At 42.2% G+C, this 71336-nt stretch overlaps 3 protein-coding genes across 9 annotated transcripts; 1 reads left to right on the top strand and 2 right to left on the bottom strand.

The window, feature by feature from the left end:
- Positions 1–11245: 11245 nt before the first annotated feature.
- Positions 11246–20773, bottom strand: LOC105481384 (cancer/testis antigen family 45 member A1-like). The gene is made up of 5 exons (XM_071089031.1): positions 20347–20773; positions 15837–15949; positions 13626–13837; positions 12796–12889; positions 11246–11624 (listed from the first exon to the last, which is right to left on the bottom strand). The coding sequence occupies exons 3-5, from the start codon at positions 13753–13755 to the stop codon at positions 11567–11569; spliced, it is 282 nt and encodes a 93-aa protein (XP_070945132.1). The 5' UTR covers positions 13756–13837; positions 15837–15949; positions 20347–20773; the 3' UTR covers positions 11246–11566.
- Positions 20774–23040: 2267 nt separating this feature from the next.
- Positions 23041–36708, top strand: LOC105481383 (sarcoma antigen 1). Of its 3 annotated transcripts, none has more exons than XM_071088796.1 (15): positions 23041–23287; positions 27153–27285; positions 29648–29788; positions 30031–30171; positions 30420–30545; positions 31956–32096; positions 32343–32483; positions 33012–33155; positions 33408–33548; positions 33795–33935; positions 34468–34611; positions 34859–34999; positions 35246–35620; positions 35977–36070; positions 36450–36708. In XM_071088796.1, the coding sequence occupies exons 1-15, from the start codon at positions 23078–23080 to the stop codon at positions 36547–36549; spliced, it is 2313 nt and encodes a 770-aa protein (XP_070944897.1). In that variant the 5' UTR covers positions 23041–23077; the 3' UTR covers positions 36550–36708. The 3 variants fall into 3 exon arrangements, with proteins under 3 accessions (XP_070944897.1, XP_070944896.1, XP_070944895.1); XM_071088795.1 differs by having other exon boundaries at positions 30420–30560; positions 34859–34993; XM_071088794.1 differs by having other exon boundaries at positions 30420–30560.
- Positions 36709–60868: 24160 nt separating this feature from the next.
- Positions 60869–70492, bottom strand: LOC105481382 (cancer/testis antigen family 45 member A10-like). Of its 5 annotated transcripts, none has more exons than XM_071088580.1 (6): positions 70210–70278; positions 67588–67661; positions 64992–65166; positions 62804–63052; positions 62332–62425; positions 60869–61124 (listed from the first exon to the last, which is right to left on the bottom strand). In XM_071088580.1, the coding sequence occupies exons 3-6, from the start codon at positions 65158–65160 to the stop codon at positions 61025–61027; spliced, it is 612 nt and encodes a 203-aa protein (XP_070944681.1). In that variant the 5' UTR covers positions 65161–65166; positions 67588–67661; positions 70210–70278; the 3' UTR covers positions 60869–61024. The 5 variants fall into 5 exon arrangements, with proteins under 5 accessions (XP_070944681.1, XP_070944682.1, XP_011739245.2 ...); XM_071088581.1 differs by having other exon boundaries at positions 67576–67661; positions 70210–70252; XM_011740943.2 differs by lacking the exon at positions 70210–70278 and adding an exon at positions 70115–70149.
- Between the last annotated feature and the right edge of the window lie 844 nt (positions 70493–71336).

The following is a 71336-nucleotide window of genomic DNA, read 5'->3' as shown; positions in this document are numbered from 1 at the left end:
CCTGCCAAGAATCCGCAACAGTCCCTGGACCCTGCTGATTGGGATAGTTGTGCTCACCAACACAGCAGCAGAAACACCCCTTGCCCAAGAACCTGCAACAGTCCCTGGACCCTGCTGATCAGAATAGTTGTGCTCACCAACACAGCAGCAGAAACACCTCTTGACCAAGAACCCACAATGGTCCCTGGACCCTGCTGATTGGAATAGTTGTACTCACTGACACAGCAGCAGAAACACTAGTTTTCCTCCTAGACCACAAGGAGGACCAAGGAAGGTCAGATTTAGTGGCCCCTACCAACACATTCTCGAAAACCTGCACCCTTGCCTGTCCTCCTAGACCACAAAGAGGACCAAGAAAAATCGGATTTAGTGGCCCTTACCAATGCATTCTCAAAAATCTGTTAAGAGTCCTAAGCATTCTTCTGTTAGTATTGGGACTTTACCCCTGTCCCATAAAGATGTTATGCCCCCAAAATGAAGTGGAGGGCCATAACCTGAGGGAGGGAAGGGATCTCCAGAGTTGGAAAAGTGATGCCTTTTGTCCTCACTTATATGAATAGGAAAGATACCATTTATGAAGCTCCCCATTTAGCTTCAGGAATAGCTTTTGTTAGGCCTGCTAGTCTGAGGAGGGATCCTAAAATTCCGGATAGTACACCCCCCTCCAACTGATGGGGCTTTGGGCAAAAATTATGTCTTTCTTGATTGATGAGCCCAGGTGCCTAAAGAAGGTAACAGAGTCCTGAAGTTTATGCTAGAAATCATTCTTATAGGAGAAACTAGAAAAGCACCAGTGACAGGGAGTGGTTTTTAGAAGTGGGACTAGCCTTGGAGAAGAGAGGCGAGAGGAAGTTTGTCTGACAGGTATTAGGACCCAGGAGGCAAGGGTCAGGATAGATAGGATAGATGGGCAAGTCTCATTTGGGCGACACGACTTTGAGAGTTCTTCTCATGACCGCAGAGTCAACCAACTTGCTGTCAGGACCCCGGAACTGAATGGCTTTCCTTTCTGTCGACCCTTGGCTCAGCCCAGAAGTACAGGAAAAGTGGAAGCTAATTCCAGGCAAACCAACGCTCCCAACTCTGAAGAGTCGGGGTTGTTAGACAGCCCTTTCCCAGAAAGCCTGACCCCCGTGTCTTTAGTCCTATGGCCACTCTAGTCGCTTTTAACTGACCGAAAGGTGCACAGTATTTAGCCCCCGAATTCTAAGGAAAAATAGGACAGAATAGCAGGCAAAAGGGGTTCGATGGTACTCACCGCTTGGAGATAGTTCCTTCGTGGTCACCAAAATGTGTCCAGAGTTGGTTCCTCCCAGTGTATTCTTGGTCTCACTGATTTCAAGTATGAAGCCACAGACCCTCATGGTGTTATAGTTCTTAAAGATGGTGTGTCAGGAGTTTGTTCCTTCTGATGTTCAGATGTGTCCAGAGTTTCTTCCTTCCGATGGGTTCATGGTCTTGCTGACTTCAGGAGTGAAGCTGCAGACCTTCACAGTGAGTATTACAGCTCTTAAGTGTGGCACATCTGGAGTTGTTTGTTCCTCCCACTGGGTTTGTGGTCTCACTGACTTCAGGAGTGAAGCTATAGACCTTTGCAATGAGTGTTACAGCTCTTAAAGGTGGTGCAGCCCCAAAGGGTGAGCAGCAGCAAGATTTATTGTGAAGAGTGAAAGAACAAAGCTTCCACAGCGTGGAAGGGGGACCCAAGTGGGTTGATGCTGCTGGCTTTGGTGGCCAGCTTTTATTGCATTTGGCCATGCTCACATTCTGCTGATTGGTCCATTTTACAGAGTGCTGATTGGTCCGTTTTTACAGAGTGATGATTGGTGCATTTACAAACCATTAGCTAGACACAGAGAACTGACTGGTGCATTTTTACAGAGAGGTGACTGGTGCGTTTACAAACCTTTAGCTAGACACAGAGCACTGATTGGTGCATTTTTACACAGTGCTGATTGGTGCGTTTACAAACCTTTAGCTAGACACAGAGCACTGATTGGTGCGTTTTTACAGAGTGCTGATTGGTGCATTTACAAACCTTTAGCTAGACACAGAGTGCTGATTGGTGCATTTACAATCTTTAGCCGGACAAAAAGTGCTGATTGGTACATTTTTACAGAGTGCTGATTGGTGGATTTACAATCCTTTACTTAGACACAGAATGCTGATTGGTGCGTTTACAATCCTTTAGCTAGACAGAAAAATTCTCCAAGTCCCCAACCGACCCAGAAGCCCAGCCAGCTTCACCTCTCAATTCTACTATAAAGAGAATTATTGTAGCACTATTATTAGTGCATTTTTACAGAGTGCTGATTGGTGCATTTACAAACCTTTAGTTAGACACAGAGCGCTGATTATGTAGCTATTATTGTAGCACTATTCACAACAGCAAAGACTTGGAACCAACCCAAATGCCCATCAATGATCGACTGGATAAAGAAAATGTGCACATGTACCCATGGAATACTATGCAGCTATAAAAAAGAATTAGTTCATGTCCTTTGAAGGGACATGTGTCAGCAAGATAACACAGGAACAGAAAACCAAACACCATATGTTCTCACTCATAAGTGGGAGTTGAACAATGAGAACACATGGACACAGGGAGAAGAACATCACAGAATGGGGCCTGTCGGGGGGTGAGGGGCTAGGGGAGGGATAGTGTAAGAGAAATACCTAATGTAGATGATGGGTTGATGGATGCAACAAAGCACCATCACATGTGTCTACCTGTGTAACAAAACTGCACGTTCTGCACATGTATCCCAGAACTTAAAGTATGATTAAAAAAAAGAATATTATCATAATGGCACTGGGTGAGGCAAAGATGTTTCTTAAAATAATAAAAAGCACTAGCCATAAATAATACACTGATTAATAAAACTAAGAGAATCTGTTCATCTAAAACACATTATTGAGATCGTGTAAAAGCAAAAATTTATAGAAGATACTAAAATTTTATATGTATTTTTATATATGTACATATATGCCTGTGTGCATGTGTATATAACTGAAATACAGAATAGATGGAAACTACAAATTCATTTTTAAAATACAAACATATCAGTGAAAGCTGGGGGAAAATACATGAAAAGAAACTTCATAAAAGACATAGTTAAATGATCAATAAACACATAAAATGGTGTTCCAAAAAAACAATAAATAGCTGGGTGCAGTGGCACTGCAATCCAGTCTGGGCGACAGAGGGAGTCTCCATCTCAAAAGACAAACAAAAATCAATACATAAAAACAATTTTTTTAAAAGGTGCTTGATCTCATTAATCAGCAGAGAAATGCGAGTGTAGACATAAGGAGAGATCACTGCACACCCATCAGAGTGGCTGGAATGAAAGACTAACTGTATTGTGAGTGTTCGAATGTGACACAGCTGGAACCTACGAATATTTCTGGACCCCCACTCCCACACAGACACCTGAGGCTGTGGCTGAAAGGTCAGATAGAATCCCGGCAAAGAGTTCCTTCAGAATTGAGATCAACCAACCAAGGAAAACACCCCAACCCGGGACGAGACAGAGTTCTCAAGGTCACGTGGCCTCCCTCATGGCTGACACAGAGTTCCCTGAGTCCCACCATAGGCTTAGAGAATCCGAGGAATAGCACCCCATTCCCCCGTGGCACCAGGACAGAGTACCCACAGATAATAATTTTAATAAACCCAGCATCAAGAGAAAGTATCTGGTAAGCGTCCACATCGGGGATAAGCAGATCCAAAGAAAAGGCAAAACATCCTAGCTGAGAGGGAGCGACATCCAATGACAAATGCGCCCCACGGCCAACATCAGCAACCAAGGAAGAGTCCCTTGGGGGTTGAGATAAAGCCCCCAACAGTGACCCCACAGGGCTGCGATCATGCGTCTGGGGCACAACCACCACCACCACGTTCCATGAGCAAATATAGAGTCCCCAAGGCAGAGTTCCCCCTCAGGACTGCGACTGAGCAGGAAGGAAACACCACTGCACCAGAGGCCAACACAGGCAACCAAGGCATGGTCCCCAACCCCAGGGCTCAGGTCATTTCAGCAGGAAAAGTCCCTAGCATCACCGAGAGGGAGCCCCCAAAGAAAACCCCCCTGCCCCACAACATAGCCGAGATGGGGTGCCCAAGTAAAACGCTCCCCCATGGCTAACACAGGTGCCCATGGCAGTGTCCCCAGAGCAAAGCCACTTCCCCAAGGGAGCCCTACCACACACCGGACAGAGAACACCACAGAAAAGACGCTTTCCGAGGAAAAAGGACACTTTCTGGGGCGAAATTAAAGCATCCAGGGAAAAACTGCCCACTCACAGTCCTGACCTTGCTGGAGGAGAGACAGTGGCACCTCACAAAACGGCAGTGAAGCTGTGGCGCCTCCCCACTGGTGGCACTTTCTAGAAACCCGCCCTCCTTGTGGAAAATGTGCCCCCTAGGGTACCTGGGAGTGATGTGCATGGGGAGGCGTCTCACCAGAAGCACTGATCCCGTTCTGCCAAAGGGGAATAGAAGGAAGAGAAATAACCAGCCACAGCGTGCCTGCCCCAGCCCAACACTGGGAACCTGTTGGGGGCGCCAGAGTCCTGAGGAGAAGTCTCGTGCTCCAGAGAACCAGGAAACGCAGCCCTCCCCTTCGCTGACTCTGGCGCCCTCTACAGGCGACCTTCAGTAACAACTGCACAGCAACATAAGCAGCGGAACGCAGAACCTTCTCACACAGTGGGATGAAATTGCCTGGGTAACATAGTGAGATCCCGTCTCTACAAAGCAACCAATCAATGAACCGAAAAAAAAAAAAAAAAAAAAAAAAAAACCAAAAATTAACTGGGCATGGTGGCGCGCGCCTGTGGTCCCAACTACTCGGGAAGTTGAGGTGGGAGGATCGCTTGAACCCAGGAGGCGGAGGTAGCAGTGAACCGAGATCGTGCCACTGCACTCCAGCCTGGGCGAAAGAAGAGACTCCATCTATAAAAAAGAAAAAAGACAAGAAAAAGAAACAACAAACTGAAATTTTCATTTGAGGGGGTTGTGTTTTAAAGTCAACCCCGACCGGGCACAGTGGCTCACGCCTGTAATCTCAGCACATTTGGAGGCCGAAGCGGCTGGATCACCTGAGGTCAGAAGTTCGAGACCAGCCTAGGCAACATGATGAATCCCGTCTCTACTAAAATTACAGAAAATTAGCTAGGTGTGGTGGCGTGCACCTCTAGTGCCACCAGCTACTTGGGAGGCTGAGGCAGGAGAATCGCTTGAACCGGGGAGGTGGGGTTTGCAGTAAGCTGAGATCACGCCACTGCACTCCAGCCTGGGTAACGGGCTCTCTCTAAAAATAAAAATAAAAATAAATTAATAAATAAATAAAAGTCAACCTCTGTCTGTTAAAGGTAACCATTATTGTTAATTGATAAGAAAAATGAGGGCCCCAGTGCGGTGGCTAACACCTGTAATCCCAGCACTTTGGGAGGCCAAGGTGAGTGGATTCCTTGAGCCCAGGAGTTCAAGAGCAGCCTGGGCAGCATGGTGAAACCCCGTCTCTACACAAAATACAAAAATTAGCTGAGCATGTACCTGTGGTCCTCGGTACTTGGGAGACTTGAGACCAGGAGTTTGAGGCTGCATTGAGCTTTGATCACACCACTGCACTACAGCCTGGATGACAGAGTGAGACTGTCTTAAAAAAATAGAAAGAAAGAAAAATGAAAGGAGGGGAAACGTTATTATATTGCATCTATTAATCATTTTAATCTAGAACTTTGTATATTTTTCTATCTTTTTTATTTTTTTGAGACAGAGTCTGGCTCTGTCGCCCAGGCTGGAGTATGGTGGCATGATCTTGGCTCACTGCAACCTCCGCCTCCCAGATTCAAGCGATTCTCCTTCCTCATCCTCCTGAGAAGCTGGGATTACAGGCATGCACCACCATGCCCGGCTGATTTTTGTATTTTCAGTAGAGACGGTGTTTCACCACATTGACCAGGCTGGTCTCAAACTCCTGACTTTAAGTGATTTGTCTGCCTTGGCCTCCCAAAGTGCTGAGATGCCAGGTGTGAGCCAGCATGACCGGCTCATTTTTCCACTTTCACAACTCATTTTAAGTGCAGCAAAATTTACTTGAATTGTCCATAGTGGTAAAAAATATTAGTGAAATTTTTAGAGTTTTAATGGAAGCAGTTTCACTCTTGACACAATTATTTGGAAGGGATTACTTCGCTGGTTTTGTAATTCAAAAGTTATGTTTGTAAAAAAATTAAAATTGAAACTAAAAAATATAGCCAGGCATGGTGGTGGGCACCTGTAATCCCTGCTACTCAGGAGGCAGAGGCAGGACAATCACTTGAACCTGAGAGGCACAAGCTTCAGTGAGCAGAGATCACGTCACTGCACTTCAGCCTGGGCAACAAACGGAGACTCCATCTCAAAATAAATAAATAAATAAAAATTAAAATTAAAAATTATGTTTGGTAAGTACCCTGTTAGAAGAGAGTCATTTTCAGTATTACAACTTCCTAGCCTATTGTGTTAATATTTGCCTGGACTTCAGAACCTTCATAGAACACATTTTCTTTTGGAATATATTTGATTGATAAGAAAGCTTCAATATTGTTTTCACTTCGATATAGGAACACAGTTGTTTTGTTTCTTCTAGTGCTATCAAAATGAAATACTCATTTTTGCATTAAAAAATCCCACCACAGCAGTACTCATATGCGTATTTGATTGAATAACCATGAGACTGGATTCTTGGAGGGGCATAATTAGAATCCTGCCTACCACACAAGCCACAAGTGGACAGCTGCATATGACAGTCCTGACTGGGACAGCCCTGAAGGACAGTGGTGATGGGACATCCTCCCAGAGGGAAGAACTTTGAGCAGTGCACCTTCTTAGAGGAGACATATCCAGACATGTAAGTATGTATCATGCATAGGCTGTGTCCCACTTATTAGCTGAATTGTCAGGGACTTTGAGGACACATGATTAAAAATTTGTGACAAGGAGGTCTGAGAAAAAAAACAAATATATGGACAGACCTTTGCAAATGGACATACAATGTGAAGATATTGGGGTCTCATGAGAGTTCTCAGCAAAGGTTATCCTCAGCAGAGCAGAATTTTAATAATCGGATGGATAAGGTACTTATTATCTAGATATTAATCAGCCTCTTTCCCCAACGCTTGTGTCACAATCTTATGGACTCAACAAACAAAGTGGTCAAACTGTCAGGGATGGAGATTATGTGCAGTAGCATGGACTTCCACTCACCATTTCAAACCTGGCTATGGTCATTGCTGAGTGAACAAACTTCCAGGAATGGAGACCAACTCTAAGTCCCCAGTTTGGCCCCAGACTTCAGAATGATCTGACAGCCACTAGTTGGCATGTGGATTACAATGGATCACTTCTATTATAAAAAGAGAAGTGCTTTCTTCTTACCTGAACAGACATTTAGTCTAGATATGGATTTTCCTTCCCACGTGCAGTGCTTTGAGAAAACCAATATTTGTATCTTGGCATCCAAAATTCTAGAAAGAGCCAGTTCCTCAAGTTCCTAGGGTTATTCATTCTGGAGACTTTAGTATACACTGCGAGAAAACCTGTAGGCCATCCACCGGAATGCCCAAGTGGAGTCACTCTTAAACAATGAGCCCTGCATGTTCCCAGAAACTCTAATTATCAGGAAGAAGTTTACTATGGTAGCCACTTCTCCACCCAGGACAATTGGAGAATGGCAGATATTAGGGACTATGAACTCTGTAAAAGCTGTAGAAGACTGCAGTAAAGAATCATAGTTACAGAACCAAAAGTGCCAGTCTTCTATTTTGGATGTTGTACAAAGAGGATATACAATTAATAAAGTGGTCAAGGAACAGGTGTCTGCTTCAATACCAAGAACTAACATAGAAACCTGTAAAGGTGTCCAAGTAAGTAATCCTCTTCATGTATATCTGGTTAAGATTCAAAACCGAAGCTTGCTTTTGGGTTTCTCACTTGGGTATAATTGCATAATGCCGGTTTGGGCTTCTAGTGAACCTGTCACCCAGATAGTGAAGAGAGTATCCAATAGGTAGTTTTTCAACCCTCTAACCCGCACCCTCCCTCCCCTCCACCTCCCTTTTGGAGTCCTCAGAGTCAATGGTTTCTACCTTTATGTTCATGTGTACCCATTGTTTAGCTCCCACATATGAATGAGAACATGCAGTATCTCATTTTCTGACTATCTGATTTTGTTTCTGCGTTTCATTTAAAACTGAAGTTTTCGCCGGACACAGTGGCTCACACCTGTAATTCCAGGATTTGGAAGGCAGAAGTGGGTGGATGGCTTGAGGTCTGGAGTTCCAGACAAGGCTGGTCAACATGACAAAACTACAGCTGTACCAAAAATGCAAAAAATAGCTGGGGCCTGGCGCAGTGGCTCGCGCTTGTAATTCCAGCACTTTGGGAGTCTGAGGTAGGCAGATCATTCGAGGGTCAAGAGTTTGAGACTAGCCTCACCAACATGGTGAAACCCCGTCTCTACTAAGAAATACAAACAATTAGCCAGGCGTGATAGTGTGTGACTATAATCCCAGCTACACAAGGAGGCAGAGGCAAGAGAATTGCTTGAACCTGGGAGGTGGAGGTGGCAGTGAGCCAAGATTGCACCATAAACTTAATCAAATTGTTGTTCCAACTATAGCTGCTGTACTATAGGTGGTTTTGTTGTGTCAGCAACTGTGACATCCCTGGGAACCTGATATATAATCTTGATTAGGTGAATGTTTTGTTTTCTTTCAGTAATTGTCATAAACAAGAGTTTGGGTTCAGCTAGAGAGGAGAGCAATGTACTATGTACTCTCCTATGTACAATGTACAATGTACTAAATCTCCTATTTCAAGCTTGTATCAACTCTCTAGGTTTATATCCTAAATCAGTCCCTAGGGACCATGACCACCTTTCTCTTAAACCAGATGTGACACCATTCTTTGCCCTGATGACACTATGCTGACTGAGCAGGAGGTAGCAACTAATCCAGACACATTAGAAACACACCTGCAAGACATTATGTGAGAAATAATTGCCACACAAAATCAGGGTCTTCTGAGTGAAACATTTAACAATCTAGTAGTCTGGCATGTCAAGATGGTGCTCATAAGGTGAACAGCAAGTTCCTACATCTTGCCTTTCTTACCACTAAACAAGGAACACACAACCAAGTTGCATAATAGATGCTTGCTTTAGCATGTACCTCAATGTTGTGCGGTATCGTGACCCATTGACAAGTGCCTGAAACCCTGCTAGCATAGATCGGGTGCAGAAAAAGAGAAGCTTCCCTAGTCCTGCACCTGTGGTCTCATGTGGAGTTCCCTGTGACCAGTTGACTAGAAAATAAAAAACATGCCTGATTTTCATTTGTTACTTCAGAATATGCAGGCACTACATGTATTAAGTTTGTTACTACTGCAAAAGAAATTATCCCCAATTTAGCAGCTTAAAACAACACAAATATATAAGCAGTTCTGTAGATCAGAAATTCATGCAGCCTGGATTGGTTTCTCTGCTTAGGATCTCACAAAATCAAAGTTAAGGTATCAACCAGGCTGCTGACTAACTGAGGACTCAGAGAGAAACTGTTTTCAAGCTCATTTGAGTTACGGGCAGGTCTAACTTCTTACAGTTGTAGAACTGAGGTAGCCGTATACTCGTGGTCTTGGCTGAGGCCACTCTAAGCTACTTGAGCCACCTCCATACCTCCTTAGGTGCACCCTTCTATCTTCTAAGCAGTAATGGTGCATCATGATTGTGGTGACTGACATAAAGATCATTCATGGGTTTGGCAACATGAACTTTCATTTACAAGGTCCATCTCACTACAGCCACTGCTCACTATTCAATCTGCCAGCAGCAGAGACCAACACTGAGTCCCCAGTATGGCACCACGTCCCAGAGTGGTCACTCAGCTTCCAGGTAGCACTGTAATTACTTGGATCTGCTTCCAAAATTGAAGGGGCATCATTTTGATCTTGCTCAAATAGACACTTACTATGCATATGGATTTTCATTCCCAACCATGGTACTTCAAGAAAACCAATACTGTGATATTAGGAAAGGCTGTATCCACCATCGTGGTATCCCATACTGCAACAGTTTTCAACATGAAACTCACATGACAGGAAATGAAGTATGGGAATGGGCTCATGCTAATGGATTTCACTAGTCTTGTGATGTTCTTCAGCATCCTGAAGTGGCTGGCTCAATAGAACACTGAAGGATCTTTTAAAGCCCGAGTTGTAGTTGCAGCTTTGTGGCAGTGCTTTGTGGGGCTTGGCTGACAATCTAGAAAGTGGCAAAGCTGAATCCCAGCATCACGTATATGGAACTCTTTCTCCCACAGCCACATCCATGACTTCAAAAATGAAGGAGGCAATATGTGGGCCTTCTCTCACTATTACTCCTGGGTATCTAGTAACAAAATGTTGCTTCTTATGCTCAAGAAGCAAACTGTGCTGTCAAGCAGCCAACTTTTGGCTCTGCTGGACTAGAGGACTTAGTTACCCATTGAGGAATTTTTTCAACAGGGGAAACCAAAGTGATTCCATCAAAATGAAAGTTGTGTCTGGCCAAGTGCCATGGCTCACACCTGTAATCCCAGCACTCTGGGAGGCCAAAGTGGGCAGATCACCTGAGGTCAGGAGTTGGAGACCAGCCTGCCCAATATGGTGAAACCCCATCTCTACGAAAAATACAAAAGTTAGCTGGATGCGGTGGTGCGTGCCTGTAGTCTCAGCTACTCGGGAGTCTAAAGCTGGAGAAACGCTTGAATCTGGGAGGCGGAGGCTGCAGTGAGCCAAGTTTGCACTCCAGCTGGGGTGACAGACAGAGATTCTGGGGGAAAAAAAAAAAAGTCATGTCTGCAAGTTGACCAATTTGGACTGTTCATTCTTCTAAACCAAGAGACAAAGTAGGGGGTCTGCTACTGGCTGAGATTGGGTTCCTACTATACTAGGGGCTAAGAAAAGAGTATGTCTGGTATGTCTAGAGAGCTCCTTAGTCCTCCCATGTTTTGCGATTAAAGTTCATGGAAAATTAAAGTAATCCCATCCAGGCAGAATATCTAATGGTTCAGACTTGTCAGTAATGAAGGTTTGAGTCATCCTGCCAGGTCAAGCACCATGACCAACTGACATGCTATCTCAGGGCAAAGGGAATGCGAAATGGGTAGTGAAAGAAGGTAGTTAAAAATACCAGCTACAACAATGTGAGCTGCTGCAGAAACCACGACTGTAATAATATTTATCTAATGGGTTAATAACATCTACCAGCACAGGTGGGAATACGAAACAACCAAAAAACAAGTTATCCTTTCAAATGAAATGCTTAGGGAAAAAGAACAACTTTTACTAACAGAAATTTCTTAGCCTCTGGAAGGCCATTTGATTCAGCAACATGTGCCAGGAGACTTCAGCAATATCCTGCTCCATTGTAGAAAACAGCAATCTGATCCTTTTCTCTCCTCATTCATTAATGAGATTATGCATTTGGGATGTGATAGTCCTCCATGGACAAATGTGATAGTCCTCCATGGACAAGTACTCTCAAATCATACGTTTCAGTTTCTTCTCAAGGTGCAGAATTATGTCTCGTCTTATATAACTGAAAAGAAAGAGACATGTCATTAACCAAAAGATAGCCAAACAATCTATCCTGTAGGAAGCACTGTGGGCGATAAAAAAGATGAAGTAACAGTCGGCATGGAAATAGAAATGTATCTGCATGGTAAGAGGTAGTCTAGCTGGCAATAACAAATGCTGGGGAGGGTGTGGAGAAAAGGGAACCTTCACCCACTGTTGTGGGAATATAAGTTACTACAACAACTATGAAGAACAGTTTGGAGGTTGCTCAAAAAACTAAAAATGGAGCTATCATATGATCCAGCAATCCCACTGCTGGGTATATACCCGAGAGAAAGGAAGTCAGTGTACTGAAAAGATATCTGCCCTCCCATGTTTGTTGCAGCACCATTCACAGTAGCCAAAATTTGGAAGCAACCTAAGTGTCCACTAACAGATGAATGGATAAAGAAAATGTGGCACATATACACAATGGAGTACTGTTCAGCAATGAAAATGAATGAGATTCAGTCATTTGCAATAACATGGATGGAACTGAAGGTCATTATGTTACGTGAAATAAGCCAGGCACAAAGAGACAGTCTTCGCATGCTCTCACTCATTGGTGGGAGTAAAAATGTTAAATAACTGAACTAATGGAGATAGAGAGTAGAATGATGGTTACCAGAGGCTGGGAAAGTTAGTAGGGGTGGGGGAAAGTGGGGATGATTAATAGGTAGAAAAATAGAATAAATAAGATGCAGTATTTCATAGCACAACAGGGTGACTATAGTCAGTAATAATTTAATCGTACATTTAAAAATAATGACAAGTATATAACCAGATTGTCTGTAACACAAAAGATAAATGCTTGAGGTGATAGATACTCCATTTACCTTGACGTGTTTATTACACATTGTTGTCTGTATCACAGTATCTCATATACCCCAGAGGTGATCGACCAAATACAAAGAGTGTCAACTGAAGGAGAATGCACACCTCAGACTATGGTAAGAATGGAAGTCTCCATAGGCTTAAAAAAATGAGTTAGATTCAGATAACATTAACCTAAGTAACTGTGGAGACAGGCATAACTATGAGTGAGGGCCGGGGTTTGAGAAATTCATGACACGGGCTGTTCCCCCACGCTCACCCCCAGTACTGTGTTGGGCCCAAGTGCTTAAAGAAATTGAACAGTTCCTATTTCTACCCACCTTACTGCTTCCTTGATGATGGATTCAAAATATTGTCCCTTGACTTCTATAGGTGCTTGCAGTCCTTCAAGATATTTAAAGATTTTTTCATGTTCTGAAGATGTTAAAAAAAACTTCAGTATTATAAAATATAAGGAAGAATAGAAGTGAATCTTGGTTAATCTATACCTCAGCAATCAGGTTTCATAGGCTAAATGTTTTAAATGCTTAAATAAAGATACCTGCACATACGAAAACTAAATTTAAAAAAGACACCTGCATTTACATAGGAATGAAATTCTTTTAATCAAAACCAAGTAAGAAAATAAAAGAAAAGGTGTACCATATTTTAGTCAAAGAAGAGAGGACCCACCATAAATTATGAGCAAACTCAACTCTGGCAAAGAATGAGCCTCAGCAGATAACATGGATATCTTCTCAATCACAGAAAGAGAGACTTCCTAGAGATTTTTTTTAAAACACAGACTTTTTTTTTTTTTTTTTTTGAGATGCAGTCTTGCTCTGTCACCCAGGCTAGAGTGCATTGGTGCGATCTCGGCTCACTGCAACCTCCGCCTCCAGGGTTCAAGTGATTCTCCTGCTTGAGCCTCCCAAGTAGCTGGGATTAAAGATGTGTGCCACCACGCCCAGCTAATTTTTTGTATTTTTAGTACAGATGGGGGTTTCACCATGTTGGTCAGGCTGGTCTCGAACTCCTGACCTCATGATTCACCCGCCTCAGCCTCCCAAGGTGCTGGGATTACAGATGTGAGCCACAGCGGCCAGCCCCAAACAGACATTCTTATACTACTTTCTTAGTTCAGAGTGTAGAATATCCTTCACTAATTTACCTTTTATTTCAGCATTAATATCTTTTTGGATTTTTGAAAAAGGGAGTATTTCTGTGACTTTTAAGTCATCTCCAAAGAATTTGCTGGTAATGATTCCTCCTACAGGTGCATTGCTACCAGGTTTCCGCATAGGCGCATCTTCCTGAAACCAGTGAAGTCATCAATCCGACAATCCAATTAGCTGAGTGAAATACCATCTCCTGCTACAAGCTCTGTTGAAACAGATTTTGACAAAAAGCCATCAGTTGGAGTTTGACCACTTTATTTCCCCTCCACATAGACATCATGAATGACAGATCTGGAAACCAAACTGAGAAGCTGAGCTGTGAGATATGTGTGTTTCATCACCCCTACGGGTACATCTATGTGCTCCTCCGTTTCTAGGGAATTATTTATTTTATAATCGGGAGGACATACCACGGGGAAACCCCAGGCCTGACGAACTGAGGCCAGGATACCTAATACAATAAAACCACCTCTTATTTTCTGACCCTATGAATACATATGGAAGCCAAGTAAGACAGCACAACTCTAACACACACAGATCCCTGGTACTCATGGGTTAGTGTCAGCTTGCTCTGCTTTACTAGTTGAAAGCAGCAAGTCTCAGTTGACATCATGACTTCTCAAATTCACATACAACCTGTCATGCTTTACTAAGCTGGAAGCCAGATAACTTGGATACACCTCAAGCGGCCTCCTCTCTACAGCAAATATATTCTGAGAAAATAGAGGCGGTCATTAATGCTGAAAGTTCTATAAGCACTCCATCACCAAAAATCCCTTTTAGTATATGATCTTCATCATCCTTCTTTTCTGCCTCAGAAAAGTGACTTTTTTCTCACTCCAGGCCTGTCACCTCTTTCATTTATTCATCATCTGTGGTAGGCAGCATGCCAGGAGCTGGGGATCAGCAGTAAGCAGCCAAGAGAGCAACGTTCCCTGCCCTTGTGGAGCTCACAACATCATGGGGCAGTCAGACAGTACGTGCACAATGAGTAAATGAGCAAATGAGCAAATGAAACAAGCAGCGCTAGGCTGGTGTTGGGGAAGCCGTCCACGGGCCTGCAGGAGACAGCAGCAGAGGTTGCCTCAGGGGTTGCCAATGGTTGGGCAGGGTCTTCTGAAGAGGTGCCATTGGGCAGGGCTTGGAGGAAGAAGCAGAGCCGCCTATGCAGAGGCAGACGGGGAGCTCTAGGCTGCGGTGAGGCCAACGGGTATGGGCTGGAGTGGGGATGGACCGGGCACTATGGGGTGAAGGAGAGAAGCAAAGAGAGCCAGGAGATGGATGGGGCCCCTGTTAGGAGAGGGTGATGGAGGCCAGGCCATGCAGAACCTCCCAGACTAAAGCGGGTTCACCATCTGTTCTGAGTGCTTAGGGGAGTTGAGAATGGGTTCTCACGACCAACATGACATTATGTGATTTACATGCTAACATGATGACCTGGCTGCAGGGTTGGAGGGTATGTGTTCGATGGGGGCAATAATGGGAAACACGGAGATATCACAGTAGCTCAGTGATTGATCATGGCTACTGTGATAGTAGTAGTAGAGTGGAAAAGAAGAGAGAGAAATGCTTGGATTCAGAAAATTTTTAAAATATATAGAGGAGACAAGAAAAAGAAAGGTAGAAAAAAGAATGCCTGTAATCCCAGCACTTTGGGAGGTTGAGGTGGGTGGATCACCTTAGGTGAGGAGTCTGAGATCAGACAGGCTGACATGTTGAAGCCCCATCTCTACTAAAAATGCAGAAATTAACTGGGCCTGGTGGCTGGTGCGTATAACCCCAGCTACTCTGGAGGTTGAGACAGGAGAATTGCTTGAACCCTGGAGACGGAGGTTGCAGTGACCCAAGATGGCCCACTGCACTCTAGCCTGGCCTACAAGAGAGAAACTCCATCTTTAAAAAAAAAAAAAAAAAGATAAGGATTAAGGACAAGAAATTTTAAAAGAAGATTTTGGAAAATGAAAATCCTAGAAAATTTCCATGAAGGATCGAGTGAACAACTGTCAAATGCTGCTGAGAAATTAGTGGCAATGTCAGCCAAAACTGTTCACCTTGACTAGGACAGTTTCAGTGGAGAAGAAGGGGCAGGAGGCTGACTGCACTGGATAGATCATGAAGAGGAGGTGAGGACAGGCTTATTTACCCCTTTCCTCTGCCATGGCAGAGCCTTCAATAAGGCTATCTCTTGCTCCTTGTTTCCTTACCAACAGAGCCATCTTCTGCCTTTTCTGAGATGATGAACTATCAGATTCCCTGGGAGGTTTAAACACGTTTTGAGGTTCTGTAGCAACCTTCTCTGCTTTATCAGGCATTGTTTCTGGAAAAACATCAATGAACATATTCCACTTATAACAAAAAATCCAACAATCACAAAATGGCAAACAGTCTGCATATGTGTATACAACCAAGAATGTGAATCATTAACTTGACATTTAATCATGAGCCAAAATACCAAGTCTCAGCAAACACTCTGTTCTCAGGAAAAGAAACCTAATTTTAATGCATGCTAAGTAAAAAAAAGAGAAGAAAAATGGCAAAACGAAAACCAATCAGAATGCTTGTGGAATAAGCAGCTCTCATCAACCAAAAGTAGATAAAAATATTATTACCTCTTTGAAGATGGATAAACCAATGTGTATCAATCCTTGTTAGGAAAAATAATTCCTTTTCTTTGTCCTCGTTCTAGGAGATTGATACAAACCTGATAACATTTGACAAGGACATTAAAGAAAAACTACAAGATCAAGCCAAAAATACAAGCCAAGATCACCCCTGAATTCAGACACAAAAATTCTAAACTAAAGGTTACCAAATGAAATCCAATAATACTTAAAAGGGACTCCATCAGCCATGGTGGAGTATATTGCATAAAGGCAAGAACGATTTTAACATTTGAAATCAATCAATGTAATGCACCACATTAAAAACAACAAAGATACAGGGAAGCACCACATGATCATTATTATAGATGGGTGGATGTTTAAAATCTATTCATGATAAAAACGATCAGCATCTTAGAAAAAAGGGCAGTGCTGGACATGGTGGCTCACACCTCTAATCCCAGCATTTTGGGAGGCCTAGGCAGGCAGATCACAAGGTCAGGAGATTGAGACCATTCTGGCTAAAATGGTGAAACCGTGTCTCTACTAAAAATACAAAACATTAGCTGGGCATGGAGGCATACACCTGTAGTCCCAGCTACTTGAGAGGCTGAGGCAGGGGAATCGCTTCAACACAGGAAGCAGAGGTCGCAGTGAGTCAAGATCATGCCACTGCACTCCAGCCTGGGTGACACAGTGAGACTCTGTCTCAAAAAAAAAAAAAAAAAAAAAAAAAAAGAAAGAAAGAAAGAAAAGAAAAATGGGCTACTTTCTCATTCTGGTAAGCATATGTACAAAAAAAAATAGTGAAAATAGTGAATGCCATAATTTATAGTGAAATATCAGTATTTTCTCCCTGAGTTGAAAGCAAGACAAAGATGTCCACTATCCATTCAACAATTAACTGGAGGTTCTAAAAGGTACAGTAGCATCAGGAAAATATAATAGGTTTAAAATTTGGAAAGAAATAAAACCTTCATTATTCACAGATGGCATTGTTCTGTACATAGAAAATGTAAAAGAATAAAATCAAGTCACTAGATATAATAAAAACCAATGGTATTTCTTTATTATTAATAGCAACAAATAATTAGAATGTGAAATTTCAAATGTCATAAAAAGTTAAAAAATCAAATACTTAGGAATAAATCTAATCAAGATGTGCTAGAGCACTACACAAAAATTATAAAACATCACTGAGAGAAATTCAAGACTGCAGTAAATGGAGAGAATATTCTTTCAATGGAATCTAAGACATTATTAAGAGACATTATAGTTAATTCTCTCAGAATGATCATAGCAATCATATTTAAAATTCCACCACGTTAACAAAATTTTTTCTGAAATTGACAGACAATTGTTTTAAGTATATGCAAATTGAAGATTTGGTAAAGCTAAGACAATCTTTAAGAAAAAGAACTAAGTTGGTAGATATACACCACTAAATATGAGATTTACTATAAAGGTAGAGTAATTAAAACAGTGTGGTATTGGAGCAATGACAGGCAAATACACCAACAACAGAGGACACAGAGGCCAGAAACAATCTGGAAATGGAAAATAGCTAGATTTACCACAGAAGAGCTCCTGTAAATCATTGTGGAAAGACTAGTGCTTTTAATAAATGCACTTCATAAATGTAGGGAAAACACAAACTTTGACTCTTACTCCATCCCACTTCAGAAAACGTTATTAAAGATAGTGAATCCAGTAAAAAATATCAGATATTAGCTTTACAGCTTTAGAATAGGCCAAGGTGTTTTTGATTAGGATAAAAAAGCTCTAACCATAAAGAGTACATTCTTTAATTAGACATAATTAAATGTAAAATTTCTATTTCTCAAAAGACACTCTTAAGAGAGTGGAAAAGCAAAGCATAGATGTAGATTACATATTATATAATGTATAGTATAGGTTATATATAAAAATATACATCAATCATATAAATATATTAATATATAAATATATATTAATATATAATTATATATAATTGTCAGATACATAAATATAATATGTAATTATATATAATAAATCTAATATATAATATATTTATATTTATATAAATATATAATCATATATTATATGTAATTGTCAGATATATAAATATATATAATTATATATTATATGTATTATTTATATTATATATTATATATAATATTCATATACCTGACAACAACTGAGTGGAATCCAGAGTATATCCAGAACTACAAATCAATTTTAAAAAACAAATATCGCAATAAAATTTGGGGGGAAAAGCTGAATATGCACTTCATAAGAGTCATACTCAAATATATCTTTAATAATCACATAAAATATACCCGGACTCTGACTTTACTCCATTCCATGAAAATTTATTTGAGGTGAATAGGAGATCTAGAAGAAAACTTAGAATATTATCGTCATGGCATTGGGGGAGACAAGGGTTTTCTCTTAAAATAATAGAAATTTCTAGCCATAAACAATAGTCTGATTAATAAGATTAAGAGAATCTGTTCATCTAAAACACATTATTGAGATAGTGTAAAAGCAAAACAGATTTGTAGAAGACATTAAAATTGTATATGTATTTTCATATATGCCTGTGTGCATGTGTGTATAACTGAAACCCAGAATATATGTAAACTACAAATCCATTTTTAAAATACAAACACCTCAAAAAAATTTGGCAGAAAAGACCTGAAAAGGAACTTCCTAAAAGACATGGTTAAATGACCAATAAACACATAAAAAAGTGCTTCGAAAAAAATCAATAAATAGCTGGGCACGGTGGCTCACGCGTGTAATCCTAGCACTTTGGGAGGCCGAATTGGGCAGATCACTTGAGTCCTGGAGCTCGAGACCAGCCTGGGCAATTTGGGGAAACCTTGTTTCTACCAAAAAATACAAAGATTAGCCAGGCTTGGTGGCATGTGCTTGTTGTCCCAGCTACTGAGGCACGAGAATCGAGCGAGCCTGGAAGATCGAGGTTGCAGTGAGCCAAGATCACGCCACTGCACTCCAGCCTGACCTCATCCCAAAAAACTATCAAAAATCAATAAACAAACACTTTTTAAAACAAGTGCTCAATCTCATTAATCAGCACAAAATTGCAAGTGTAGACATAAGGAGAGATCACTGCACACCCACAGAATGACTGGAATGAAAGAATAATTGCACAGTGAGTTGTGTGCATGTGGCGAATCTGGCATCTTCACACATTTCTGGACCCGGATTCCTGCACAGACATCCGAGGCTGTGGCTGAAAGGTCAGATACAACCCTGGGAAAGAGGTCCCTCAGGACTGAGAACCAACCAAGGAAAAGCACCCAACCCCGGAGTGAGACAGAGTTCCCAAGGTCAGCTGGGCGCCCTCATGGCTGACACAGAGTTCCCCGAGTCCCACCACAGGCTCAGAGAATCCAAGGAACAGCAGCCCACTCCCCCGCGGCACCGGGAGACAGCACCCACAGATAATAATTTTAAAAACCCATCACCAAGAGAAAGCGTCTGGTAAGCGTCCCCATCAAGGATAAACAGAACCAAAGAAAAGCCAGCACATCCTGAGAGCGAGCGACATCCAAGAACAAATGCGCCCCACGGCCGAAAACAGCACCCAAGGAAGAGTCCCTCGCAGGCTGAGATAAAGCCCGCGACGGAGAGTGACCCCACAGGGTGGCGATCATGCCTCCAGGGCACAGCCACTACCACCCCGGTCTCTGAACATAGAGTCCCCAAGGCTGAGTCCCCCCTCAGGGCTGCGACCGAGCGGGGAAGAAACGAGAAACACTGCCACACCCGAGGCTGACACAGACAACCAAGGCAGGGTCCCCAACCCTGGGCTCAGGTTATTTCAGCAGGAAAACTCCCTTGCATCAATGAGGGAGCCCCCAAGAAAAGCCCCCCCTGGCCCCACAACATAGTCGAGATGGGATGCCTAAGGAAAACGCCCCCCACGGTTGACACAGGCGCCCATGGCAGTGTCCTTAGAGCGGAGCCACTTTCCCAGGGAGCCCTACCACACACCCGACAGAGAACACCTCAGAAAAGGCACTTTCTGAGGAAAATGGACAATTTCCGGGGAGAAATTAAAGCATCCAGGGAAAAACTGCCCCACTCACAGTCCTGAAGTTCTGACCTTGCCGGAGGAGCAGCGGCAGCACCTCACAAAATGGCAGTGAAGTTGTGCCTCCCCACTGGTGGAACTTTCTAGAAACTTGCTCTCTGGGAGTTATGGGAAATGTGCCCCCTCGAACGCTTGGGAGTGATGCTTATGGGTAGGCGTCTCACCAGAAGCACCAATCCGGTACGGCTCAAGGGGGTGGAAAGACGGGAAGCTGCCAGCCATGGCGTACCCTGCCCCAGCCTAACACTGGGAACCTGTGTGGGGCGCCAGAGTCCGGAAGAGAAGCTTCGCGCTCAGCAGGACCGTGGGCGCCAGCCAGACAACCAGGAAGCGCAGCCCTCCCCTTAGCTGACTCTGGTGCTCTCTTTAGGCGGTCTTCACTATCAACTGCACAGTGGACAGAGGCAGAGGAACGCAGAACCTTCTCACACAGCAGGATAAAAAGGTGAATTTGGAGCTGACATGCAAATATATCTTGTCATATATTTCTCTGGCTTTGATATCAGAGTAATATTGGCCTCAGAGAATGAAGTAGTGTTCCTCCGCTATTTTTTGGAAGACATTGCTAAGTACTGGTATTATTTCTTCCTTAAATGTTTGTTAGAATTTACACGCGAAGCCATCTTGGCTTGCTTCGTATTTCTGGGGAGATTTTAAATTACTAATTAAATCCCTTTTCATGCTATAGTCCTAATTCGATTTTCTAATTACTATTTATTTATTCATTTATTTTGAGACGGAGTTTCGCTCTTCTTGCCCGGGCTGGAGTGCAATGGCGTAATCTCCACTCACCACAACCTCCGCCTCCCGGGTTCAAGTGATTCTCCTGCCTCGGCCTCCCGAGTAGCTAGGATTGCAGGCATGTGCCACCACGCCCGGCTAATTTTGTATTTTTAGTAGAGACGGAGTTCCTCCATGTTTGTCAGGCTAGTCTCAAACTCCCGACCTCAGGTGATCCACCCGCCTCGGCCTCCCAAAGTGCTGGAATTACAGGCGTGAGCAACTATGCCCAGCCTGTTTCTTCTTGAGTCAGTAATTTGTCTTCTAGGAATTTTTCCATGTTATCTAAGTTGTTTAGTTTGTTGACGTAAAGTTGTTCAAAATGTATTCCTTTTAATTTCTATAAGGTCAGTATTAATAACCCCTCTATCATTTATGATTTTGATAATCGGTGTAGGCCTTTCTATTTTTCTTGGTCAGTCAAGCTAAAAGATTGTTAGATTTTTTTTCACTTTTTCTGTGAACCAACTTTTGATTTCATTGATTTTTCTGTTTTTAATTTCATTGATTTTCTTCTACTCTAATTTTCATCATTCCCCTCCTTCTGCTTGCTTGTATTAAATACACCATTTTAAAACTTCAGGAATAACAAATGATTTGTTTCATAAAGGAAGATTTGAAACCTTAGACACGTAGAAATGCTTATGATATTGCAAGTAGCAGTCATTTCGACTAGTTAACCAGAAGGAAATTTGGTATGCTGAAACCAAACACGTTTTTTTTTTTTGTGCCGGGCTTTTATTGATTTTGAAAGTATCAAGTCTAGTTTGTAGGAAGCTGTTTATTGCATGAGCAGTTAATTTTTTAATGTTTTAATATATAGAATGCCGATTTTCACTAAATCCCACAAGTTTTTTTTTTTTCAAGCTTAAAGGAAAGTATGTATTAACCAGCACATACACTATCCTCTTTGTGCTTTGTCTCTGTTAATCCTTATAAGAGCACCACGAGTTAGATACTGTTTTATGCCCTTTTTATGGAAATAGAATCTTAGAGTGTACATTTAAGTAGCTCTCCCAGGTATAACCAGTTGGAAAAGTGACGGAACCTAGGTCTCTCAGATTCCAGAGATTGCACACACAAATACTATATCACACTGCTTACTGCTGTGAGTTCAGCAGAGAATTCCTTGTTTACACAGAAATAACAAAACTGATAGTATCCAGGATAATTGGCAACAGTTCACAAACCCTTTTTACCCCCATTTTGGTGATTTTAAGTGGGGTCATCTGTCCACTAAATTAATCAGATCTTAGGCTGGTCACACTTCTGAAATTGTACACCAAGTTTGTATGTAAAGGTACTTTCCCAGGGAAAAATATCTGTAGATGTAATCAAATTATCAAAAGAGGGTTAGGCCCACTACCCAGCATTCCCTGGATGATAAGAGAATGCCATGGAGCCTACACCCTTCCAGTGGGAAGAATAGTGTCGATTTCTTTGTCATTTATGTTCTAGTTTTTAATCAGAGTGTTCTAGTCACACACACATAGTTAACTATGAGGAGTATCTGCGGATGCTGGTTCCTCCACTTCAAACGAGTCAGCCAACTCCAGCTGAAGAACTTTATACTTTGAACTATGTGTTTATAAATGATGGGCAGGTAGGATAACTAGGACAGTGTATGTGCTCATTAATACGTACTTCTCCTTTAAGCCTGAAAAAAAAATGAACTTGTGGAATTCATTGAAAATTGACATTATAAATATTAAAGTTTTAATATTTAGAATTATAGATTTTTAGTTGGGATGGTGGTATGAGGAAGGTCAGCCAGTTCTCCAACTGTGGTGGAAGCATAAGGGAGTCGTTTAACCTAGTGGTGTGAACCTACAGGAAGTAGTGATGGTGGACTGATGGATAAAGGGAGATGATTCTAGATCACGGAACATGATATAGATTCTAGACATGAGATTCTAAACTCTGTTTGGTACCAAGGCGCATATTGCTAAGAGAGTCTGTGATCATGTACTCTCAAGAGGATCATATATTTCAGCTGTGTAGTGCCAATTTATGTGCCAGTTATGTTCCAGTTATAAATCAAAATGTTCTAATAACACACATAGTTAATCCTGAGGACTATCTGCAGATGCAGGCTTCTCCATTTCGAATGAGTCAACTAACTCCACCTGAAGAACTTCATACTGTTGCCTATGTGTTTACAAATGGTGGGCCGGTAAGATAAATCTATTTCTGCCCTAATTGTGACATTCTTGGTATAATTATTTTCTCATTGGAAACATGAATATAAACTATATGTATTAATTCTCTTGATTTAAAAGATACAATATGACACAGGAAAACTTATGTGAACATAAAATGGGAACTTTTTGATCCAAGAGTGGATTGATTGTACCAGGAACTGATGTTTTTAAATTAAATTGAATTTTATTTTATTATTTCTTTCTTTTTTTTTTCTTTGAGACGGAGTTTCGCTCTTGTTACCCAGACTGGAGTGAAATGGCACGATCTCGGCTCATCACAACCTCCCCCTCCCAGGTTCAAGTGATTCTCCTGCCTCAGCCTCTGAGTAGCTGGGATTACAGGCATGTGCTACCACACCCGGCTAATTTTTTGTATTTTTAGTAGAGACAGAGTTTCTCCATGTTGGTCAGGCTGGTCTCGAACTCCCGACCTCAGGTGATCCACCCACCTTGCCTCCTAGAGTGCTGGGATTACAGGCATGAGCCTTCGCGCCTGGCCAAACTGATGTTTTTAATTATCACATTGAATGGTCATAGTTGTTCTGCGGATGTGTATTACTATTTACCGTTTAATAAGAAATCAAGGCTGACAGTGGTCAAAAGGCTTGCCCCACGTGACACATGATAGGAGATACAGCCAAGGTTTGAACGCATATCTTTCTCACTCCAGAGTCTATATTCTTTCCCACTCCCCACAATAACTACTTTAGTATCAAGATTGCATTCTACAGTCTCTGTTTCTGTTATCCAAGTCACTAGTGCTCTGTCTAAAACAATGACTAAGTATTTCTCGTGGAATATGAAGCACTAGGTGATGTTGCCATGATTGGATTGTCCTAATGGAGATCTTAATGTGTTGTGTATGAGAGAGACATACTAACTTCACTATTAAAACATGAAGACAAAGGGAATTGCATCTGCACTCGTGGAAAAGACCGTTGGTATAAGGATGCAAATAGACAATAACCTCTTCTGTAACAAAACCAGACTAAAGTAATTCTCCCACATTCCCCAAACTCCTCAATTAGTTAGGCTTTTCCTTAATTTTCTGTGCCTTTATTTTCTCTTTTTTAACAATAGACATAAGAATCACACCTCACTCATAGGGATTGGTCAAGGATTGAGTTAATACATGTAAAGCATTTAGAACAGTACCTGGAGGGTAGTAAATGTTCAGTGAAAATGTTTTCACACATTCTCCACTCCGCTTTTACAGGAAATGAAAATGGTTTGGAAAAATTTTTAATCAAAATTATATATTTCGGTATAATTAATTATTTCTCCCATTCTGTAGGCTCTTCACTCTGATGATAGTTCATTTTGCTATGCATATGCTCTTTAGTTTAATTAGATCCCATTCGTCAATTTTTGCTTTTGTTGCCATGGCTTTTGGTATTTTTGTCATGAAATCTTTGCCCGTGCCTATGTCCTGAATAATATTGCCTATATTTTTTTTCCTAGGGTTTTTATAGTTTGGGGTTTTACTTTAAGTCTTTAATCCATCTTGAGTAAATTTTTGTATAAGGTGTAAGGAAGGGGCCCAGTTTCAATTTTTGCATACAGCTAGCCAGTTCTCCCAGCATCATTAATTAAACAGGGAATCCTGTCCCCATTGCTTGTTTTTGTCAGGTTTGTCAAAGATCAGATGATTATCGCTGTGTGATCTTATTTCTGAGTTCTCTATTCTGTTCCATTGGTCCATGTATCTGTTTTTCTACCAGTACCATGCTGTTTTGGTTACTGTAGCCCCATAGTATAGTTCGAAGTTACGTAGTGTGATGCCTCCAGCTTTGTTCTTATTGCTTAAGATTGTCTTAGCTATTCTGGCTCTTTTTTCATTCCATATGAATTCTTAAAAAGCTCCTTCTAACTTGGTGAAGAATGTCATTGATAGTTTAATGGGAATAGCATTGAATATCTAAATTGCTTTGGGCAATATGGCCATTTTCACAATATTGATTCTTCCTATCCATGAGCATGGAATGTTTGTCCATTTGTTTGTTTACTCTCTGATTCCTTGAGCAGTGGTTTATAGTTCTCTCTGAAGAGGTCCTTCACTTCCCTTGTTAGCCATATTCCTAGGTACTTTATTCTTTTTATAGGAATTGTGAATGGGAGTTCATTCATGATTTGTCTCTCTGCTTGCCTGTTTTTGGTGTAGAGGAATGCTAGCAATTTTTGCACATGAATTTTGTGTCCTGAGACTTTGCTGGAGTTGCTTATCAGCTTAAGAAGCTTTTGGGCTGAGACAATGGGATTTTCTAGATATAGGGTCATGTCATCTGCAAACAAAGGTAATTTGACTTCCTGTCCCCCTTTTTGAATACCCTTTATTTCTTTGTCTTGCCTGATTGCCCTGGACAGAGCGTGCAATACTATGTTGAATAGGAGAGGTGAGGGAGGGCATCCTTGTTTTGTGCCAGTTTCAATGGGAATGCTTCCAGGTTTTTCCCATTCAGTATGACATTGACTGTGGGTTTGTCATATATGGCTCTTATTATATTGAGGTATGTTCCTTCAATACCTGGTTTATTGAGAGCTTTTAATGTAAGGGGATGTTGAGGTTTATCAAAGATCTTTTCTGCATCTATTGAGATAAGCATGTGGTTTTTGTCTTTAGTTCTGTTTATGTGATGAATTACATTCATTGATTTGCCTATTTTGAAACTACCTTGCATCCCGGGTATGAAGCCAACTTGCTCATGGGGGATAAGCTTTTTGATGTGCTGCTGGATTCAGTTTTCCAGTATTTTATTGAGGATTTTGCATCGATGTTCATCAGGAATACTGGCCTGAAGTTTTTATTTGTTGTATCTCTGCCAGGTTTTGGTATCAGGGCGATGCTGGTCTCATAAAATGAGTTAGGTAGGAGTCCTTCCTTTTTAATTTTTTGGCATAGTTTCAGTAGTAATATTACCAGCTCTTCTTGGTACCTCTGGTATCGGGAGCATATTCTTCGGTTATCCTTTGATGAAAACAGCTTTTAGTTAATATACTATACCCTTCAATTTCACGTTTTATCTACCACTAACCTTGCAAAGCACGCCCTACCCCTACCTGAGTCCAAGATCAACATATTGGAATCTCCATAAGGTTGGAGGTGGGAAAATTTACCTTTTCAAACTATCCTACCCTTCACTATCTTTATGTATTATCTAATAAAGTATTAATCAGTATTTGCTAATACATAACTTTAAAGCACTAAAAGAGGCCAGGCGCGGTGGCTCACACCTGTAATCCCAGCACTTTGGGAGGCCGAGGCGGGAGGATCATAAGGTCAGGACATCGAGACCATCCTGGCTAACATGGTGAAACCCCGTCTCTACTAAAAATACAAAATATTAGCCAGGCGTGGTGGCGGGCACCTGTAGTGAGCCGAGATCGCGCCACTGCAATCCAGCCTGGGCGACAGAGCGAGACTCTGTCTCAAAAAAAGAAAGACAGTAAAAGATAAAATAAGGTATTTATTTTTTCTTTCCTCCCCTAACAAGTGCTGAGACAAAATGATGTGTACTTCATGACAGAGAGAACCATATGTTTATTCCTTTGTATGATGAAAGCCACTCATTCCCCAAGCATTCTGATTTATCATGACTGGACCATGTTTGACTTTGGATAACACCTTGTATTTTACCTTCCCTTGTTTCACTGAGACTAGATTAAAATTAGCTTGCCTTTTCTAAGAGCATTGTATGTGTTCAGTGATGAGAAATCTTTGACCTATGACTAAAACTTACATTAATGATATAAATGCATGGCTGTGTATGCATATGAAGGCTATGACTTTGCAGTGGTTGGATTTGTCTTTAATGGAATATGTTCACTGATGTTTTTCAGCAAATGAGGAGTGATGAAGTAAATCCGGTTGCAAAAGGACATCAAAGCAAAAAGAAACATTCCAGAAAATCTAAGAGACACTCTTCATCTAAGAGAAGGAAGAGTATGTCCGTGTGGTTAGACAAACAGGAAGGTGAGGGGGAATCCAATCTTTGGGCCTCAACCATGTCAAAGGACATTTGTCCTTGAGGGATCAACAGATATGAGCACATTTACAAGTGGAAGGGCAAGGTTCTAATTAGGTGCAACAATTTGGAGTTGCTGCAAGCATTAGATGAATGAAGGAGGTTCCTGAGGCAGAAGGAGATGGTGGGCTTAACAAGAGTTTGGGTCTACTCACTTTCTGCCTGTCCTCACATTCCGCTCTAACCCAGTGCAGTCTGACTTCTTAATGTACTCCAATGAAACTACTATCATCAAGGTCACCAGTGTTTGCTGCATTTTGGCATTAATGTCTCAGCAGCATGCAACACAGTTGTTTACTTCCTCCTGCACGGAAAGTTTCTTGGGTCCCCAGACACCTGGATTTGTTACCCTGTTACTAGAGACTCATTTTCCTTCTCTTTTTTGTTTTTCTCCTCTGCCTTCCCACCTCTAAATATTTCAGAGCCACAAAGCTTGATCCTAGGGTCTCTTCTCTTCAATATAGTATCTCTTAAGGTAATGCCATGCTGTCTTAGAATTTTAAATGATTCACACTAAAAGAACTCTCACCATTATACTTCTACACTACAACTTGTTCCTGAAATCCAGACTCAAATACAACTACTCGCATGATATCTCTACTGGCTGTCTAATAGGCATCTAAAATTCAACTCCCTCTACATGCTCAAATTTCTGACCTCCCTCTCTCCAAAAATACTATACTTTTAGCCTTCACTATTTCAGTTAAAGACACTATCCATTGGGTGAAACATCCACAAAGGTGTAACAACCAGCTATTCACAGGTATGGGGGACTGAGGAGTGCTGGTTTTCATAGTTTGCAGCTATCCATAGTGCAAGTAATCCCACCATGGCCTAGTTCAAGCTGTCAACATAAGGTCACTGAACCAGATTCAGGAAGAGTTGGCAGCACTCGGCTCTCACAGTCAGTTTCCTAACATCTCCTGAATACCCCTGGTGTACTTTCACTTAGTAGTTCAAGTCAAAATACTTAAAGTCACTTATGAGTTATCTTATGATTCTTTTATTGCTCTCTCATTTCCCATCTCTTAGCAAGTCCAGCAGTCAATGCCCAGTATAAATTCTGCATCCAACCGTTTCTCTCTATGTCTCCAGTGCACACTGCCGTGATCTCTGTCCAGGCTAGTACAATATCTTCTTAGCTCTGTGTTTCTAATCTTCACTCATCTATCGCATACTCTCTAACCTTGTGGCTAGATAATTATGTCAGCACGTAAATCACATCATGCCATGTCCCTTCTGAAAACCCATCTTCAACTCTCCTAAGCACTCAGAACAGATCCTGAACTGACTTTGGTCTGCAAGCCTCTGCACGGCCTGGCCTCTGTCACCCTCTCCTAACACAGGTCCCATCCATTTCCTCCTGGCTCTCTCTGCCTCTGTCCTTCAGATCTGTAGTGCCCTGTCCATCCCCACTCCATCCCCTACCCTTGGCCTCACCGCAGCCTGGAATTCTCCCTCTGCCTCTGCACAGGAGGCTCTGCTTCTTCCTCTAAGCCCTGCCCAGTGGCACCTCTTCAGAAGGCCCTGCCAAACCAGCCACAGCCCCTGGGGCTCTCTCTGCTGCTCTCTCCCACGGACCTGTGGACTGCTTTTCCAAACCAGCCCAATGCTGCTTGTTTCATTTGCTCATTGTGCATGTACTGTCTGACTGCCCCATGAGGATGTGAGCTCCACAAGGGCAGGGAACATTGCTCTCTGGGGTGTTTACTGCTGATCCCCAGCTCCTGGCATGCTGCCTGCCACAGATGATGAATAAATGAAAGAGGCATCAGACCTGGAGTGAAAAGAAAGTCACTTTTTCTAGACAAAAGGGCAGGATCTATAGAATCATATAAAACCGCAGATGTGTGAGGATGGAGTAGAGATAAGAGTGTTCAACTCCAATAGCCACGTCTATTTTCTCAGAATATTTGGGGTAGAAAGGAAGCAGGTTAAGGAGGGTCACTTAGTCTGGCTTCCTGCTGCACACAGCATGGTATTTATAGGTGAACTATACAAATAATATCAAGTGAGAATTGTAAAGGGCAGAAAGATGATACAAAATGATGAATACAAAAACCTGTGAATGTTTATTCTGCTGTCGTACTTCTTTACTGCATGTATTCATTACGCCAAGAGGTAAAAAGGTAGTTTTATTGTATTATCTGACCTGATCTCTGTTCGCAAGATCTGAGATTTCCACGTGGTAAATCTGTTTCATGAAATAAATAATTCTTTAGAAACTGATGAATACATAACTGTCCCTCTGGAGGAGGATGGGACAAAACACACCTATCTTGCAGCTCAACCTCTTCATTTGGTTTCCAGATGCTAGCGTCACTCACAATGTCCATGAAGAGAAGATAAAAAATGGCCAACCAGCACACAATAATGTCATTGCAACTGTTCCAACAGCGCTTATTAATATGGCAGCAGCTGGAATTTCATCCATGAGTACCAGGGACCAGTGTAAGTTTGCTCACTTGTTATACTGTCCTACGAGGATTCTACTATGCACCATATATGCATAGTGTCATGAGGGAAGAAGGTAATTTTGTTGTATTATCTTTTCTGGCCTCAATTTTAGGGTTCTCAGATTGCTACCTGGTATATCCTCCTTCTTTATGACATACTGAGCATCAGTGGGGTTTGCCTGTGCAGTTGACATAATGCACTTACTTCATAGCTAAACCTCTTCCCTTGGTTTCCAGATGCTGCAGTCACTCACAACGTCCATGAAGAGAGGATAAATAACAGCCAACCAGCAGCTGATAACATCTTGTCAACTGCTCCACCATGGCTTGGTGCTATGGCAGCAGCAGGAATTTCGTCCACAAGTACGAGAGATCTGTGTATGTCTGCTTATTAATTGTACTGTCCTACTTGGTTTCCATAAGCAGGCATATTTTCATGAATTATAGAAGGTGGTTTTGTTGTATATTCTTTCTTAGCCTCAATTTGAGGGGTATCAGATGGCCACCTGGGATATCCTCCCCTGCTTTTTTAGATAATTTCCTAGAAACTGCACAAAGAGGGATATACCTGTGGGGTTGGCATAATGCACTTACTTCATAGCTAAACCTCTTCCCTTGGTTTCCAGATGCTGCAGTCACTCACAACGTCCATGAAGAGAGGATAAATAACAGCCAACCAGCAGCTGATAACATCTTGTCAACTGCTCCACCATGGCTTGGTGCTATGGCAGCAGCAGGAATTTCGTCCACAAGTACGAGAGATCTGTGTATGTCTGCTTATTAATTGTACTGTCCTACTTGGTTTCCATAAGCAGGCATGTTTTCATGAATTATAGAAGGTGGTTTTGTTGTATATTCTTTCCTAGCCTCAATTTGAGGGGTATCAGATGGCCACCTGGGATATCCTCCCCTGATTTTTCAGATAATTTCCTAGAAACTGCACAAAGAGGGATATACCTGTGGGGTTGACATAATGCACTTACCTCACAGCTCAACCTCTTTACTTGGTTTCCACACGCTACCGTCAATCACAATGTCCATGAGGAGGGGATGGAAAATGGTCAACCCCAACAAGATAATGTCGTGTAAAATGTTCTATCAGGGCTTATTAATATGACAGGAGCTGGTATTCCAGCGAGGAGTACCAGGGATCTGTGTATGTTTGTTTATTAGCTGTAGTGTCCTTGGTTTCCATATGCATGCGTAGTGTCATGAAGGGAAGAAGGTGGTTTTGTTGAATAATCTTTCCTGACCTCAACTTGAGTGGACTCAAATCATTATATGATGTATTCTCCTGCATTATGGGATAATTTCCTAGAAATTTAGCATCAGTGGGATATACTGGTGAGATTGTCATAATGCACATACCTCACAACTCAACCTGTTCTGTCAGTTTCCTGATGCTACCATCACTCACAACATCTGTGAAGAGAGGATGGAAAATGGCCAATCCCAAACTGATAAAGTCTTCTCAACTGTTTCCCCATGGCTTGTTCATAGGGCTGCAGCTGGTATTCCATCCATGAGTACCAGAGATCTGTGTATGTCCGCTAATAGTTGTACTGTCATACTTGTTTTCCATAGGCATGCATATTTTCATGAAGGGTAGAAGTTGCTTTTGTTGTATATACTTTCCTGGTCTCAATTGGTGGAGTCTCAGATGGCCATCTGGCATATCCTCCCCTGATTTCCTAGATAATTTCCTAGAAAGTGAACATCAGAGGGATATACCTGTTGGGCTGACATAGTGGACTTACCTCACAGTTCAAATTATTCGTTTGGTTTCCAGATTCAACTGTTCCTCACACTATCTGTGAATAGAAGATAAAAAATGAACAAATAGCACCTGATAAATTCTTGTCTACTATTACAGCGGGGCTTATGAATTTCACATGGGCTGGTATTTCACTCATGAGTACCAGGGATCAGTGTATGTTTACTAGTTGTACTATCCTACTTGTTTTTCATACACATGCAGTGTCATGCAGAGAAGAAGGTGGTTTTGTTTTATTATCTTTTCTGGCCTAAAACCGTGGGGTCTCAAATCACAACCTGATATGTCCTCCTGGTTTATGGGTGGGATAATTTCCTAGCAACTGAGCATCAGAGGGACATACCTGTGGCACTTACCTCACAACTTGAACTGTTCATTTGGTTTCCAGATTCTACTGTCACTCACAATATCCGTGAAGAGAGAATGGAAAATGGCCAACCGCAACCTGATAACATCTTGTCAACTGGTCCCACAGGGCTTATTAATATGGCAGCGACTCCTATTCCAGCCACGAGTGCCAGAGATCTCTGTATGTCCACTTATAAGTTGTACTGTCCTACTTGGTTTTCATATGCATACATAGTGCCACGAAGGGAGTAAGGTGGTTTTGTTGTGTTATCGTTTCTGGCGTAAATCTGAGGGGTCTCACATCACCACCTGATATATCCTACTGTTTTATGAAATAGTTTCATAGAAACTGAGCACCAGAGGGATATACTTGTGAGTTGGCATAATGCACTTACCTCACAGCTCAACCTCTTCCTTTGGTTTCCAGATGCTACAGTCACTCACAATGGCCGTGAACAGAAGATGGAAAATGTCCAACCAGCACCTGATAACATGCTATTGACTCTTCGACCACAGCTTATTAATATGGCAGCCACTGGTATTTCAACCATGAGTACCAGGGATCCGTGTAAGTTTGTTCATTTGTATTACTGTCCTACTTGGTTTCCATGTGCATGCACAGTGTCAAAAATCATACAAGGTGGTTTTGTTGTATTGTCTTTCCTGGCTTTCAGCGGTCTCGTATGGCAACCTTGTATATCCTCCTGTTTATGAGATAATTTCCTAGAAAGTGAGCATCAGAGAGATATACCTGTGTGGTTACCATAACACACTTAACTAACAGCTCAGCCTCTTCATTTGGCTTCCAGATGCTACCATCACTTACAATGTCCCCAAGGAGAAAATGGAAAAGAGCCAACCCCAACCTGATAACGTCTTGTCAACTGCTTCAACAGGGCTTATTAATGTGGCAGGAGCTTGTGGTTTTATTGTATTGTCTTTTGTAGGTGAAGTTGTGGGGTCTCAGATCACTGCCTGGTATATCCTCCTGCTTTACGTGATAAATTCCTAAAAACTGAGCATCAGAGGGATATATACATGTGTGGTTGGCATAATGCACTTACCTCACAGCTCGACCTCTTTATTTGGTTTCCAGATGCTACTGTCAATCACCATGTCCATGAAGCAAGGATGGAAAATGGCCAACCACAACAGGATAACGTCTTGTCAAATGTTCTATCTGGGTTTATTAATGTGGCAGGAGCTAGTATTCCAGCAATGAGTTCCAGGGATCTGTGGTGTATGTGTGTTTTTTACTTATACCGTCCTTCTTGATTTCCATATGCATGTATAGTGTCATCAAGGGAAGAAGGTGGTTTTGTTTTATTATCTTTTCTGGCCTAAAACCATGGGGTCTCAAATCACAACCTGATATGTCCTCCTGGTTTATGGGTGGGATAATTTCCTAGCCAACTGAGCATCAGAGGGACATACCTGTGGCACTGACATAATGCACTTACCTCACAGCTTGAACTCTTCATTTGGTTTCCAGATTCTACTGTCACTCACAATATCCGTGAAGAGAGAATGGAAAATGGCCAACCGCAACCTGATAACATCTTGTCAACTGGTCCCACAGGGCTTATTAATATGGCAGCGACTCCTATTCCAGCCACGAGTGCCAGAGATCTCTGTATGTCCACTTATAAGTTGTACTGTCCTACTTGGTTTTCATATGCATACATAGTGCCATGAAGGGAGTAAGGTGGTTTTGTTGTGTTATCGTTTCTGGCGTAAATCTGAGGGGTCTCACATCACCACCTGATATATCCTACTGTTTTATGAAATAGTTTCATAGAAACTGAGCACCAGAGGGATATACTTGTGAGTTGGCATAATGCACTTACCTCACAGCTCAACCTCTTCCTTTGGTTTCCAGATGCTATAGTCACTCACAATGGCCGTGAACAGAAGATGGAAAATGTCCAACAAGCACCTGATAACGTGCTATTGACTCTTCGACCACAGCTTATTAATATGGCAGCCACTGGTATTTCATCCATGAGTACCAGGGATCCGTGTAAGTTTGTTCATTTGTATTACTGTCCTACTTGGTTTCCACGTGCATGCACAGTGTCAAAAATCATACAAGGTGGTTTTGTTGTATTGTCTTTCCTGGCCTCAATTTCAGCGGTCTCATATGGCAACCTTATATATCCTCCATTTATGAGATAATTTCCTAGAAAGTGAGCATCAGAGAGATATACCTGTGTGGTTACCATAACACACTTAACTAACAGCTCAGCCTCTTCATTTGGCTTCCAGATGCTACCATCACTTACAATGTCCCTGAGGAGAAGATGGAAAAGGGCCAACCCCAACCTGATAACATCTTGTCAACTGTTTCAACAGGGCTTATTAATGTGGCAGGAGCTTGTGGTTTTATTGTATTGTCTTTCGTAGGTGAATTTGTGGGGTCTCAGATCACTGCCTGGTATATCCTCCTGCTTTACGTGATAAATTCCTAAAAACTGAGCATCAGAGGGATATATACATGTGTGGTTGGCATAATGCACTTACCTCACAGCTCGACCTCTTTATTTGGTTTCCAGATGCTACTGTCAATCACCATGTCCATGAAGCAAGGATGGAAAATGGCCAACCACAACAGGATAACGTCTTGTCAAATGTTCTATCTGGGTTTATTAATGTGGCAGGAGCTAGTATTCCAGCAATGAGTTCCAGGGATCTGTGGTGTATGTGTGTTTTTTACTTATACCGTCCTTCTTGATTTCCATATGCATGTATAGTGTCATCAAGGGAAGAAGGTGGTTTTGCGGTATTACCTTTGCTTGCCTCAATTTCAGGGGTCTCTGATTGCCACCTGGTATATCCTCCTGCTTTATGGGATAATGTCCTAGAAACTGAGCATCAGTAGGATATCCCTGTGGGGTTGTCATTATGCACTTACCTCACAGCTCGACCTCTTCATTTTGTTTCCAGATGTCACCGCCACTCACAATGTCCATGAGGCGAAGATGAAAAATGACCAACAGCCACCTGATAACTCCTTGTCAACAGTTCCACCAGGGTGTACTAATCTGTCAGGAGCTGGTATTTCATCCAGGAGCACCAGGGGTCTGTGTATGTTTGTGTATTGGTTGTACTGTCCTGCTTGGTTTCCATATCCCTGCATAGTGTCCTGCAGGGAAGAAGGTGGTTTTGTTGTATTATCTTACTTGAACTTAGTTTGAGGGGTCTCGGATCGCTACCTGGTATATCCTCCTGCTTCATGAGATGACTTCCTAGAAACCGAGCATCAGAGGGATATACTGTGGGGGTGACATAATGCACTTACCTCACAGCTCAACTTTTTTATTTGGATTCCAGATTCTACTGTCATTCACGATATCCAGGAGGAGGAAATGGAAAATGGTCAAATCCCTCCTGATGGCCTCCTGTCAAATTCTGATTCACCAGAGCTTATAAATATGACAGGACATCGTATGCCACCCGAGGCATTGGGTTCTTTCTCTTACGACTTCACAAGTCTCAGCAAAGATGAGCTGCTTTACAAACCTGATAGTAATGAATTTGCTGTAGGCATCAAAAACTACAGTGTCTCTGCAGGTGACCCACCAGTCACAGCAATGTCTTCAGTGGAAACTGTGCCAAATACACTACAAATATCTCCTGCCATGGCAAAGAAAATTAATGATGATATAAAATATCAATTAATGAAAGAAGTTCGAAGGTTTGGGCAAAGTAAGTAATGCAAGAATGTCTTATCAGTGAAAGCATGAGAAGTCTCTCATTCTATGATTTAGAACAGAAGTCAGCTGCCTCTTGAGCTCATTGTTTGGCTGAATTGGATCTGTATATAATTTAGCATGGCTTCACTTAATTTTCACTGGAAATTGCTAATATGTCTGCTTAAGTGTTTTGTTTTTCACAATAGTTCCTTAGTAATATACAGATGTTGTGATTTAAGCATTCAACACACAAACACTATGTAACATTTTAGCCCATGAAAAATGTATACTGTGGTAGTGGATGCACTAAGATTGAGGTATATTTCATGTTCGTAATTGTAGAAATACTAATTTTTAAAATATCTTCAGATTATGAAAGAATTTTCAATTTGCTTGAAGAGGTACAAGGATCTATGAAGGTCAAGAGACAATTTGTTGAATTTACCATCAAGGAAGCAGCAAGGTGAGTGCAAAAAGGAACTCTGCTATTTTAAGCATTTGTGCCCAATTTGGGACAGGGGCAGGGACAAATCATGTTTGTTCCTCCTAATCTCTGGCTCTCAATCATAGTTCATGCTATTTCCACAGGCATTTAGGTTGATATTATCTTATTCTAACACTTTCTTCCAATGCCAGGGGGCCTTCCAAATTTATCAAAATCTGGGAGTGTGCATGGACCCTCAGTTGACTCACTTTGTATTTTTCTAGTTTGTATCTTTCCATGAGGATGCATTTTCTATTTGCATGTAGATGGTAAACTCTATTTTGTATCCACTCTACCTCTTACATCTCATAGATCCTGTAGATATCATCTGGTGAATGGAATTCCTCTTTAATTTCAGGTTTAAAAAAGTTGTCTTAATTCAGCAACTCGAGAAGGTGCTTAAAGAAATAGATTCCCACTGCCATCTCAGAAAAGTTAAGCACATGAGAAAAAAATAATTGTGTTAGTGCAAAGACCAAGGAGAAACAAGAACATATGCTGTAGGATGGAACAGGTTATTGCTGAAGCTCTCTATAATTCTGAAGTGATTTCCCTTCCAAAAGCTACGAAAAAGGGAGCTGTTTAAATTTAATAAATCACTGTTAGTAAAAGCTGCACTTTACTTGTTTGTTGGTTTCTTCTTCCACTTGAGGAGGTATATGAGTTAATAACTCACCAAGGTATTTAGTATTACAGTTCTGGTTTCTGCAGCAGCTCACATTGCTATAACTGGTATTTATAACTGCCTTCTTTCACTCCAGCCTGGGTGGCACAGTGAGACTCCATCTCAAAACAAACAAACAAAGAAAAAAAAAGGGGAGGTCGAAGAAGCTCTCTAGACATGTCAGACATACTCTCTTTTAGCCCCTGTGCAATTCATCCCCCTTTCATTATCAAGTTCATCACCCCCAACCAGTAGATGACCCCCTCCTTTGACTCTAGATGCAAATTGATGAAGAGACCAAAATGGCCAGCTGACAGTATCTATCTGTTCTCAATGGAATTACTGTTATGTCCCTTGGCGAAAGCATTTCTTCCTTTGGAACTAAGACTTCTAGTTCAGCAGAGCCTTAAGTCAGAAAAATAAGCATTTTTGCTAGTCGACCACTGGGGTGAAAAGTGAGTAGAGACACTCCCAATTGTACTTCTTGATTCTAGGACCCATGAATCCTGACTATGGGGGAGAAAGCAAACTATGTTGGATGCAGATAAACGGCAAACACTGCTTCCTAAAAGTAATTTCTCAGACCTGCAAGGTATTGCCACCTAGCTAGTACTATAACTGAGTTCCACAAGGCCATTCCACTGTTCTGTTGATCCAGTCACTTTAAGATAATGGGGGGCACTTTGGGAGGCTGATGTGGAGTTCCAGACAAGGTGGGAAAAGCACTACCATCTCTTAAAAAAATGATGGGGGATAGAGGCATATACATAATAAGACCAGTGAATTTCTATGAGCATGGGCCCATTGCTGTACTTTTTATTTTCTGTGAAGCGAGTGCCATTTTTCGAGGTGATGCTGTGTGGAATACCATGATGGTAAATAAGGCATTTTTCTAAGTGCACAGATGTTGCTTTTCTCAGAGAACTGTGGGTGGGAAGGAAGATCCATAATCAGAATAAGTGTCTATTTGAGTAAGAACACAGCCCTGCCCCTTCCATAGTGGAAGTGGTCCAATGTAATTATCTGCCATCTGGTAGCTGGCTGATCACTCTGCAGGCAGGTGTCATATAAGAGGCTCAGTGTTGCTCTCTGTTTCTGGCAGATTGTACACTCAGCAATGACTGTGGTGCAGCTAAAACCAAGTTCTTGTCACACGACCAGGAAAGATTAGGTTCGCAGACACATTGAAGGGTGAGGAGCGGAATTTATTGGTTGAAAAGGAAAAATAGGAAGGAAAAAATATCTCTCAGCAAAGCAGGAGGGAGTCCTGCTAACAAGTCCCCATCTCACAGATTGATTCTGGACCACCACACAGGAACCGAAGAGACCAGGCTCCCCACCACCACCCCTGCACTAGCTGCAAACTTTCTGTGGCTCCACATCCTTCCCCCAGTACCCATGTCACCATTATTAAGAAAGAATCAGTTGGAAAAGGGCGAGCAAACAGTGGCGATTTCTCCCTGTGGATCGTGGGTTACATTTGGGACCAGCAGTCTGGTTTTTCAACCTTCAGGCCATTTTAGGCTTGAAGGCAGGTTTCACCGGGAATCCTTGGCTGTCTCATATCTCTATCAACTGTAGCCAGGTTGGCCTTGGTGAATGGAAGTCCATGCTGCTGAAGCATAATCTCTATCCCTGTCACCTTGGCCACTTTGTGAGCCCGTGAGGTTATGACACAAGTGTTGGGGAAAGAGGCTGATTAATATCTAGATAATAAGTACCTTATCCTTCAGATTATTAAAATTCTTCTCTGCTGAGGTTACCCTTTGCTGAGAACTCTCATGAGACCCAAATATCTCATAGCCCTGGCCATCTCTCCTCCACACAAGAGTATTGCTCAACGTTCTTCCCTCTGGGAAGATTTCCCTTCACCACTGTCCTTCAGGACTACACAGCTGTCCACTTCTGGCTTTTGTGGTAGGCAGGCATTATAGACGGACTGAATATTTGTGTCCTCTGAGAATTCATACGATGAAACCCTGACTCCCAATGGGAGGATATTTGGAGGTGGAGCCTTTGGAAGGTAATTAGGTTTAGATGTAGTCATGATGTTTGGGTCCCTATGATGAGATTAGTGCCCTTATAATTACAGAAAAGGGAACTTGTTCTTCCATGCCTCTTCAACATTTGAGGATACAGCAAGGTGGCTGACTGCAAGTTAGGAAGAGGACGCTCACCAGAATTTGAGCATGCTGGCACCCTGTTCTTGGACTTCTAGCCTCCAAAACTATGAGAAAGAAATGTCTGGTGATGAAGTCACCCAGTCTGTGGTATTCTGTGGTAGCTGCTCAAACTGAGACAGCTGTAGTCTGATTCCCCAGGTTCCCATCTCCTGTATACTCAATCAAGCATTAATCCAAATACTACTATGGTGGGATTTTGGTGGATAATTAAAGTCTCAAGTCAGTTGACCTTGAGACATGGAATTGGTGTGGGTGGGCCAGACCTGGCAGGGGAATCGTTGAAAAGCAGAGCATTTTTCTTACCAAGGAGCAGAAGAAGAGGTAAGAGAGTCAAAGCACAAGAAGGATGTGACACAGTAGGCCCGCTTTCAGGATAATACCGTGCTCCTGAAAAGGTATATAGGGTGGCAATAGGTGTTTAGAGCAGTCCCTGGATGACAGCCAGCGAAAACGTGGGAGCCACTTTCCTACCACCTCAAGGAACTAGATCGAAATGGGCAATAACCTGAATAAGTTTAGAAATGGATTATTCCACAGTCTCCACATCAGCACCCAGTTGGCCTGACATTTTGAGTTGGCCTTGGGAGACACTCAGCAGAGAGGCCAGTTGAGCCTTCCCGGTCTTGATCTGCAGAGCTGTGGATAGTAAATGTGTGTTATTTTAGGCTGCCCAATTTGGGGTAATTTGTTATGTGGCAATAGAAAACTAATACAGGTGCTGCCAGCCCATTATAAAGAAAAAATAGTAAGTAAGCCAGGCCTAGAGATTTTTTTATTGTTTGTTTTTGAGACAACTCTGTTCATAAGGAACCCCCCTCGGAGCCATAGGTGTGGGTTCAGAGAGCTTTTTCGTGTACTAGGCCAAACTCAGAAGTAGCAGATTTTCCAGTCATTAGCAGATAAGTCACAGTAGCGCACCCCAATGAGGTACATGTTACCACCATCACAAACTAAGGAGGCCCACTATTTCTTGTGTCCCCTTTGAGTGACAGGAAGGGTGAGATGTACCAAGTTGCTGTTCACCTGATAAGTACTATGTTGACATGCCTCTGAGCACTTGACCACTAAATATTTCACTGAGTTTAAAGGCCCCTGATTTTTTGTGCGAATCGATACTTAGGTTGTCATGTCAGTATGTTACCAGTGTGTCTAGAGTAGTTGCTAGGTCCTGCCCAGTCAGCATAATATCATCAATGCAAAGTAATGATGTCACATGGTTGGAAGAAAAGGAGATCAAGATCCCTAAGGACTAGTTTGGGTCATAAATTTATGATGCAGGATACTTTCTTGACCCCTTCACAGGACTTGTGACAGGGGTGCCCAGCCACTTTGGCACCAGCAGGAGCAAACACCTTTTCCTAGGGTCCGCCTCACCGCACCCCTCATGGGAGGGAGCACATAGGCAAGTGAGTGTGGGAACTGGCCAGCTGCTTTGGCACTGGCAGGAGCAAACTCCGTCCAGGCTCTGTGGCAGCATCCAGATAGGAGTGCCTGCGACCCGAAGGTGCCAGAGTGCATGTTACAATGCTCTCTTAGCTCCACTATCCACGGACAGCAGTGTGTTATCAGTGTGTGGTACCTTTGCCTCATTGCGTGGGGTGGCTGCCCTCTGTCAGCAAGGGCAAAGGGCCAGTGCGACAGCCTTTTTGGGTACCCACACGTCGTGGGTACCAAATTCTTGCCTGGTGCCCAAGAAGAATGAGGCCACACAGATGAACTGAAGGATGGTGAGTGCAGAGAATTTTATTGTGCAATGAAAGAAGCTCTCAGCAGAGAGGGGAGCTGGAAAGCGTATGGGAAGGGCAGGTCGCTCTCCCCTGAAGTCAAGTCGCCTCCCTGCCTCACTTCTCCGAAGTCAAGTTGCTTCTCCTGGACATACAGCCATCGCCTCTGAAGTGAAGTCAACTCTCCCTGATGTCCAGCTACTTCTCCTCTCTACTGGCTGAATCTGGAGTCTTTATAGGCATGGGATGGGGAGCAGGGCAGGCTGTAGGTAGTTTTGGAAAAGGCAACATTCGATTGGTAAAAAGACATTATTCAGAAAGAACAATTGACAGAGAGCAGCCAAACTGAGGTAGAAGTTCTCACTCCAGGTTTTTCAGCTTGAAGATGGGGTTTCACCAAAGAACCACCCTTGTCTGCCTAGAGTTTCTCTGCCTCCTGCCTCTATCACTTAGAGAGCTAATATAAGACTGAGGTAGGAAGGAAAAGGGGTTTTGCTGGTCTTGCCAGATGAAAGCAAACAGTTCCTCATGATCTTTAAAAAACACGTATAAAGAAAAAGGCATTCACATGATCACATACACGCGCACACACGCACACACACACAGATATATGTGTGTATATATGCGTATATAATGTTAAATACCTATCTAATTTTAAACATATCTCTGTCTACATAAAAGGGAGTTGTTATGTAGAATTGGTCTGATATAGTATGTTTACATGACTATTCCATCTCTATAAGGCTCTTAGGCTCTTATCTCACGTATAATACTGAATAAGGGGCAAACATTTCTGGACTTGCCAAACCATATTTTGTGCTAGAATAGAGTGGAAGCACCTGGTGAGGGTGCGTTTGCCGAAATACTGCCCTCAGTAAGCAGAGAGGTTCTCACCCCAAATATTTGAGGCTCCTGGATCTGGGCAAGGAGCAGCCCTGTGCAGCGGGCAGGCTGGATATTTGGCTCCTTAAACTCTATTCCAACTCTAGCTGCCTATGACCTGGGATGGGTCTTTTCCTTCTTGGGGCCTCATTTGTATCTCTGGAAAAGGACAATCCTGGGATAACTGATCTCTGATGTTTCTTGCCGCCTTGACAGTCGTGTCTGGGTAAATTGCTTTCCCTGGCCACAAGAGTGGTGTGTTTCCGTAATTCCTTTATTCTAAAGACTTTTGAAAGCCACTTTGTTGGAATACCAATCATTTCCCATCAGGAGCTTAAAACAATCCTCAGAGACTCATTATGATGTTTCCTTCATTCAACAAATGTTCCTTGAGGGTTTTCTAGTGCTGGTTCTCTCCTAGACATTGGGGAGATGATGGTGAAAAATTCACATGGTTGGCATTTCACCATCTTACGCATCAGGGTACCTCTGGTTGCAATGAGCAGAGAATCTGCCTGCCTGTGGGAGTGGCCCAGGGCATCACACAGTGAGAAGTCTGCAGGGAAGCAAGCAGGGTAGGGCCAGGACTTGGTTCAGATGAATGAGGCAAAATTTTGAGGGAAAACAAGGCACTTGGTAATGAAGATGAATTGTAGTTTGCCATAATCTTTTTTTTCTTTTCTGAGACAGAGTCTAGCTCTGTTGCCCAGACTGGAATGCAGTCATGCGATCTCTGCTCACTGCAACCTCCACCTCCCGGGTTCAAGCCATTCTGCTGCCTCAGCCTCCTGAGTAGCTGGAACTACAGGTGTGCACCACCACACCCAGCTAATTTTTCTATTTTTAATAAAGATGGGCTTTCACCATGTTGGCCAAGCTGGTCTCGAACTCCTGACCTCAGGTGATCCACCCGCCTTGGACTCCAAAAGTTCTGGGATTACAGGCCTGTGCCACTGCATCCTGCCCATAATTTTTTAAAGATCAAAATTAATACAAAACTTCCACAATGAGCAAAATATCGAAATTTAAAATAAAGGCAAGATTTGTCGTTGCACCTGCAGAGCCCTGAGCATCATGCACGTGGAGGAGACTTGTGGGTGCCACAGGCCTCTGATTTAAAAACGTCTCACTTGCAGTTTTCTGTGTGACCACTGCTTCCTTCTGAGGGAAGCCGGCAATTGTTCCCTTTCTATGCTCATGCAATCCATAGTGCCACAGGGTGGAAAAAAGAAATAGTTTGATTTAATTACAAATATCTCTGTGCAATTTTTGAAAATATTCTAAAGAACACTCAAGTAGGTCATGCAAATTTTATTCATTAAAATATTTGACTTTTCAGAAATGGAATTTCATCAAATATCAAACATTTTCTGAAATAGTATTCTTTCCCAGGAAAATAGCAATTATCAAACTACCTTTATACTTTATCCACTGAAGACAGTTATGAAAATTATACTGGTGTTCACTTCATTTTTTAAAAATTAATTTTCAAGAGTTTTTGAAAGTCAGATTTGATAAGAAGCCTGGTGTGAACTTTTTTACTCTTTATAACTATTTATTTTTTATCTTTATATAAATTTTTATGGACATCTGTGTAATGACTTCATATTGTAAATCACACAAGTATCCATAACTAATATAAATTACTTGATTATGTATTAGCACATTTACTCTAAATGGATTCTATTAATTAAAAGTAAATATAATTGTAAATTATACTAAAATTAATTAGACAATTAAGGCACCAAAGGTAAGTGGTGTAATGTTCAAGAAAGAAGTAAAATGCATGTGGAAATTTATCAAAATTATGGGAGTCATTCAGTTATAAGGTTGACTAGAAAAAGTATTGCAGCTGCTCAAGATAAATGTTTTCCTATCATTGACCTTATTAGAATATAGTTACCCTCAAATCCACTGAAAACTAAGGAAACTTTCTGAAATGGTAAGAAGAAATTGAAGGGAAGTGTTAGATATTTCAGAAATACGTAGTCATGAGTTTGGGCTAATAAAACAGAAGAGGCTTTAATAGACAGAATATGAACAAGACCAAGAACAACATGCAAATTCTAACATATTCATATGATGACCAGAGATTTTTAAAAAGATGGGTGTATGGCTGGGCACAGTGTCTCACGCCTATAATCCCAGCAATTTGGGAAGCTAAGGCAGGAGGATTACTTGAGCCCAGGAGTATGAGACCAGCCTGGGCAACATAGCAAGACCCCATCTCTACAAAAGATATGAAAATTAGCTGTGTGGGGTGGTGCACAGCTCTGTCCCTAACTACTCAGGAGGCTGAGGTAGGAGGACCGTTTGAGCTCAGGAGATCAAAGCTGCAGTGGGATGTCATCCCACATCCCAGTGGTACATTCCAGCCTGGGCAACAGAGCAAGTCCCTCTCTCAAAAAAAAAAAAAAAAAATGGATATAAGAAAATACGCTAACAACTAGCAGAGAGTGGATTCATCCTGACTGGATCGTTTATTCCAAATAACGTTTGTCTTTATCTGGTTCTTTGTGAATACTTTGTAGCAGCAATGTGACAGAATCAGATGTATGAAACTCAAAAAAAGGGGGATCATAGTTGGAAGAATTGAAATAGAATTTGGAAACATGAGAATTTCCTGTTCCAGCACGATGCTTTTCCAAAATAGAAGTGTTTTATGGTATATATATATGCAGACTCATAGCTTAATAGACAACGGTTTGCAGAAGGTGATAAAATCAACAAAAGTGATAGAATATTTTGGAGTGTTGTTGACGGCTATTCTGAGACATTGGTTCTTGTTTTCTTAGTTTAAATGAAATTAAACAAGAGGCACACAGGAAAGGAGATGCAGCATGGAGAAATTTATTGCAAAGGAAAAAGGATATTTTGAAAGTTAAGAGGAGAATACACCCTGAGAGAGACAGAGAGGATTCAGGGCTGGCTGGTCATAGGATGAGACAGCGTTGATTATTACTGGGGAAACTCCCTTTATGGGAGTCTTACATGATTATTCAGAAGGAGGTGGGAAGAACTGTTACTAGGAAGCATGTTCTGGGTGGTCCTCTGGGTCCACATGCCCAGTAGCTACCCATGCGTGTTGATACATCACATATCTCATCAGCATCTTAAATCTCCACCCAGGGGTGTGGTTTTTACTATTATAATGAGCAAAGGGTCAGTTTGAGGACAGGTAAAATCAAAGTGCACGTATTCTCTGCAGAGGACATTCCCTACTGAAGATAGCTGTGCTTGAATGAGCTTAACTACAATGTGAATGCTGAGGCTTATTTTTTGACTGTACAATCCCCACGGTTGCTGCGTGCCAAGGACATGGTCACTTCGTTGACTGCCTACCCTGCCTCAATTTTCCCCTAAGAGATCTTAGGCTCTATAATCATATGGGAGGTGGAGGGGCTAGGTCATTTCTTCTGAAGCTGCTTCCTGCTGAGTGTGGGGTTGTCCCTGCCTAGCCTGGGCCCTAAAGTCTCTTCCTGCCTGATCTAACGCTGTGTGAACCATGTAGTTCACGGGACTGGTGGGCAAGACGTGAGATAGCTCATTAGCAGCCCAAGGTTGAAAGCCTTGTGAAACCATCATGTGGACTTGAAGTCGCTGTAAGCAGGAGAGTAAGATATCAGCATTATAAACAAAGTTGGACCAAAAGTTAAAGCTAAAAGTATGTTAATGACTGGCACCATTAAAGGGTGCAAGGCAGACAATAGCTATTGCTTCCAAATTCCCATGGAAGTTCCTAAAGTGTTAATTTTGTTTGCCTGGGTAATGATATTTTTAATATTTTCTTGGACTAAACCAGACTGATTGATGTAAAAAGAGCATTCCTCTTTCAAATAAAAACATGTTTCTCTTTGTCCAGCTGTGAGAAGATTTAAGGCTTTTCGGTTTTGTAGGACTATAATGGCCAGGGAGTCCAGCTGTTGTTGAAGTCCAGTGAGGCCCCCTTCCATTTGTTGGAGAGCCACCATGATCTCCTAAAACAGTTTATGCTAGATTCCCAAAGCTCCACCTCCTGTAGCTGACCCTGATAATCCCTATAGACAGGGCAGTACTGAAATTTAGGGAATACGGGGTCTTGCTCAGAGGTGAATCTTGCTATGTTGGTACATGGGGACAGGGAGAGATGTGTTAGCCCATGCAAAAGTTAGATAAGGGGAAATGTAAGCGATGGAGCATCGCCCCTTCCACAGTAGAGGTAATTGTAGATATGCTGAAGATCCACAAAACCCCCAATTTTTTTGTGATGGTGAAATTTCTGATGCAAAAGTATTTTGCATTAAAGTGGTGAATACAGTGGAGGTTCTATAAAAGGGGTCTCCTATTTTCTGGCCTATAAGTGAAAGGTTTTGTGCAGATAAATTGGCAGTGGTTACTGGGTCTATTAATGAATGGTAGAGTTGGATGGTGGCATTAATAAGTTTTTAAAATACAGTTCCCCTTTAGGGTTCCACCAAAGGACATAGTTATCTTGTGATAGGATATGTTGACAGTCCTTCGGGGATGTATTGAGATAAGGGTTTCCGGTGAGAGGATGGCCTCAGCAAAAACGAGAGGTTGTAGTTTGGTTGATATGAAATAGAGGTGGTGCCAGTCCGGGGACATAATAGAGCAAAAAATTGGTTGTCTGGGTGAGGTGTCCATTTATTATTAGTTTAACTCCTGTAGAGGTATTGACTAAAATATGTGACAGTGATAAAGGTTCAGCTACACTGACTCTCTTGGAGTTCTACGAAAGTGGCAGAACTGCCATGATTAACGTAAAGGCAGAAGGGGAATTGCTCTGGATAAAAGGTATGTAAGAAAGCAATTTTTCCTTTTGGGATATTTGAACTGCTGCTGATAATTAAGAGGAGGAGCTTAAGGACCCCAGGACCTGACCCAGTAAAATCCCTTTGTATTGACTGTTGGGCCTGATATCCCCATTCTGTGGGCCAGCGAGTTCGTCCCTGGAGATGTGCTGGGATGCCAGACCAGTCTTCTAAGGGCCCAGGTCTGGCATATCCCCAACCTTTAGTAGTTACGAAAAATCAAGGCTGAGTTAAGTTTTTTTTTCTTTTGTGTGTGTGTGTGTGTGTGTGTGTGTGTGGATTTTGCATTGTTTTGTTTTGTTTTGTTTGAGACGGAGTTTCACTCTTGTTGCCCAGGCTGGAGTGCAATGGCACAAACTCGCCTCGCTGCAACCTCTGCCTCCCGAGTTCAAGCCATTCTCCTGCCTCAGCTTCCCAAGTAGCTAGAAGCATGTGATACCACACCTGGCTAATTTTGTAATTTTAGTAGAGATGGGGATTCACCATGTTGGTCAGGCTGGTGTCGAACTCCTGACCTCAGCTGATCCACTTGCCTCGGCCTCCCAAAGTGTTAAGATTACAGGCATGAGCCACCATGCCCAGGCCTGAGTTAAGTTTAATAGACTAACGGTATGGTTAATTACTTCCCCTGCAGATAGGCCAGTGTCTCTAAAAGCCATCAGAGTATGGCAGTCAAGTACCAAGAAAATGAAGACATTACCTGTCTTCCAGATTGGCTTTATCTGGAATTGTGTTCTTGAATAGAAACTTCAGAGCCTCTATGGGCTGGCAGGTGTAATTAGTAGCTTCCTCTGGTTCCTGTAAAGGTTTATTGCAAAGCTGAATTCTGATCATGTGAACCCAATTGGCTATTCCTTGCAGCTCGACAGCCATTGGGGTTGTTAGTAGTACTTACTAAGGTCCCTTCCATTTGGGAAGAAGTAGATCTGCCAGGGGGCCTTCCTTCCAAGTTTTTAATATGACCCTGTCTGCAGGTAGGATTTGAGGGATATTTTTCACTTTTCCAGGTGAGGGCAGCGCTGCATTGCCATACTCCTGGATAGCTTACTGTACCCAGGTTAGTTTTTTGTTTTGTTTTTTGTTTGTTTGTTTGTTTTTGACATCAGACTGTTGCTCTGTCACCCAGGCTGGAGTCTAGTGGTGCAATCTCGGCTCACTACAACCTCCATGATTCTCCTGCCTCAGCCACCCTAGTAACTGGGATTACAGGATGGCCACCATGCCCGGCTCATTTTTGTATTTTGGGGGTTTCACCATATTGTCTGGGCTGGTCTTGAACTCCTGACCTCAAGTGATCCGCCCGCCTCGGTCTCCCAAAGTGGTAAAGTACAGATGTAAATCACCGCACCTGGCCCCTGGCTCAGATTTTGATTATATTGTAGTAGACTGGATTTCTAGTTTGACTAACAGGTCTAAGTTAAGGAAGTGTCTCCCAGAAGTCATCTCACACGGACTAAGTTTTGTCTTTTCTTTAGGTGCCACTCGTATTCTCATGATGGCTATAGGCAACAGAGTGTACCAAGACTCAAAAGTTGGCACAGTTTCGCCAGGATCTGCCTTAAAGTTTGATTAGTCCTATTAATCTTGCGGGAGGATTGTGGCCTCCATGAGGAGTGGAGATGAAATTTAATTTCCAAAGCTTGAGCTATCTATTGGGTTACAGTTGCAAGAAAACAGGGGCCTTTGTTGCTCCGCAAGGAGCAGGGGAGGCCAAATCCTGGTATGACCTCTTTTGGCAGTGCCTTGGCCACTTCTGTAGCTTTCTCTGTTCCAGTGGGGAAAGCTTCTACCCATTTGATAAAGGTGTCTACAAAAACTAAAAGGTATTTAAAAACCCGAAAGGAGGGCATTTGGGTGCAGTGAATTTGCCATTCTTCACCAGGATAGGTTCCTCACCACTGGACTGAGGTGAAGAAAGGAGGGGACCCTTGTTTTTTGTTTGTTTGTTTGTTTTGTTTGCCCCCAAGGTAATTTTGACAGCAAAGTTCACAAGCCCGAGTGACCTTTTTTATTGTGGTTGCCAGGCCTTTACCTGTAAAAACCTGGTTCATCCAGGTGGGTCATAGCGTCCTGCCCATATGGAGGGAATTATGTAAACTTTTAACAATTTGCCAAGGTGGGACTGAGGAAGCAATAGCATTTGGTGTATGAGTCACCAACCCTCAGGTGTTATGGTCCCCTGATTTTCTTTAACCCATTCTCTTTCTTCTATAGTATAGGATGGATTTATATCAAGAGAATGGGACGGGCATAGTGGCTTATGCCTGTTATCCAGCATTTTGGGAGGCTGAGGTAGGCTGATCAATTGAGGCCAGGAGTTTGAGACCAGCCTGGACAACATGGCAAACCCCTTCTCTACTAAAGTACAAAAATCAGTGGTGTGATGGCACATGCCTGTAGTCCCAGCTACTCAGTAGGCAGAGGCTGGAAAACTGCTTGAGCCCAGGAGGCAGAGGATGCAGTGAGCCGAGATAACGCCACTGCACTCCAGCCTGGGTGACAGACCAAGACTCGGTCTCAAAAAAAAATAAAAAATAAGATAAAGACAGTGGGCAGAGAGGAATAAGGCCGGATGGGCTACAGCTTCCGTAGTTGCCCTGCTATCTTCCCTGCCAGCCCTTGCATTGTCCAATGAGACTGAGGAGTTTCCTTTTTGGTGTCTCTGACAGTGAATGACCACCACTTGCTTAGGATCATTCACAGCCTCTAAAAGCTGCAGTATTTCTTTACTATGTTCAATGTGGGAATTCCTTGCATATAGAAGACCCCGTTCTTTACAGATAGCAGCATGTGCATGAAGGACAAAGCAGGCATCCTTGGAGTCAATATATAGGTTTAGTATCTTTCCCTGACCTACAGCCAGGGCCCTAGCGAGGAGAATTAGCTCCGCCTTTTGTGCTGAGGCATTAGGTGGCAGTGCCTGGGCATCTACTGTTCGCTGTAGACTAACCACATTATATCCTGAACTCCTTTTTCCATTTTCCATAAAAATACTTCCATCAGTGAACCATTCGTCATCAATGTGATTAGGTATCGATACATTTGTATATGAAATAATTTACCTCATAAAACATAACAGGAAATTTTTGAAAGTCCAAATGCTTTAATATTTCTAAATTTAGATGAACTTACAGGTGTTTATAATGTTGCTATACCATAGAGCGATGATCATGTGTCTGATTGGTCTTAAAAATTCAAAACAAGTACTTAATGCTTCTGGGAAATCATGCCAAATCTTTTGAGAAGCAAACAAGCAAACTGTGTATTCTCACTTTTTAAAATTTTACTTTATGTTCCGGGATACATGTGCAGAATGTGCAGATTTGTTACATAGGTATACATGTGCCATGGTGGTTTGCTGCACCTATCAACCTGTCATCTAGGTTTTAAGCCCCACATGCATTAGGTATTTGTCCTAATACTCTCCCTCCCCTCGGAGCATCTGTGGCGGGTGTATACAAGGGTACATACCTGCCAGAATTTAATCAAAAATCATTATGCCAAACATGAGACTCATTGGGTTCATTTTTGTGTGCGTGAATTCAATGAGCATAGGGAAGTTCTTGTATCTGTTCAAAATAATATATCAAAATGTATCTGGAAAATTATATATTTATATGGAGACATACTGGGCTTCAAGATAACATGCAATAAAGAAACTAGAAACTAATTAAAGATGGTTATCAAATATTAAAAGACATAATATGAAACAACATAAAACATTATGCCAAGTACAAAGTGTCTTTGTACATGCAGATGACAAATATTTGTGTAACATTATGGTTTAATAGTATTTTCTACCAAGTAGAAAAAGTTAATAAAGCTCTACAATTAAAAAAAAAAGAAAGCATATCTACGCCAGGTGTGGTCCTGAGGTGGGTGGATCGATTGAGCCCAGGAGTTCAAGAACAGCCTGGCCAATATGGTGAAACCCTATCTCTACAAAAGAAATATAAAAATTCGCCAAGTGTGTTGGCATACACCTGTCGTCCCACCAGCTATTAGAGAGGCTGATGGGGAAGGATCGCTTGAGCTCAAGAGGTCGAGACTGCAGTGAGCCGTTATTGTGCCACTGCACACCAGCCTGGTCAACAGAGCGAGACCCTGTCTCAAGAAAAACACACATAACTATACGTACAAAAAAGCAAAACTATCTTTGCTTACAGAAAGTGGAAGAAAGTATCTTTGGAAGTATGTTTGATGGAGGTGAAAGTTTAACAAGATAAATGAATGCATTTCCTTAATTTGAGAATGTAGGGAACAGAAAAGTAGAGAAATCAGAAATGTCCAAATCACCAGATAAGAATACAAATTATTTTGGGCAAAGTACAATTCAAACAGAAAGTAAGAAGTTTATAGATGCCATAATTTCATATTAGTAAGGGAGATATGGCAAAGTAAACAAAGTGTTTGGACTCTTTAACTGGAGAAATATTACTTTCTATGAATAAATCTGATCTACAAAAGAAGCCGCTTACATAACTCATAAATATTCTGTTGATATGTCTTGTAGAGTTTCAACTCCAATAATTGGTTTAAAACAGAACAGAGTATCAATACTTTGTAACACAACAACATCACATTTGGATCTTGTAAAACTGAGTCACTAATCTCTCTTTGCACAGTCTTATCCAAATTTAGCCTTAAGATTTTTATTGAACAATACCAGTCAGAGCGGCATCCTGCAAAACAACTTTCAGTAAGCTGAAGTTGAATAAAAATCACTTGGGATCATCACTTGGTCAAGAGAAATTGTCACACATGGCAATTCTTCTCATTGAAAATGAGATCGACAAAGTAGTATATTTTGAAAATATCACGAGTTTGTTTCCATTAGAGCCAGAAAGTAAGATGTTAATAAATTATATTTGGAGCACAAATAAAATATTCCAATTTAAAATAATCTTGCAAGAGGGCGCAGTGGCTTACACCTATAATCCCAGCACTACGGGAGGCTGAGGCAGGTGGATAGCTTGGGCCCAGGAGTTCAAGACCAGCCTGGTCAACATGGCAAATCCCATCGCTACAAAATATATAAAAACTAGCCAGGTGTGGTGGTGTGCACCCGTAATCCCAACGACTTGGGAGGCTGATGTAGGAGGATTATTTGAACCTGTGAGTTTGACTCTGCAGTGAGCCACATTATGCCACTACACCCCAGTCTGGGTGACAGAGCAAGACTCTGTCCAAAAATTTTATATACATACATATATATATGTGTGTGTGTGTGTGTGTGTGTGTGTGTGTGTGTGTGTGTATGGAGAGAGAGAGAGTAAACAACAAAAATAAATTTAAAAGCAGAATAATATTGTAAGGTTTGTGCACCTACCTTCCAATTTTTCAATATCCTTACAACAACTTTAATGTTCTGGAAATACTAATTGTTTAAAAATTTATGAAAATATGTTTATTGAGGTGCACATTTCCCCCGTGCCTTGGGCTCCAGTGTGACTGCATAGCACTAAGTAAGGGCTAGGGATTAGCGCTCTCCACATCCAGGCATGGTGAGTGACTCTTCCCGGAATATAAAAAGGAGAGAAGTGGAAGAAGGTGGGGTGGCTCTGAAAGCAGAGGTCTTCCCACACCATCTCAGCTGACATCTCACTGTCAACAACTGGGTCAGAGGACCACCCTTACTGAAAAGGAGTCCAAGGCGGAAAATATTTTTTTTAAAAGACTGCCCAAAACAAAATCAGGGTTCCAATAGAGAGGAAGAAAGTGGAATGGATGGTAGGTAGTCAGGTGGCAATGCCTGCCCACAAATGAGACACTGAGCCATGATACAGATAGACTGTCTGCAAGTTGTAGTGCTATGATGAAAACAAGGGGCTGAAATTATAGAGGGTCTTACTTTAGACTGGATGACAAAAAGGTCTCTCTGAGACAGTGGCATTTAAGGAGGGATGGAAAAGATGACCAGGAGCAGTGACTCACATCTGTAAACCCAACACTTCGGAAGGCAGAGACAGGAGGACTACTTGAGACTGAGAGTTCAAGACTAGCCTACGCAAAATAGAAAGACTCCATCTCTACAAAAAAAAAAAAGTTAAAAATAAGAAAAATAAAGAAAAGTGAACAAAATGGGAAACAGTTATTTGGACAGAGGAAAGAGTAACTACAAAGGCTCAGTAATAGACACATGCCTGTCATGTTTGAGGAACGGCAAAGAGGCCAGAGTGGCTTCAGCACAGGGATGGATGGGACAGGGACAGGTGGGTGGCACCAAGTGTGGTTGGGAATATGAAGCAGGGGCCTCAACATGAAACATTCTTCCAACTGCCCCTTCTGTGATCGCATCATCAGTCCTTCTTGGATGAAAAGTCTAAGAATATGATTTGAGATTTTGTTTTTGTTTTTTGGCCTCCATCCACAATATCCTCCCTGCCGATCCTGGAGTTGGCGGTGGCCAAGGCAGAAGCCCATTATTCCTCCAGTTCCTTCAGCAGCCACAGCCTGGGATTGGTCTTGCTGCCAACCTGCTAGCTGATGCACAGGGGATGAGCCCTCAGCCTGTGTTCACAGAATTCCTTAAAGCCCTTTTACCTAGACATGGGCCAGCTTTGTGGGACTGCACTTCTGCTCAGTTTCCTTGAAAAGCACTCCTGGACCCTGTAAAACCTGGAGTCTACAGAACCTTCCATGTATTTTTCCAAATCCCTCAGTTTACAAAATCTTGCACATATTTTTCCATAGGAGGCCCAAACCTGCTCTTTGTATCTTCTTTTCTTCCCCCTTTCTTAAAGAGATTGGCCAAGGGGCACGTTGGTGCCCCTTGGATTGGACTCTTCCAGTAAGACTCCTTCTTGGGCTCTAGGCTCTCCCCTTGGAAACTACAATGTTGAGGCTCTAGGACCTGCTAGCAAGCTCCGGCCTTGTAGATGACAGATTCCAGTGTCCCATGGGCACCAGTCCATCCTAAGGCCTTCCTTCCCAGTTCAGAGAAAACCCACAGTGGCTAAGCTGAATTCTGATGCAGGCACTACCTGTCTGAGTTCAAACACAGTTTTGTACAGCCCACTGCTGGCTGCACAGCAGACACTGGGAAAAGGCAAATATCTATATTCCCCTTTTTACATTTCCTTGGGAATCACTTTTACTAATCTCCCTCACAAGACTTGCAGAGCACTTGGAACTTTCTCAAATGGAAAGATCTCTGTATACATAATTTTATGATCTGTAACAACTTGTTCAGAAACTTCTTCATTCTGGTTCTGAGACTAATGCATTACATACATTGGATATCCCACTTGTGAAAGTTAGCTTTAAGCGGAATATCAAGTATATTCATGGACCACCTACAGATCTGTGGGCAAAACCTTGTGGCAACCATGCTTTTCCACCATCAGAGAAGACCTACTTTAAAGCAAAAGCTCTTTTGAGAATCATCAGGTTGTGTTTGGCATGACAGCAGGGGCAGGGACATTAGAACACAAGTTATTGTCATTCCCTCCTCACCAAGGCTCTTAAAAACATTGGCTGGCTCTGGTGGCCCTGTCTGGTTGTCCTCAACCATCAAGATTTGGATTAGCCATTTACTGACTGTGGGACTTGGGTCGTCACCTCATCTTCTTTGGCCTAACTTCCTCACCAGTAAAATGGGGTGAGCAATTTCTACTCCCTGGAATCCTCAGCAGGAGTGAAAGAGGTGTAACATTCCAAGAGTCTGTACCATGTCAGGGCATAGGTGACACTCAGAAAATTTGTGGCCTAACGATGAGGGCAAAGATGAATGTTACTGACTGGGCTCATCAGAGCTGCATGACACCTACAGGGAGAGAGACTCTGGTGACCCCTAACCCCCAGAAGAAACTGAAAAGGTACAGAGATGTTGGCCATGGAGCACAGCCTGTGGACAGGGCAACATGCAATTTGGAGGCAGGAAGATAGCCTGATTTAAGATGCTCTGTGTGAGCTTTAAGCAGAATCTCCACTGTCTAGTGTGAATTGATTTTCTGAGTATCTCCCCTGGAAATGAGACTGTTGTTCTAGGTGCAGGTTTTCAAAGGAAAGGACGTCCCGTTTTATACAAGCTCCGTGTTGCAGGAATATCAAGCGTCTGCCAAGGGACACTTAGCCTTGTATTACGGGCTCTTGAACCTGATACAGAGTTGCATCACATTTTAAGATGAAAGGGGTTTTTGCCATGGACTGCTCCACTTGGTGAGGCAAAATCTTTGTACTTTTTAGTTTGGGGATCTCAGTTTACTAAGGAATCTAGTTGCCCTTTTGTGTAGTACAGTCACATTGCAGTAGAGTTCTTAGAGCATTGGCAGTGGAGTTAGAAACACCTGGGTTTAAATCTGGGTTTAGCTACCAGCTAGTTGTCTGACCTTGGGCAAGTGACTTAATCTCTTGAGGCTCAGTCTCCTCAGGTGTTAAGTAGAAACCATAGCTCCTATCTCAAAAGGTGTGGGGATTGAAGGTGAGCATGAATGTAAGAAGTCATAGGCGATGTCCGGCATACTTTCATTGCTCATGCGATGTCCTCCCTAGGTTGGTACGGCATATAGGAAGTGGACATGGCCAAGTACCTAGTAGATGTTGCAGCTCTGGGGCAGAGCGAAGTTCAAGGTGGGTCATTTGCTAATTTTCAGTGATCTGTTCTGAGGTAAGCAGAGTGAAGACTAGCCCGAAAGGCCAGCAATGAGCTGAATCAGGGTAATCGAGTCCTGATGGGAGACAGCTTCCTAGGAGTACTCAGAGCTGACAGGCTGAGGCGGAGGCAGAAGCAAAAGATGGGAGCTAAGCCCTCCTTCTCCTGAGAGACGCTGTAAGAGATGACCAGTGAGTAGAGAAAGTTCTGGAGTCAGCGTCATGTGATGAGTAGAACACAATGGGAGGCTGTGTATCAGGAGAAGCCTAAAGCTGAAGAGTATGAGGAGGCTGCACTGGACGAGTGGAAAGTGTTTTGGATTCAAGACAGAACTGGAGATGAGGTGCTGCTACAGGTATGCATTTATGTGCCTATAAGCTGACACTGGTTACTTAACCTCTCTGTGTTTCCAAATCCTCTTCTGTAAACAGAGGATGATAACAGCAGCTATTCCCTAGGATTGTTGTGAAAGTAAAAGAATTAATTCATTTATTCAGTATTGACTAAAAACCCTCTAAGTGTCAGGCACTAATCTAGGCATGAAAAAAAAGCGGTGAACTAAACTGTTCTTGTGGATCTTACATTCCAGTGGAGGGGAAATGCACTAAACAACCAGAGCAACTACAGAACATGTTATTCACCGAAAGCAGAAATCAGGTGAAGAGAGGGAACAAGAGAGGATGGTACTTTGAACTTGGTAGTCAAGGAAGGCCTCTCTGAGGAAGAGACATCTAACCTGAGACAGGAGTAAAGGACCTTGTGCATTTAGTTCGGCTCTGAAGGGCTCAGCTTCTGCATAGTCCCCTGTCCTCCAAGGTCAGAGAAAAAGGAAGAACACGGATTTTAGTAAGTCTTTCTAAGGGTTTCCAGCTCATATCTGTGGGTGCAGTCTGCATGTAATCTTTTCTTCTGCATGCTGCCCTGTTCCAGCACCAGATGAGGAGACAGCAAACTTACAGGGACTGCTTAATGAGTTCCTGCCATTACAGAAGGCCCTTTCGTTATGAAAAATCTTCACACACAGATATTATCGCCTACTGGTTCTGCTTTCCTGGTTGAAGGTTGATTGATATAGATTTTGGTAATAAGTGTGATTTCAGAAGAATAGAATTTTAAGAAGAAATTCTCTGAAATTGTTCTGGGTTTCTGGAGTTCCCTCATTTATCTGATTTGTTTTAAAGGCCTTCATGACCCTGTTTCTAATGGTAAAAGGGCACTGGTAGTCTACGGCAGGAAGTGGCAAGGGATTTTCTCAAATTAATCACTTTTAGTTACTCGCACTCAAGCACCTGTAAGAATGCCAGCGTCTAGGTGACCAAGTAGGTGATTTCCGTAAACAAGTATCCTGGAACGTAAAATAAAATAAAAATTTTAAAAAGTACAAAAACAGCCTACTATATTGGTGCAGGCCTATAGTCCCAGCTACTCTAGGGGCTAAGGTGGGAAGGTCGCTTGGGATCAGGAGGCGGAGGTCGCAGTGAGCCGGGATCATGCCACTGCACTCCAGCCTGGGCAACAGAAAGACACTTTTTCTCAAAATTTAAATAAATGGATAAGTAAATAAATTACAAAAAATAATGTAGTAGTGAAAATGAGAAGTATAATGGAGATGACCGGTTGCCTCTAAATGTGCTGGAGAACATAGGAAAAGAAAATTATGACATCGGGTCCTTAAAGCCTTATCCATATCCAGATGCACATAAAGAACTAGAAAGTGTCCATCAAAGAACCCATTATCTCCTATAGCCGCAGAACGGATATTTGGGAAAACCAAGTCCAAAGCTGAATCTTGCGGCTGGCTGAATTACAACACGAATGCAATTCCTAATCTCTCAAGGTCTCTTCTGTTCATGTTAGAGCACTTGTTGGGAATGAATGGGATCCTGAATATTTTAATGTGACATATATGCAGACTTTGATGAAGCTGGGTACCTTGAACCCCTAAATTCTGTGAGATATGTCTTTCAGACACCTAAAAAAAGGTGTAAAAAAGTAAAAAGACACCTTCACTCCCGCCTGAGGAGTTTATTTCTCCTCTGCCTGAAGAACCTGCAATAGTCTCGTCTGAGGTAGTGGCCTTGCAGGATACTGCTGACCCTCCTGAGAAACTGCACCTACCACCTTTACTTCCTTTAAAACCCTGTAAAACTCAAGTTTCCACCAGCCTCAAACTAGAGGGTACATACTGCAACCCATTAGTAAGGGTAGAATTTACTACAACAACTACAGATTTTTTTCCAATGTTAATAGGCAGAAACCTAGGGACTTTGTGTGGAAATGCTTCTTGACGGTGGGGTATGAAGGTAGAAAAAAAATAAATTTGATACACACCAAATTTATTGATATAGAGTCATTAAGCCAAGGTTCTGGATTCTGTGTTTCTCTTTGAGAGGATAAGGATGGCTCTAGCAGTTTGCTTGGTTGGTTGACTTAAATAAGGAAGCAAATGTTGACTATCCTTAATTAAGGAGAAATTCAAGGTCTTCCTTGGTATATTACAAAGGCTTAAGGACACTGGAATGTTAGAGTGAATTTATCATGGAAGAACTGCTCAGCCACACTGGTAGGTCCAGAGGACGTGACTTTCACCAAGGCTGCAAGAAAGTACTTTGTATGGGGAGCCCAGAAATCTGTGAGGAGTTTGCCATAGCTCTCTTCTTTACTCAGACATTACTGCAGGCTTGCCCTTCAGGAAAGATGATGCTGCACTGTCTAATAACTATGCTGTTAATCATCGTCCCGACCTTCCTCAACAGATCTGTGCCCACTTCTTACTGCGGCAGTGCTTGGTGGAAAAGTAATCAGAATTATCAGAGATTACTTGATAAAGACTCTGAACTGGTACTAATTACAGGATACTGAAAATGTCACTATGCTCTTCCAATAAGAGCTGTTTCTGTTAATCATGTGGTTTTACATCAGGTTCAATGTACAGTGGACTAAGTTGGTCCATGAATCCACCCTCTGATTGTTTCCCAGTTTCAGAATGCATAGTTGGGAACATACACAGTGACTGGCAGAATCCCCACATTGCTTCCCTGACCTGTAGAGTGAGGGATGCTATGGATGGAGAGGCCAAGTTGAAGCCACTAGAACTGCCCTAATTATTAAAATCATAATCCACAAGCAACACTACTTTCCTGGAGGGACTGCAGTAACTGGTGGTAACAGCAAGCATTTGAAGGACACAGGCTGGTGATTCTTCAGCCATCCCTTTCAACTGAATTATTTCTCCTGTGCAGAAATACATGGATTTGTGGCCAGGCACAGTGGTTCACGCCTATAATCCCAGCACTCTGGGAAGCCGAGGCAGGTGGATCACTTGAGGTCAGGAGTTCAAGACCAGCCTGACCAACATGGTGAATCCCTGTCCCTACTAAAAAATACAATTAGCCAGGTGTGATGGTGCACAACTACAGTCCCAGCTGCTCAGGAGGTTGAGGCAGGAGAATTGCTTGAACCCGGGAGGTGGAGGTTGCAGTGAGCTGAGATCACTTAATTAAATTGTTGTTACAACTCCAGCTGCTGTGCTCCAGGTGATTTTGTTACTTTAGTAATCGTGACAACCCTGGGAACCTGATATATCATATCAATTAGGTGAATTTTTTTTCTCTTTCAATAATTATCACAAACAAGAGTTTGGGTTCGGCTGGAAAGGTCAGCAATGTACTTTCACCTCCTATTTCAAGCTTGTATCAAGTCTCTAGGATTACATCCTAATTGAGTCCTTAAGGGACCTTGACCACCATTCCCTTATACCAGATGTGACACAATTCTTTGCCCTGATGACATTATGCTGACGGAGCAGGAGGTAGCAACTAATCCAGACACATTAGCAACACACTTGCAAGACATTATGTGAGAAATAATTCTCACACGAAATCAGGGGCCTTCTGACTGAGTGAAACGTTTAACAGTCTAGTAGTCTGGCATGTCAAGATGGTGCTTATAAGGTGAACAGCAAGTTCCTATATCTTGCCTTTCTTACAACTAAATAAGGAACACAAAAACAAATTGTGTAACAGATGCTTGTTTTCACGTATACCTCAATGTTGTACAGTATCGTGACCCACTGACAAGTGACTGAAACCCTGCTAGCATGGATCGGGGCCCAGAAAAAGAGAAGCTTCCCTAGTCCTGCACCTGTGGTCTCATGTGGAGTTCCCTATGACCAGTTGACTAGAAAATAAAAAACATCATGCCTGATTTTCATTTGTTACTTCAGAATACGCAGGCACCACATGTATTAAGTTTGTAACTAATGCAAAAGAAATTATCCCCAATTCAGCAGCTTCAAATGACACAAACATATAAGCAGTTCTGCAGATCAGAAATCCATGCAGCCTGGATTGGTTTCTCTGCTTAGGATCTCACAAAATCAAAGTTAAGGTATCAACTAGGCTGCTGACTAATTGAGGACTCAGAGAGATACTGTTTTCAAGCTGATTTGGGTTATGGGCAGGTCTAACTTCTTAAAGTTGTAGAACTGAGGTAGCCGTATACTTGCGGTCTTGGCTGAGGCCACTCTAAGCTACTTGAGCCACCTCCATAACTCCTTAGGTGCACCCTTCTATCTTCTAAGCAGTAATGGTGTATCATCATTATGGTGGCTGACATAAAGATTATTCATGGGTTTGGCAACATGAACTTTCACTTACCAGGTCCATCTCACTACAGCCACTCCTCACTATTCAATCTGCCAGCAGTAGAGACCAACACTGAGTCCCCAGTATGGCACCATGTCCCAGAGTGGTCACTCAGCTTCCAGGTAGCACTGTGATTACTTGAGTCTGCTTCCACAATTGAAGGGGCATCACTTTGTTCTTGCTCAAATAGACACTTATTCTGCATATGGATTTTCATTCCCACCCATGGTACTTCAAGAAAATCAATACTGTGGTATTAGGAAAGGCTGTGTCCACCATCATGGTATACCACACTGCACCAGTTTTCAACATGAAACTCACTTGACAGGAAATGAAGTATGGGAATGGGTTCATGCTAATGGATTTCACTAGTCTTGTGATGTTCCTCAACATCCTGAAGTGGCTGGCTCAATAGAACAGTGGAGTGATCTTTAAAGCCTGACTGTAGTTCTACTCTGTGGCAGTGCCTTGAGGAGCTTGGCTGACAATCTCAGAGGTGGCAATGCTGTATCCCAGCCTTAAGTATAAGGAACTATTTCTCTCATAGCAACACCTATGTCTTCAGGAATGAAAGAGGCAAGATTCGGGCCTCCTCTCACTATTACTCCTGGGTATCTAGTAGCCAAATTTTTCTTTTTGTGCTCAAGAAGCAAAGTTTGCTCTCAAGTAACCAACTTTTGGCTCTGTTGAACTAGAGGTCTTAGTTACAAATTGAGACATTTTTTCAACAGGGGAATCAAAAATGATTCCATTGAAATGAAAATTGTGTCTGCCAGCTGACCACTTTGAACTCTTCATTCCTTTCAACCAAGTGACAAAGTAGGGGATCCACTACTGGCTCGGGTGATGAAAACCGGAAAAAAAAAAAAAAAAGAGATTAGGTTTCTACTACACTAGGGGCTCAGGAAGAGTAAGTCTGATATGTCTAGAGAGCTTCTTAGTCCTCCCGTGTTTGCAATTAGAGTTAATGGAAAATCACAGCAATCCCATCAAGACAGTATATCTAATGGTTCAGACTCTTCCATAATGAAGGTTTGATGAAGGTTTGAGTCATCCTGCCAGGCCAAGCACCATGACCAACTGACATGCTATCTCAGGGCAAAGGGAATGCGAAATGGGTAGTGAAAGAAGGCAGTTATAAATACCAGCTACAACAATGTGAGCTGCTGCAGAAACCACGACTGTAATAGTCTTTACCTAATGGGTTAATAATATCTACCAGCATAGGTGGGAATACAAAACAACCAAAAAACAAGTTATTCTTTCAAATGAAATGCTTAGGGAAAAAGAACAACTTTTACTAACAGACATTTCTTAGCCTCTGGAAGGCCATTTGATTCAGTAACATATGCCAGGAGACTTCAGCAATATCCTGCTCCACTGTAGAAAACAGCAATCTGATCCTTTTCTCTCCTCAATCATTAACGAGATTATGCATTTGAGTTGTCATAATCCTCCATGGACAAGTACTCCCAAATCATATGCTCCAGTTTCTTCTCAAGGAGCTGAACGAAGTCTCGGCTTATATATCTGAAAATAAAGAGACATGTCATTAACCAAAAGATAGCCGAAGAACCTATGCTGTAGGAAGCATTTTGAAGGATACAAAAATGAAGTAACAGTCAGCATGGAAACAGAAATGTATCTGCATGGTAAGAGGTAGTCTAGTCGGCAATAACAAATGCTGGCGAGGGTGTGGAGAAAAGGGAACCTTCACCCGCTGTTGGTGGGAATATAAGTTACTACAACAACTATGAAGAACAGTACGGAGGTTGCTCAAAAAACTAAAAACGAAGCTGTCATATGGTCCAGCAATCCCACTGCTGGGTATATGCCCAAGAGAAAGGAAGTCAGGGTACTGAAGAGATATCTGCACTCCCATGTTTGTTGCAGCACCATTCACAGTAGCCAAGATTTGGAAGCAACCTAAGTGTCCACTAACAGATGAATGGATAAAAAAAATATGGTACATATACACAATAGAGTATTGTTCAGACATAAAAAAAAGGATGAGATTCAGTCATTTGCAATGACATGGATGGAACCGAAGGTCGTTATGTTAAGTGAAATAAGCCAGGCACAGAAAGACGTTCTCACTTATTTGTGGGAGCAAAAATGTAAAACAACTGAACTAATGGAGATAGAGAGTAGAATGATGGTTACCAGAGGCTGGGAAGGTTAGTGGGGGTGGACGGTGTGGGAAGTGGGGATGATTAATAGGTAGAAAAATAGAATAAATAAGATGTAGTATTTTATAGCCCTATAGGGTGACTATTGTAGGTAATAATTTAATTGTACATTTAAAATAATGAAGACTATAATTGGATTGTCCGTAACACAAAGGATAAAAGCTTGAGGTGATAGATACCCCATTTACCTTGATGTGATTATTACACATTGTTGTCTGTATCAAAATATCTCATATACCCCAGAAATATATGCATCTGCTATGTACCTACACACATTTTTTAAAAAGAGGTAGTCTAGCAAATACAAAGAGTGTCAATCAAGGGACAATGCGCACCTCAGACTATGGTGAGAATGGAAGTCTCCATAGTCTTCGAAGAATGAGTTAGATTCAGATAACATTAGCCTAAGTAACTGGAGACAGCCGTAACTATGAGTGAGGACCAGGGTTTGAGAAATTCAAGGCAGGGGCTGTTCCCCAATGCTCACCCCCAGTACTCTATTGGACCCAAGTGCTTAAAGAAATTGGACAGTTCCTATTTCTACCCACCTTGCTGCTTCCTTGATGATGGATTCAAAAAATAGTTTCTTGACTTCTATAGGTCCTTGCACTCCTTCAAGCAATTTGAAGATTTTTTCGTATTCTGAAGATGTTAAAAAAAAAACCTTCAGTATTATCAAATATAAAGAAGAATACAAGAGAATGTATACCTCAGCAATCATGCTTCACAGGCTAAAATGTTTTAAATCCTTAAATCAAGATACCTGCACATACAAAAACTAAATAATAAAAAGACACCTGCACATACATACAAATGAAACTCTTTTAACCATAACCAAGCAGAAAAGCAAAGCAAAAGGTGTACTATGCTTTAGTCAAAGAAAAGAGGAACCACCGTAAATTATGGGCAAACTCAATTCCGGCAAAGAATGAGTCTCAACAGGTAACATGGATATCTTTTGAATCATAGAAAGAGAGACTTCCTATAGTTTTATAAAACAGACATTCTCATACTACTTACTTCGTCCAATGCTTCGGATTTCCTTCACTAATTGACATTTTATATCAGCATTAATTTCTTCTTGGCTTTTGGGAAAAGGGACTATTTCTCTGCATTTTAGGTCATCTCCAGAGAAATTGCTGGTAATGATTCCTCCCACAGGTGCATTGCTACCAGGTTTCTGCATCAGCCCATCTTTGCTGAAATCAGCGAAGTCATCAATCTGAGAATCCAACTGGCTTGGTAGAACACCATGTCCTGTCTTATGCTCTGGTGAAACAGATTTTGACAAAAAGCCATCAGTTGGTGTTTGACCACTTTCTTTCCCCTCCACATAGATATAATGAATGACAGATCTGGAAACCAAACTGAGAAGTTGAGCTGTGAGAAATGTGTGTTTCATCCCTCCTCTGGGTACATCTATGGGCTACTCAGTTTCTAAGGGAATTATTTATTTCATAAATGGGAAGATATACCAGGGGGAAATCCCAGACCTGACGAACTGAGGCCAGGAGACATAATACAATAAAACCACCTCTTATTTTCTGGTCCTATGAATAGATATGGAAACCAAGTAAGACAGTACAACTCTAAAGCAACATTCACAGGTCCTTGGTACTCATGGGATAGTTTCAGTTTGTTATGCTTTACAAGTTGAAAGCAGCAAATCTCACTTGATATCGTGATTTCTCAAATTCACTTACAAACTGCCATGCTTTACTGAGCTGGAAGCCAGACAACTTGGATAGACCACAAGCAGCCTCCTCTCTACATCAAATATATTCCAAGAAAATAGAGGCGGCCATTACTGCTGAAAGTGCTATATGCACTCCATCACCAAAAATCCCTTTTAGTGTATGATTTTCCTCATCCTTCCTTTCTGTCCCAGAAAATGACTTTCTTTTCACTCTAGGTCTGACACCTCTCATTTATTCATCGTCTGTGGCAGGCAGCATGCTAGTAGCTGGGGATCAGCAATAAACAGCCCAGAGAGCAACGTTCCCTGCCCTTGTGGAGCTCACATCTTCATGGGGCGGTCAGACAGTACAAGCACAATAAGCAAATGAAACAAATGGCATTGGGCTAGTGGTAGGGAAGCCGTCCACAGGCCTGTGGGCAACAGCAGCAGAGGGAGCCCCAGGAGCTCTCACTGGTTGTGCAGAGCCTTCTGTGGATGTACCCTTAGGCAGGGCTTGAAGGAAGAAGCAGAGCTGCCTGCGCAGAGGCAGAGGGGGAGTTCCAGGTTGCCATGAGGCCAAGGGTATGGACTGGAGTGGGGATGGACTGGAGTGGGGATGGACTGGGAAGGACAGAAGCTGAGAGAGTCAGGAGATGATGGGCCCGTGTTAGAAGAGGGTGACAGAGGCCAGGCCATGCAGAACCTTGCAGACAAAAGCTGGTTCACAGTCAGTTCTGAGTGCTTAGGAGAGTTGAGGATGGATGTTCAGGAGTGACATGCAATGATGCGATTTACATGCCAGCATGATGAACTGGCTGTAGGGTTAGAGCGTATGGTTAGATGGGGACAGTAATGGGAAACGTGGAGGTATCACAGGAGCTCAGTGAGTGATCATGGCAGAGTGGAATAGAAGGAGAGAGAGAGATGTCGGGGTTCAGAAAATTTTTACAGTATTTAGAGAAGAGAAGAAAAAGAAAGGTAGAAAAAAAAGAATGATAGGGGTCGGGGGCGGTGGCTCGTGCCTATAATCCCAGCACTTTGGGAGGCTGAGGTGGGTGGATCACCTGAGGTGAGGAGTTCGAGACCAGCCTGGCCAACATGACGAAACCCCATCTCTACTAAAATTACAAAACTTAACTGGGTGTGGTGGCTGGTGCTTGTAATCCCAGCTACTTGGGAGGCTGCGGCAGGAGAATTACTTGAATCCAGGAGACTGAGGTTTCAGTGAGCCAAGATCGCACCACTGGACTCCAGCCTGACCGGGAAGAGCAAAACTCCATCTCAAGAAAAAAATGATAGGGATTCACCAATACGGACAAGAAATTAAAAAAAAAAATTGTGGAAAATGGAAATGCTAGAAGGTTTTCATGAAGAAGCGAGTGAACAACTGTCAAATGCTGCAGAGAAATTAATGGCAATGTCAGCTGAAACCGTTGACCTTGACAAGGACAGTTTTTCTGGAGGGGATGAGGCAGGAGGCTGACTGCACTGGATACAGCATGAAGAGGAGGTGAGGACAGGCTTACTTACTCTTTTCTTTGGACATGGCAGAGCCTGCAGTAAGGCTGTCTCCTGCTCCTTGTTTCCTTGCCAACAGGGCCATCTTCTGCCTTTTCTGATATGAAGGACTGTCACATTCCCTGGGACGTTTAAACACGGTTTCAGGATCTACAGCCACCTTCTCTGTTTTATCGGTCATTGTTTCCTGAAAAACATCAATGAACATATTCCATTCATGACAAAAATCTAACAATCACAAAATGGCAAACTGTCTTCATATGTGTATACAACCAAGACTTTGAATCATTAATTTCACTTTTAATCATGAGCCAAGATTTACCAAGTCTCAACAAACACTCTGTTCTCAGGAAAAGAAACCTAATTTTAATGTACACCAAGTAAAAAAAGAAGAAAGATGGTATAACCAAATCAGTCAGAATGCTTGTGGAATAAGCAGCTGTCATCAACCAAAAACAGATGAAAATATTATTACCTATTTGAAGATGTGTAAGCCAATCTGTATTAACCCTTATTAGGAAAAATGGATGTATAAAGCAATCTGTATTAACCCTTACTATACATTATGTTTTCAATTATATATATTATACATTATATTATACATCACATATATTTAATATATAAGTATTTATACTTATATATTCAAATAGATGTATAAACCAATCTGTATTAACCCTTATTAGGAACTCTTATTAGAAGACTGATAAAAAACTGATAACAACATCTGCCAAGGACTTTAGAAGAAAGAAAAACTACAAGATCAAGGCAAAAATACAAGCCAAGATCACCCCTGAACTTAGACACAACAATTCCAAATTAAAGGTGAGCAAATAAAATGCAATAGTACTTAAAAAGGACATACATCAGCCATGGTGGAGTATATTGCAGAAAGACAACATTGATTTAACATTTGAAAATCAATAAATGTAATGAACCACATTAACAACGATGACAACAAAAACAGGGAAATACCACATGATCATTTTCATACATGGGTCAATGTTTAAAGTCCATTCGTGATAAAAACTATCACCAACTTAGAAAAAAGGGCAACTTTCCTATTCTGGTTAGCATATGTACAAAAAAATTGTAAATGTCATATTTCATAGTGACGTATCAGTATTTTCTCCCTGAGTGTGAAAACAAGACAAAGATGTCCACTATCCATTCAACAATTTACTGGAGGTTCTAAAAGAGCAGTAGCATCAGGAAAATATAATAGGTTTAAAATTTGGAAAGAAATAAAACTGTCAATATTCACAGATGACATTGTTCTGTACATAGAAAATGCAGAAGAATAAAATCATTATGTTTAATAAGCAAATTTAGTCAACTTACTAGATATAATAAAAACCAACGGCATTTCCGTATAATTAATAGCAACAAATAATTAGAATATGAGATTTCAAATGTCATTAAAAACAGTACCAAAACATCAAATATTTAAGAATAAATCTAACCCAGATGTGCTAGAGTACTACACAAAAATTATAAAACATCACTCAGAGAAATTCAAGACTGCAGTAGATGGAGAAAAATATTCTTTCCATGCATTGGAAGACTTTTTGTGTGTGTGTGTGTGTGTGAGACGGAGCCTCGCTCTGTCGCCCAGGCTGGAGTGGAATGGCACCGTCTCTGCTCACTGCAAACTCTACCTCCTGGGTTCAAGCGATTCTCCTGCTTCAGCCTCCCAAGTAGCTGAGATTACAGGCACCTGCCATGACGCCTGGCTAATTTTTGTATTTTTAGTACAGACGGGGTTTCGCTATGTTAGCCATACTGGTCTCGAACTCCTGACCTCAAGTGATCCATTCGACTCGGCCTCACAAAGTGCTGGGATTACAGGCGTGAGCCACCGCCCCCAGCCGGAAGACAATATTAAGAGACATTATTGTCAAGTCTCTCAGAATGATCATAGCAATCATATTTAAAATTCCACCATGTTAACAAAAGTTTTTCTGGAAATTGACGAGCAGATCATTTTTTAAGTACATGCAAATTAAAGATTTGGAAAAGCCAAGTTTTTTTAAGTCAAGGAAAAGACAAAGTTTTTTTAAGAAAAAGAACTGGCTAGGTGCAGTGGCTCATGCCTGTAATCCCAGCACTTTGGGAGGCCGAGGCGGGTGGATCACAAGGTCAGGAGAGCCTGGCTAACATGATGAAACCCCATCTCCACTGAAAATACGAAAAATTACTTGGGCATGGTGGCGGGCACCTATAGTCCCAGCTACTCAGGAGGCTGAGGCAGGAGAATGGCATGAACACAGGAGGCAAAGCTTGCAGTGAGCCGAGATTACGCCACTATACTCCAGCCTGGGCGACAGAGCGGGACTCTGTCTCAAACAAACAAACAAACAACAACAACAACAAAAAGAACTAAGTTAGTAGAAATGCACTACTATATATGAAATTTACCATAAATGTAGACTAATTAAAACAGTATGGTATCAGAGCAATGACAGGCAAATACCAAAGGGAAGAGGACACAGAGGCCAGAAACAATCTGGCAATACAAAATACAGAAGAGCTGTAAATCACTGTGGAAAGGACAGTGCTTTTAATAAATGCACTTGATAAATGCAGGGAAAATACAAACCTTGACTCTTACCTCTTCCCACTCCACAGAACTTTGTTAAAGATGGATGGACAATCTAGTAAACACTTAAGATATTGTCTTCACAACTATAGAATAGGCAAAGATGTTTTTAATGAGGATAAACAAGCACTAACCATAAAGAAAGAATTCTTTATTTAGACATAATTAAATGGAAAACTTCCATTCCTCAAAGACACTATTAAGATACTGAAAACCAAAGCATGTTTATAGATTATATATTATGTGTTATATAGTATAGGTTATATATAAAAATATATATTAATTACACACACATATACATCTATATCTGGCAACAAATGAGTGGAATCCAGAATATATCCAGAACTACAAATCAATTTCTAAAAAACCAACATCCCAATAAAATTTGGGGGGAAAAGCTGAAGATTCACTTCATAAGAGTCATACTCAAATGGCTAATAAGCACATCAAATATATGTGGTCTCTGACTTTACTCCATTCCATGAGAATTTATTTCAGATGATTGGGAGATCTAGAAGAAAACTTAGAATATTATCATCATGAGTGTAAATTAGTTTAACCATTGTGGAAGACAGCGTGGTGATTCCTCAAGGATCTAGAACCAGAAATACCATCTGACCCAGCAATCCCATCACTGGGTATACACCCAAAGGATTTTAAATCATTCGACTATAAAGACACATGCACACGTATGTTTATTATAGCACTATTCACAACAGCAAAGACTTGGAACCAACCCAAATGCCCATCAATGATAGACTGGATAAAGATAATGTGGTACATATACACCACGGAATACTCTGCAGCCATGAAAAAGAATGAGTTCATGTCCTTTGAAGGTACCGGTGTCAGCAAGCTAACACAGGAACAGAAAACCAAACACCACATGTTCTCACTCATAAGTGGGAGTTGAACAATGAGAACACATGGACACAGGGAGGAGAACATCACATAGCGGGGCCTGTCAGGGGTTGGGGGGCTAGGGGAGGGAAAGCATTAGAGAAATACCTAATGTAGCTGACAGGTCGATGGGTGCAGCAAACCACCATGGCATGTGCCTACTTATGTAACAAACCTGCACATTCTGCACATGTATCCCAGAACTTAAAGTATAATAATAATAAAAAAAGAATATTATCGTAATGGCATTGGGTGAGGCAAAGATGTTTCTTAAAATAATAAAAAGCACTAGCCATAAATAATACACTGATTAATAAAATTAAGAGAATCTGTTCATCTAAAACACATCATTGAGATCGTGTAAAAGCAAAAAAGATTTATAGAAGATACTAAAATTGTATATGTATTTTTATATATGTACATATATGCCTGTGTGCACGGCTGTATAACTCAAATACAGATTATATGGAAGCTACAAATCCATTTTTGAAATGCAAACATCTTAGTAAAAGCTGGGGAAAAATACCTGAAAAGGAACTTCATAAAAGACAAAGTTAAATGACCAATAAACACATAAAATGGTGGGAAAAAAAAAAACGATAAATAGCTGGGTGTGGTGGCACTGCAAGCCAGCCTGGGCGACAGACGGAGACCCCGTCTCAAAAGACAAACAAATCAATAAATAAAAACAATTTTTAAATAGGTGCTCGATCTCATTAATCAGCAGAGAAATGCGAGTGTAGACATAAGGAGAGATCACTGCACCCCCATCAGAGTGGCTGGAATGAAAGACCAACTGTATTGCGAGTGTTCCAATGTGGCACAGCTGGAACCTTCGAATATTTCTGGACCCCCACTCCCACACAGACACCTGAGGCTGTGGCTGAAAGGTCAGATAGAATCCCCGCGAAGAGTTCCTTCAGAATTGAGATCAACCAACCGAGGAAACGCACCCCAACCATGGGCAGAACAGCGTTCTCAATGTCACATGACCTCCTTCATGGCTGACACAGAGCTCCCTGAGTCTCTCCATGGGCTTAGAGAATCCAAGGAACAGCACCCCATTCCCCTGCGGCACCAGGAGAGAGCACCCACAGATAATAATTTTAGAAACCTAGCACCAAGAGAAAGCATACAGTAAACGTCTACATCAGGGAAAAGCAGAACCAAATAAAAGCCAACACATTCTACCTGAGAGCGAGCAACATCCAAGGACAAATGCGCCCCACGGCCGACATCAGCACCCAAGGAAGAGTCCCTCGGGGGTCGAGATAAAGCCCCCAACAGTGACCCACAAGGCTACGATCATGCGTCTGGGGCACAGCCACCCCCACCACGTTCCATGAGCACAGAAAGGGTCCCCAAGGCAGAATGCTCCCTCAGAACGGCGACTGAGCGGGAAAGAAACGCCGCCGCACCCAAGGCCGACACAGGCATGCCCCCCATCCCTGGGCTCAGGTCATTTCAGCAGGAAAAGTCCCTAGCATCACCGAGAGGGAGCCCCCAAGAAAAGCCCCCCAGCCCAACAACATAGCCGAGATGGGGTACCCACGGAAAACGCTCCCCCATGGCTGACACAGGCTCCCATGGCGGTGTCCCCAGAGCGGAGCCACTTCCCCAAGGGAGCCCTACCACACACCGGACAGAGAACACCACAGAAAAGATGCTTTCCAAGGAAAAAGGACACTTTCCGGGGTGAAATTAAAAGTATCCAGGGAAAAACTGCCCATTCACAGTCCTGAAGTCCTGACCTCACTGGAGGAGTGACGGCGGCACCTCACAAAATGGCAGTGAACCTGTGGCGCCTCCCTAGTGGTGGTAGTTTCTAGAAACCTGCCCTCTGGGAGTTGTGGGAAATGTGCCCCCTAGGGCACCTGGGAGTGATGTGCATGAGGAGGCGTCTCACCAGAAGCAGCGATCCGTTCGGCCCAAGGGGGATGGAAGGAAGGGAAATAGCCAGCCACAGCGTGCCTGCCCCAGCCGAACATTGGGAACCTGTTGGGGGCGCCAGGGTCCTGAGGAGAAGCCTCGTGCCCCAGAGAACCAGGAAACACAGCCCTCCCCTTCGCTGACTCTGGCGCCTTCTACAGGCGACCTTTAGTAACAACTGCACAGCAACATAAGCAGAGTAACACAGAACCTTCTCAACACAGCGGGATGAAATCGCCTGGGTAACATAGTGAGACCCCGGCTCTACAAAGCAACCAACCAATAAAAATTAAAAAAAATAAAAAAATAAAAATAAATAAAAAAAGAAAGAAAGGAGGAAAGAAAGACGCAAAAATAAAAAATCAGCCTGACATGGTGGCGCACGCCTGTAGTCCCAACTGCTTGGGAAGTTGAGGTGGGAAGATCGCTTGAACCCAGGAGATGGAGGTAGCAGTGAGCCACTGAACTCCAGCCCAGGCGATACAGGAGACTCCATCTCAAAAAAAAAAAAAAAAAAAAGGAAAAGCAAAGAAAAATAAACAGCAACAAGAAACCGAAATTTTCATTTGAGGGTGTTGTGTTTTAAAGTCAACCCCGACCAGGCGCAGTGGCTCACACCTGTAATCTCAGCACTTCGGGAAGCCAAAGCGGCTAGAACACCTGAGGTGAGGAGTTCAAGACCAGTCTGACCAACATGGTGAATTCCGTCTCTACTAAAAATACAGAAAATTATCCAGGCATGGTGGTGCGCACCTGTAGTCCCACCAGCTACTTGGAAGGCTGAGGCAGGAGAATCACTTGAACTGGGGAGGCAGAGTTTGCAGTGAGCTGAAATCACACCACTGCACTCCAGCCTGGGTAAAAGAGTGAGACTCTGTCTACAAATATAAATAAATAAATAAATAAATAAATAAATAGCCAACCTCTATCTG

This window comes from Macaca nemestrina, chromosome X, assembly GCF_043159975.1.
Source record: "Macaca nemestrina isolate mMacNem1 chromosome X, mMacNem.hap1, whole genome shotgun sequence".
NCBI lineage: Eukaryota > Metazoa > Chordata > Mammalia > Primates > Cercopithecidae > Macaca > Macaca nemestrina.
The sequence above is the reverse complement of the archived record's forward strand: the minus strand, read 5'-3'. Positions and strand labels throughout refer to the sequence as shown.

Bases quoted from the DNA above. Each gene is read 5' to 3' on its own strand.
- LOC105481383 (XM_071088794.1), top strand. From the start codon at position 23,078: ATGTACTCTCAAGAGGATCATATATTTCAGCTGTGTAGTGCCAATTTA. The intron at 33,549-33,794 runs GTATGTCCACTT...TTTGGTTTCCAG, and splicing joins CACGAGTGCCAGAGATCTCT to ATGCTATAGTCACTCACAAT. The intron at 33,936-34,467 runs GTAAGTTTGTTC...TTTGGTTTCCAG, and splicing joins CATGAGTACCAGGGATCCGT to ATGCTACTGTCAATCACCAT.
- LOC105481382 (XM_011740944.2), bottom strand. From the start codon at position 65,160: ATGACCGATAAAACAGAGAAGGTGGCTGTAGATCCTGAAACCGTGTTT. The intron at 63,053-64,991 runs GTAAGTAAGCCT...CTGTTTCACCAG, and splicing joins TGCCATGTCCAAAGAAAAGA to AGCATAAGACAGGACATGGT. The intron at 62,426-62,803 runs GTAAGTAGTATG...TAACATCTTCAG, and splicing joins AATCCGAAGCATTGGACGAA to AATACGAAAAAATCTTCAAA.
- LOC105481384 (XM_071089031.1), bottom strand. From the start codon at position 13,755: ATGCGGAAACCTGGTAGCAATGCACCTGTAGGAGGAATCATTACCAGC. The intron at 12,890-13,625 runs GTAAATTAGTGA...TAACATCTTCAG, and splicing joins TATTAATGCTGAAATAAAAG to AACATGAAAAAATCTTTAAA. The intron at 11,625-12,795 runs GTGGGTAGAAAT...CTTTCTTTTCAG, and splicing joins ATCATCAAGGAAGCAGTAAG to TTATATAAGACGAGACATAA.